The 70,782-nt window shown below is 41.3% G+C and overlaps 1 protein-coding gene across 1 annotated transcript; it reads left to right on the forward strand.

Annotated features, from left to right (window-relative positions):
* Positions 1-3,691: 3,691 nt before the first annotated feature.
* On the forward strand, positions 3,692-50,600 carry LOC120856578 (cytochrome P450 2J2-like). Its single transcript, XM_040231936.1, is given in 13 exon segments — positions 3,692-3,853; positions 7,369-7,507; positions 30,846-30,945; positions 31,236-31,345; positions 35,821-35,964; positions 36,354-36,510; positions 38,100-38,280; positions 39,927-40,068; positions 40,420-40,527; positions 40,530-40,606; positions 44,549-44,574; positions 44,576-44,661; positions 50,398-50,600. Coding segments are annotated over 13 exon segments (1,635 nt in total).
* Positions 50,601-70,782: the final 20,182 nt, after the last annotated feature.

Genomic DNA, 70,782 nt, shown 5'->3' on the forward strand with positions numbered 1-70,782 from the left:
TTAATGTCCTTTATTTAGGTCTGTGTTTGTATTCTATATATCTTTCCTTCTTTCTAAAGAACTTAAATAATCATTTCTTGTGAGGCAGGTCTACTAACAACAAATTCCCTCAGACTTTGAGAAGATATTTATTTTTCCCTAACTGCTAGATGGAACAAAAAATGCATACACATATATTTTTTTTTACTGAAGCAATTTATATAAAGCGGAGAGTTCAGTGCCTTGTTATAAAGTAGTTCACAAAAATGTCAGCTGCTGCTGTTTTTCTGATGTTTCACCAGGCCGGGTTCCATCCTTTGGTGAGAAGGTGATTGAAAATTGAGAATCTCAAGTATCTCTGGAGTTCTCTGAGATACAATGAAACCATAAACCTTAGCGCCCCCTTGGTCTCAGAGAATGACAGACTCTCTAGATAGAGCAACAAACCAATGGGAAAAAAACCAACACATGAGAAATGGAATATTTCCTGCCGTATTAGTAAACAAAGGCTGTCAGAGTCATCAGCGATCGCAGTCACTAGAGACAGCGAGCTGATTACCCTGAGGGAACTCAGGAAGAAAGAATACCTGCCACCTAGCAGCCATCAGACTGCAGCCACTCCCCATGGTGAGCCTGGAGGAAACTCAGGATGTGAAGACACAGGATACTGGCCCCAGACAGGTGAGGTGCCTGTCAAAGGAATGATGTCAGTGAGCCCAGACTCTTGCATTTTCCCACACATAGAAAAGCACTAAATTCCTTAGCTTGAGGTATCTAGATTTCCTTTAATTAACAAAAACCTTTTTGCCTTTCAGACTATCTGATCTTTGTTGCAAAACTTCTAAATAACCTGGCTCCGATCTTCACCTCCTCTGAGTAGTTCTCTCACTGTTGAGATGCTGCCTTCTGGACTTAAAGTCCTAAAGTGAAAGTGAAGTCGCTCAGTCATGTCTGACTCTTTGCGACCCCATGGACTCCTAGCTGGCTCCTCCATCCATCCATGGGATTTTCCAGGCAAGAGTACTGGAGTGGGTTTCCATTTCCTTCTCCAGGGGATCTTCCAGCCCAGGAATCAAACCTGGGTCTCCCACATTGTAGGCAGACACTTTTACCATCTGAGCCACTAGGGAAGTCCTAAAAATCCCCACCAAATAAAACATAACTAAATATTTAGGTGGTGAATATTCTTTAAGTTGATGAAACAAAAAACTTCCAGCCTGTCCTTTTTCTGATAGCTAAGCATGTTCTCCAGGGAATCCCATGCCTGACATCTAGTGGATAGCAGGCAGGCTGGGCTACAGCCCAGAAAGGGAAAGGATCTATTAGGGGCCAGTTGTGGGGAGGGGAGGAGGAGGAGGGGCTACTCCATCTACAATCCACTCTCACTAAAATATTCATTTTAAAATGTTCCTCTGCCTAGGTTTTCTTAGTGCTTCCTGCTGCTTCCCAGAGTTCATATTCCTTAAGGAGCCACATGGATCCCTTCTTGTAGCCTCTTTCCACTTTATAGTCTTCTTACCTCAGCGTTCCCTTACTGTGGCCACTATGAATTCCTTACAATTCCCTTCAACACCCAACACTCTCAAGAATCATCAGCTTCTTCCCTGCCTCTCAGCACAGGTATCTTCCTGACAAATAGGACCATGGTAGGTGGTTGTGATGATGAAATAAAAGGAATGTTCATTGAGCCTGGTGGGCTGCCCTCTATGGGGTCGCACAGAGTCGGACACGACTGAAGTGACTTAGCAGTAGCAGTAGCAATAGCTTATTGTTGGTACTCAGCAAAGAATAGTTCTAGATCGATAGAAATGCCTGGAGCACTTTCAACACAAGCCTGTTTTACAAACTCAAGTTCAGAAAGAGATGGCTTTATCACTTTCTAGGAGAAATACCCAATTCGTAGCACTAAGTGACAGGATTAGTATATAGAATTTTAAAGCTAAGATCCTAAACCTGTATACCCTTCTTTGAGAAATATGTTGTTTAATTTCCAAGTATTAGAAGCTTTTCTTGTTTTCTTTACCTGTTAATGATTTACAGTTGGAGATCATTAGGGTCAGAGGACATTTAACTATATGATTTCAACTTTGATCAAATATATAAAGGTTGGTTTTATGACCCAAGATAGAGTCCATGCATACTTGAAAAAATCTGTCTTCTGCTGTTGCTGTGTGAGCATTCTGTACTATATGTCTGTTAGACTGAAGAGATGAGTATGTTGCTTAGTGCTTCCAGACCCTTGTTGACTTCTTATCTACTAATTCTATCAATTACTGGGAGAGGTGTGTTGAAGTTTCTAACTATAATCAGAGGCTTATTTCTGTATCTAGTCAGTTCTGGTAGTTTTATTTTATGTATTTGGCAGCTCTTTTATTTGGCACATGCACATTAAAATTGTTACATTATCTTGGTGAACTGGCTCTTTAATTATTACATAATGTCCTTCTTTATCCCTGATGATTTTCTTTGCCTGAAGTTTATCCAATATAATTTAGCCACAGCAGCTCTCTTTTGATTAGTATTTGCATAGCATATGCTTCTCCATTCTTTCACTTTTAACCTACTTATACGGTTATATTTTGAATGTGTTTTTATATGTAACATATAGGTGCGTCATTTTTTTCATTCTGCCACTCTCTCTTTAATTCATAAATCTAGATCATTTATATTTAGCACAATTCCTGGGGTCTGAACAAATACGTCTGCCATTATACTATTTACTTTCTATTTCACTTTTTTTATTCCTCTATTTCTCCTTTCTGGTCTTCCTATGGGTCACTTGAACACTCTGTAAGAATTCCATTCTAATTTATCTGTAATATTTTTGAGTATGTCTCTTTGTACTGTGCTTTAAGCACTTCCTATAAAGTTGTACACATAGTGAATGTTGTGGCTAATATTGGAACCAAAGGCTGTATTCCAGTGTAATAATAGATTCTCCCAAATTATGGAAGTTAAAAAAAAAAAGCTGTCTCAATTTTCATCCACCAAAGGTAACAAAACCTTCCAGCATTTGGGTAGGAGGATGCTAATGATACTTCAGTAATAAGCCTGTGCCTCCTGAGATGGCCAAAGGGAAAGCCATTTCTCCTGGGGAGGGATCTCCTTCTTTGTTCTCTTTAGGATGAAGCCCCCTGTGTTGTGGCAACTAAGAACCATCTGAATAAGCTAATAATCACTGTGCTTTCTAGCATAAGAGCAATGCTGATTCAAGTTTGCATGAAGAAAACCTCATCTACAACACCCCGGACCTCTTCTTTTCTGGACAGAGACAATTTCAAACCACCCTGCGCTAGGGGCTTCTCTATATGGCCCCAAACCCCAAAATCCAAGGTCAGTGCATCAGTGGGTGGACCTGGCCCAGGTCAGTATGCTTCCATAAATCAGTTCATATAAATCTCAGTATTCCTAAAGGGAAATTGGATTCACCGTCACTAATAATGAGAAGAAACTGAGGCTCAAAGAACTTTAGGATCTCACAGCAGACATGTTGTGGAACAAGAGTTTGCCACCATTTGTCTCACACCAGGGCCAGCTTCCCACTCACATACCTCCCTGAGGAGCTAGTCTAGAGAGCCTACTATAGCTTTAGCCATTATGGTCCTGGTTATTCCATTCTTTAGTTTGACCAGGCTGCATGAAAGTTATGGGAAAATAGACGATAGAAGCTCCTCTGCTTTTTTCAGAAAAAGTCCAAGCTGAGATTGACAGCATGCTTGGCCAATCACAACAGCCAAACTCAGCTGCTCCAGACTCCATGCCCTACACCAGTGCTGTCATCCAAGAGGCGCTAAGAATGGAAAACATCATCTCCATGGACGTGCCCTGGGAGGTGGCACTGGACACCACTTTGGCTGGATACCACCTGCCCAAAGTAATTGGAGGTTCACTAACAGCCAAAGTCTTCAAGCTCCTATTGTAAATAGTAGGAATCTTAACTAGAAAAGTCACATGTATTTTTGTCTTAGGGAAACACTTAAATGGAAGGAGAGATGTATTACTGTTGATGTGATACCAGATTTTTTTTCTTCATTTGGTGTCCTTAGAAAATTAGTTCAAATAAATGTTAACAGGTGTTGTGGTGAAGAAGGCAGATTCCTAGGTCAAACATGTTCAGGCAAAGATTGGCTTTTCTTTGCTGTGAAATTCCCCAGTGTTTTTACTGTGTGATGTGCATCGTCAGAGCTTCCCTGGTGGTGCTAGTGCTAAAGTGGTGCTAGGTGGTGCTAGACTGCTTTGCTAGTCTCCTGGAGACTCAGGTTCCATCTCTGGGTTGGGAAGATCCCCTGGAGGAGGGCACAGCAACCCAGCCCAGCATTCTTACCTGGGAAATCCCATGAAGAGAGGAACCTGGTGGGCTACAGTCCTTAGAATTGCAAAAAGTTGGACATGACAAGCAACTTAGCACACACACATGCAAGAACAAGCACTGTTAATACACGTTGAGATACAGCAGGCAGCAGTTCTCAGTCAGCCTTTGCCATGAGGCCCTTTTCTTAGGCTTGGGAGAACTTCTCACAGGGACCTGCCACACTTACTTTAGAAAATTCTCCTTCACAATCCTGGGACTATAGAATGTTGAAATATGAATACATATTTGAGATCACCTGAACCAACATTACATTAAACTGGTGTTTCCAACATAATATCCCCAAAGGTATTTCTCCAGCTTTAACTTAGAGCCCCTTAATGAGATTACCTCACAAGGGGAAAGAATCCAAGTTTATGCAGCATTAAGTATTAAAAACAGAAAGGAATTGGTATGCAATGATTATGTGCCATGGACTATAAAGGTTCTTTCAAAATGTTTTTATCAGTCTTCAGAATAATTCTTTTATCCTCCTTTTAGAAATTTGAAATTCAAGCTCAGAGAATGATTAATCTTGCATTTGAATTCTTAACTACAAAGTGACCAGAGCTGGGTTCCAGAAACAAACCTGTTTTGATTTCCAGGCTCATCTTTTTCTTACTATATACATGTTCTCTCCACAGGAGCTGCTTTACTTTGACTTTGGAAGAGTCTCCCTGCAATTGTTCTCAGTGATTCCCTGTTAAATTTCCGGTCCTCTTCAAGTCAATTCTGCTCTCACTCTGCCCACCCTTCTTAACAATTTCAGCAGACAGCTCTCCTGTGCCCCCTTGTGCCCTCTCTGCACACTGCACACCACCTTGGTCCATCTCTGAGGATCCACTGCAGTTATTCTGAGTCCCTCTTGTGTGTGGAACCTGGGGTTGTTCTCAAAGCAAAACCAGAGGAACTTCCCCATTGTGTTTCCCTTGGTCACCATCGCTGCAAACAAGGAAAAACAGCTATTTCTGCAGTGAGTGCATTTACTATTTTCTTGCTGATTTACCATCTGGGTGACATTGAGAGCTAAATGATTTCACAAATGACCTGTGCATATTCATACCAATTGATTTAGCTCCAGGGAACCATCCCATCTCAACAGACTGATTCTAACGGGTTTTCTTTTCTAATGTATTGTTCTGTGAGGCCCAGTGAGCCCAGTGATTTTTAATAACAACATGAATAATCACCCTGGCGGGGCGCGGGGAGTGGGGGGGGGGGTGTCATGGGCAGTGCTTCTCCACACAGCGCCAAGCTGAGGAATGCCAGTCCTCTGCATGCAATTTTCTATGAGCAACAGAAACTAGACTGAATGCAAAGGGAAAAAGAGGGGGAAGTGGATACTGAGGTAAGCCAGAGTCTTGCCCATGGATACACAATGAGAGTGCTCCTCAAGTTGTGTAAGGTTTAGGTCCCACAAAGCTGGGCCTGGTCAGTTAGCTCAGGAGGGTAGGGTAAGAGGTTGTGGGCTTAACCCTTCTTATGTAAACATAAAAATCACAATTATCGATTGAACAATCATTGACAAAAAAAAAGAAAAAAGAAAATTACCAAAAAGATATATTACATCCAAAGACAAAGAAGAAGCCACAAGAAGATGGTAGTAAGGGCACAAGTGCAGTAAAATAAAATCTCATCCCCATCAGGTGGGCAACCTGCAAACTGGAAAGCAATTATATTAATAACAAAGAAGTTCTGTCACAGATGTGAAAGTCCTGAGCACAGTATAAGGCTTCCCAGCCCGGGGGTCTGGTAACAAGAGGAGGAGCCCCCAGAGAATGCAGCTTTGAAGACCAGCAGCTTTTGAACCCAGGAACTCTGCAAGGCTGTTCAGGGAAAAGAAACTCATTATATGAATGGCACACCCAATGTTGTGTGCACACCAGGACCCAGGGAATAAGCCAGTGACCTCATAGGAGACTGAACCAGCCCTACCTGCTAGTATTGGAGGATCCCCTGCAGAAGCAGGGGGTCAGGGACAGCTTCGGCTCACATGAGGGATAAAGACACTGGCAGCAGCAGCTTCAGCCAGTACTCACTGGCATGACGATGCCCAGAGGCTGACATGGAAAGAGGCATGGAAAGAAGTGGGAACAAATGGCATGACTGAGAAACTAAAAGAAATGTGATGAAGTGGGGTGCAGGCAGAAGGACAGTGGCTCACACAGGGGGCAGGTGATGTGTCCATCTAAGAGAGATGGGAACTATTGAAGGGTATCTATAAAGGTCCAGGTGTAGTGGGTGGATAGGAGTTGCATAATAAAATCATGTCCAAAACTAACTCTGCTTTCAGTGTGTTGAGTACATTGATGGGGAAGAGAAGATGGGCATGGATGGGGCTACTGTAGGTGTGTGAGCAACTAAGGTAGTAACTTGGACCAGGTTGTGGTTGACATAAAATGCCAATGATAGAATCAAGAGAAATCTCAAGTGAAATTGTCCAGCACAGTGAAGAATGGAATGAAGGCAGAATGAGGGAAAGCGAGGCTCTACGGAGGACTCCTGGATTTCTTACTGCATTCCAGGAAGGATAGTGGTTCCTTCCACTGGGTGACCTGATTCTATTATTAAACCTTCTATAGATAATGAATGGAAGTTAATGGGAGAAAGTTAGATGAATGAGATATTTTTCATGTTGTAGAAGCTCCCATAGTTACCTCTTCACTGAGCAGCTCAGTTGATTTTGGTCCAGAACCACCTGCCCACTGTCACATTATTCATACATGTTGCATACATGTTCATTGATACATACATGTTCTCTCCCAAGATCTACAGGAAGTCCCTCCAGAGATCCATTCTTTACTCAGAAGTAATTACAGTCCCCTGATAAAATTCCCAGCAGTTAATTCCAGTCCATCATCTTAAGCTTTCCCATGCAAAGAGCAAGGTCCTAGGGTTGGGCTCAGAAGGTGGAGGGTTGGGGATGCTGAGGGACTTCAGGGTGCTGTCAGCCTCGGTGTGGGAACCTGGGGAACTGCCGCCCCTTTCCACACATGTGTTGTGTGTGTCGAGTCTTTGTGAGTCTCTCCTGCCTTCTCCAGGGATCCCTGGTCCTGACCAACCTGCCGGCACTGCACAGGGACACCGCAGAGTGGGCCACCCCCGACACGTGCAATCCAGAGCATTTTCTGGAGAATGGACAGTTTAAGAAAAGGGAAGCCTTCCTGCCTTTCTCAATAGGTGAGTAGCGAGATATAGGCATCTGAAAATCGAGTCCCTCTCTCTGCCCTTGCCTGCTCTTCTTGTGATGCTTTGCTTTCATTGGAACGTCTCCAGATAGCCCTGCCCAACGTGACTCACTCTTGCTGTGGCTGCACCTCAGGATTCCTTGGGTGGAGCATCACCGGGACCCGTGCTCTTACTTCCTAAGCTCTGGCTTGATTCTGGTGACGATTTCAGCTTCAAGTTGTTCTGTCTCCCAGAACACTGGGAACAGAAGCTTAGCCTCTGCCTGCTACCCACAGAGAAGGTTGGAACATTGCCATCTCTATAGGATTTTAAATGATCCAAGATCTTTTTATGGTGGCATACTCCACAGTGGCTCGAGGGCTTCCCGAGTGGCTCAGATGATAAAGAATCTGCCTGCAGTGTAGGAGACCTGGGTCCAATCCCTGCATCAGGGAAGATCCCCTGGAGACAGGAATGGCTACCCACTCCACTATTCTTGCCTGGGAAATTCCATGGACAGAGGAGACTGGCAGGCTACAGTCCATGAGGTCTAAGGAGTCAGACACAACTGAGTGACAGATATTTTCGCTTTGCTTCTCTGGTGGCTCAGATGGTAAAGAATCTGCCTGCAATGCAGGAGACCTGGATTTAATCCCTGCATTGGGATCAAAACTAAAGCTAACTGCTAAGAAAGGGATGGAGGCGGCTCCAGTAAAGGGGCTACTTCTTTATCATTATGGGCAACACAAGTGACTCTAGGTGCCATGGACTTACTAGATGAGATTCTATTCTATATATTCTTTCTGAAGAGGTCTTTTTGCCTTTTTAACTTCTAATTACCTTTTAAAAATCCAGTTAATATATTTACAGGTTGTGCAACCGGAAATGTATAAGGAGAATGCAGAGATATTCTCTCATATTTCCAATTCATCCAGTTGCAAACGGGTGTAACTCTTAACAGTATGAAATAAGAAAAATTCTTCATATATATCAGATAATTAGTTAAATATGCTCTTGAGATCGTTTCAAATAATTTCCCAAATCCTTGATTCTGTAAATGTTTCCTGAGTACCTATTATGTGTCAAGTATTCAGCCTGGAGGATATGACCATGATTAGGTAAGAAAAAAAAAAATGCAACTCTCATGGACCATATATTGTAGTGTAATCTTACAAGGTTCAAATTCCAGTCACCACGTTGGGGATAAGGAAGGACTCTGAAGCTTAGCAGGGCCAAGAATGGTACCTACAGTCATAAAGCTCACAAGGGCAGAGTTAGAACTCAATGTTAACCAGGTTTATCAAATATAAAACCTGAGTTTGGAATGTGACATGATTAGATGCATAATTTAGGAAAATAACTGGCGCTGGTGAAGGTTAAATTGGAGACAAGTAAGATTTATGTACATCATTACCATCAACAATGATGAAAGTGATGACCACACGATGTATAGGTTAAGTGCTATGGAAAGACTATACATACCTCTTCCATTTTGAAGAATATTTCTGAAAGGACAGACAGTAATCTATGTTTGATGTTACTCTTATTTCCTTTCTACATCAGTCCAGTTTGTATTGTGTACTGTATAGTCTGTAATTTAAGATAAACCTTAGGAAACAGTTTCCAACTTTAAATTAAAAGGATCTCTGTTAACAGCTACAGCATCATTGCTTTCATTTCATTTTAGCTTGCTTTGCCTTTCACTTAAAATTTGTACAAAAACAAAAAGTGTGCCCTTCCTAGCAATATCTCCCCAAAATAATGACTATTTGCCACAGTGAGTTGGCACTCTGAAATTCATAATAGTTTTCTTATAATTAATTTAAATTTAATATAGATTGATTTTTTGGTGACAGTATCATTTTGCTAATCATGCCAAAAAGATACAGAAAGGGAGGGACTGGAATTTGACCCCATGTACACATGATGCAGAGCCCAGGCTTTCCTGCTGTAGGACACTGTTTAGCAGGTATCTGGACTGATTCTGATTAGATCTTCTGTGTCTTTCTTCCTCTGGTTCTCTGCCACCTTTGCTCACTTGGACAAGTCACTTCCTAACATGAAAGCCGATATGAGATGCAGGAAAACCTTTCAGTCTTCCCGTCTACAAAAGCTTCATGTTTTCTGTTACAGTATAAAGTTTCAGTTGTTTTAAGTATTATTTTTGTTTTGTTTTAAGTATTATAATCATTCTTTGTTGTGGTTATTGAGAGCTGTTACATATAGTTCCAATTATAGATTTTATTTGCAAGCAAGTTATCTCATTTAATACTTAGAGCAATTGAATTATTAACAGTTAAAAAGGACAGGGATCAGAGTCTCCTTTCTCAGTGTAAGGAAATTAGAGTTAAAAGAAAGTTATTTCTCATCCAAGGTAATGTGCCCAAGGAATTGGCAGAAAATGGCCTAATACTAAAGTTTTCTTTTGTTTTAATTTTTATTGAAGTGTAGTTGATATATAATGTTATGTTCATTTTGGATGTACAGAAAAGTGATTCAGTTATACACACATATATACCCTTTATCTGGGTTATTACAAAATATTGAGTATAGGTCCCTGTACTATACAGCAGGTCCTTGTTATGTATCAATTTCTAACAGAGTATTCTAAAACAATAAGAATGTAACTCATTTTCCCATTCAAAAGCCCTCCATTTTACCATTCACCAAGTTCATATCATATGTATCAATTATTATTTAAAGTCACTGAGGTTTCCAACTTTTTAAATGTAGCAATATAATCAGCTCAGTTCAGTTCAGTCGCTCAGTCGTGTCCGACTCTTTGCAACCCCATGAATCGCAGCACGCCAGGCCTCCCTGTCCATCACCAACTCCCGGAGTTCACCCAGACTCACATCCATCGAGTCCGTGATGCCATCCAGCCATCTCATCCTCTGTCGTCCCCTTCTCCTCCTGCCGCCAATCCCTCCAAGCATCAGAGTCTTTTCCAATGAGTCAACTCTTCGCAGGAGGTGGCCAAAGTACTGGAGTTTCAGCTTTAGCATCATTCCTTCCAAAGAAATCCCAGGGCTGATCTTCAGAGTGGACTGGTTGGATCTCCTTGCAGTCCAAGGGACTCTCAAGAGTCTTCTCCAACACCACAGTTCAAAAGCATCAATTCTTCAGCACTCAGCCTTCTTCACAGTCCAACTCTCACATCCATACATGACCACTGGAAAAACCATAGACTTGACTAGACGGACCTTAGTCGGCAAAGTAGTGTCTCTGCTTTTGAACATGCTGTCTAGGTTGCTCATATAATAGGTGTGCATTATTGCTCACAAGTCTACAGTTGAGCTGGGAGCTCCATTGATTTTAGCTGTGCTCTCTTTGGATGGAATGTCAGTTGACTGAGGCTGATCTAGGCTGACCTCAGCCGGGACAATGGGGCTCTTTTCCAAGTTTCCTCTCCAGGAAAATAGCCCAGCTGGTGTACATCTGGAAGATAGGACCCCGTGAGGAAGAAAAGCACACAGTGCTTCCTAAGGGTCAGGCTTGGAATAGGTAACCATCACTCCCACTGCTTTCTGGGCCCGTGCAGGTCATACTGTGAGCCCCAGTCCAAGGAAAAGGGAAAATAGCACAATTTTTATGGGAAGAGCTATGGAATCACATTGCGAATGATGTGGATTCAGGGAGAGGGGGGAGATTGGAGCCAGTGTTGAAATCAGTTGATCTCCCTGTCTGTCTTTCTGCGTGAAATTCAGAGAAGGCAAGCAACTTGGGGATGCTCTCAGTCATGACAGAATGAGGCCTAGCTAAACAGAACAGCAAATAGAAACTCCAAACTCCACTGAGTCACAGTGTCAACGCCCCTGTCAGGTTTTTTCCTACCACACTCCCATCTTTGGAGCACAATTGCTTTCCTTCATTTTTGATCCAGTACTTTGTAAAGAAAGGTTACTTGAAGGAATGGTATGTATATAGCTCCTTCCCTTTCCTTAGAAAAAACAGTCAAGTATGGGATTAGGACATATGCACAGTCAGGGCCTATGACAAACGTAGTATTGCAAACTTATATTTTCTTTTCTTCATTTCAGTTTTTCCCTTTTTATCCAACAAAGCAGCAGACAGCTTCACGAAAGGCAAGAGGTTGACTCCTCATTTTTTTTTTTTTAAAGTCACTGGATCATAGCAACAAGATTTGAAAGATCTTTTTTTAAAAAACTCTCGGTCAATTCTCTAGTTCTTAGAGAGGTAATTGATGTGTTTGCTAGTGATGGCCAGTTACTGGAAGCACCAAGGAGAAGTTCCATGTTTCATATAATCCAGAATGAAGCCTTGAAATAAGCTAGCCCTGCTTTTCATGATTTTAAGATCAAATTCTCATCTCCTGTCTTACTGGTATCCTGCCAGCCACATAACATAGTTAGGAGAGACGTTATTTCTCCAGTTTGATGAATGAGAACGGTTTTGTTCGGTGAGAATAAGCCATTTAGTTATAGCCCAGAGCTGGTCCAGTACTCCAACACTGGCTCCTGACTCTGTGACCCCAGTTTCGTCACAATATCTGGACTCTCCTAGAACTGGGGGTATTTCCAATGCAGCGGGTTTGGTGCCATTTGAACAAATTTCCTCATTTGCTGCAATGTCAACCAATTTTCTCAGTTTTATATTAGTAACTGGTAAAGAGGTCAGAATGAGAGGAACATAGATAATGAGACTTGTGCTGCTGGGAAATACAGGCATAGAATTATATAAAATGGCATAATTCTGAAACATATTTCAATTTATTAAACACTTTTATAGATATTCTTTAATTCTATTTCTCAACACTGGTTACACACAGAGGACAAAATAGAGACAGACTACATTAACTATTTTTCAAAAATATGTCATTACATGGAGAAATACAAAAGCAGCACCCAGAATTAAATACAGAGAGTAATCCCAGTGATGGTGTGTAGGAGAATCTTTACAGAGACAGTGAGGAAATATGTCAAATGTTAACAAAGGTTTTCTCTGTATTCGTGGATTATAAGTATCTTTTATTATCTTTATAATTTTCACAATTTTTTCCACATTTGCTTTGAACATGTATTAATTAGGGAGAAACCAAGTAATTATAAAACACCCACAAGAGATGGTGGTAGAGCCCAGTGTGGGGTGTTGTAGCCCAAGTTAGGGAGGAGGGCACCATGAAGGGGAGGGGTTTGGGGAAGCCTGGACTAGGTGACTCACAGGTGGGATTAGATGGGGTCAGCCCTGCACGGGTCACCCTGGCAGGGAGATTCCCAGTCATGAAGGAGGGAAATGTGATGCAGAGAAGATTCCTTGTACCTGAGAAGCTTTGATCTGATGTTCACTTTCTTATACTTCTCAACAGTTTTCTTTTAAAGATTGAGAAAAATTATCTTTGACAAAGGAGGCAAGAATATACAATGGAGTAAAGACAATCTCTTTAACAAGTGGTGCTGAGAAAACTGGTCAACCACTTGTAAAAGAATGAAACTAGATCACTTTCTAACATCATACACAAAAATAAACTCAAAATGGATTAAAGATCTAAACGTAAGACCAAAAACTATAAAACTCCTAGAGGAGAACATAGGCAAAATACTCTCCAATATACATCACAGCAGGATCCTCTATGACCCACCTCCCAGAATACTGGAAATAAAAGCAAAAATAAACAAATGGGACCTAATTAAAATTAAAAGCTTCTGCACAACAAAGGAAACTGTAAGCAAGGTGAAAAGACAGCCTTCGGAATGGGAGAAACTAATATCAAATGAAGCAACTGACAAACAACTAATCTCAAAAATATACAAGCAACTCCTACAGCTCAATTCTAGAAAAATAAATGACCCAATCAAGAAATGGGCCAAAGAACTAAATAGACATTTCTCCAAAGAAAACATACAGATGGCTAACAAACACATGAAAAGATGCTCAACATCACTCATTATAAGAGAAATGCAAATCAAAACCACAATGAGGTACCATTTCATGCCAGTCAGAATGGCTGCGATCCAAAAGTCTACAAGCAATAAATGCTGGAGAGGGTGTGGAGAAAAGGGAACCCTCTTTCATTGTTGGTGGGAATGCAAACTAGTACAGCCACTATGGAGAACAGTGTGGAGATTCCTTAAAAAACTGGAAATAGAGCTGCTTTATGGCCCAGCAATCTCATTGCTGGGCATACACACAGAGGAAACCAGAATTGAAAGAGAAACGTGTACCCCAATGTACATCACAGCACTGTTTATAATAGCCAGGACATTGAAGCAACCTAGATGTCCATCAGCAGATGAATGGATAAGAAAGCTGTGGTACATATATACAACAGAGTATTACTCAGCCATTAAAAAGAATACATTTGAATCAGTTCTAATGATGGATGAAACTGGAGCCGATTATACAGAGTGAAGTAAGCTAGAAAGAAAAACACCAATACAGTATACTAATGCATATATATGGAATTTAGAAAGATGGTAATGATAACCCTGTATGCAAGACAGCAAAAGAGACACAGATGTATAGAACAGTCTTTGGACTCTGTGGGAGAAGGAGAGGGTGGAATGATTTGGGAGAATGGCACTGAAACACGTATAATATCATATAAGAAATGAATTGCCAGTCTAGGTTTGATGCAGGATACAGGATGCTTGGGGCTGGTGCACTGGGATGACCCAGAGGGATGGTATGGGGAGGGAGGTGGGAGGGGGATTCAGGATTGGGAACACGTGTACACCCATGGTGGATTCATGTTGATGTATGACAAAACCAATACAATATTGTAAAGTAAAAAAAAAAAAGAAAGAAAGAAAGAAAGAAAGAAAATTATAATAACTACCAAAAAAATGAAGATTGAGAAAAATTAAAACAGAATTCTGCTTTTCTTTTTGTCTCTTTTTATAATTATCGCTTGCTAATGGATTTTTGAAAGACTTTAGACTAGATGTCATTTGTAGGTCAACCCAACCCCTCTCTTGTTCTGTCCACAGCCTGTACCTTCTTCACCCTGTGCCTCAGCAGCCTAACCCCTGAAACAATGTAGTGTGTGATTGTGTATTTAGGTCACTGGGCTTAGGTTAACCCAGGTGGTTGTGATCAAATAAGTCGAGTACATAAAGGCCCAGGACTGGGCAGACACTCCCTTTGCTCAGGATTTGCAAGAAGAGGTAGAAGGTTTCACTCCTTGCTTTTACAGACACCACCTGAACAGGTAACTCATATTTTTGTCTTTCAGGGAAGTGGGTGTGCCTTGGAGAACAACTGACCAGAACTGGCCTGACAACAAGGAGCTGAGCCTGAAGTTCAGAGTGAAACTGACCCTCGCCCCAGTCAGCCACTGGCTCTGTGCTGTTCCTCGGGCCAGAGACGTCGGGGGGAGGAGGGGAAGGAAAGCAGGAAGGATGGGCCTGTTCCTCCCCCCTCCCACCCACCCAAGGCTCAGAAGTGAGGGGCCAGCATCCAGTGCCTCTAGGACAGGTCATAGGAACTGGACTCAGAGGAAACTGAATTCAAACCCCAGCTTTACCGTCTCCAGTGGGGCCTTGAACAAATCAATTATATTGTGAGTGATTTCATTTTCATCCAGAGGATTTAAAGTGGACAATGATTCCATCTCTAAAGGGAAAAATGCTGTAAAGATCAGAGGAAATAATGGGCTTTAAGTGGCTTGGAAGTCATAAAGCACATCATGAAAGTCACAGCTGTGATCTGCCTCCTTCCTGCTTCCTTCCTTACACAGGGATTTGCTTCTGGCCTGTTGTGATGGCCTGGGTCACCCTGCCTGCTTGTGTGCTCAATCGTGTCTTTGTGACTCCATGGACTGTAGGCCACCAGGCTCCTCTGTCCTTGGGATTTTCCAGGCAAGAATACTGGAGTGGGTTGCCATTTACTTCTCCAGGGGATCTTTCCAACCCAGGGTTCAAACCAGCATCTCCTGTACTGTCAAGATGATTTTTTACCACTGGGCCACAAAGTGGTGCCCATTAGTGGATAAGAGTTAGAAATTGGGCCCTGGGGCAGCAGGGAGGTCACCCAGAAAGGCCCTCACACATGATATCACTGGGCAGGCTTATTCTGCTTCTGCCTCAGACTGACCCCTGGGAAGTCAGAGGGCAGGTAGATTCTGATTGATAGGCACAGTTTTATGGAGAAGTGGTTTTCTGGTTTATCTAAGGAAACACTACATTGGTCTCAGATATCACAGCCAAGAAGAATGTCACCACATTTAACTGAACATGGAAAGCCAGTTTGGGGGAAACAGATATGGAAATATTTTCTGTCTTTGAGGTAAGTTCTTACCTTAAATCCTCTCTCATGCATTTATTCCCAACCCCCATACTGGTGCTAACAACACGGTGGGTGTGATCTTTTCTTGAAAATTGATTGTCAGTTTTTTATTGACAAGTATTAAGCTGGTAGGCTCCAGCCCATGGCGTCACAAAGAGTCGGACACAACTGAGTGACTAACACACACACACACACACACTATTCTCAGCCTAAACACAACTGACGAGCATTGGTAGAGTATCGAATTAAACAGATGCAGGAATCGTGCTCACCCCTCCTGTGGGGTCACTGAGGGGAGAAAATGGCACCAACTAGAGGGCCAGTTCCCACCGAGTCCCTGGGGTTCGGATACCAACCCAAGTAGACATACAATGAAATCTGACAAACTGTACTAAACCTTGTAGAAAGCCTTTTTTCCTAAGACTGTTAAAATTAAAGGATTTAAATAGCTCAGAATGAACGGGGCCATGAGGACATGGGGCTTTTCCTTTTTGTCGCTTGTTAATCAGAGAAAAGCTAAATCACTGGGCAGCATTAGAAAGAGAGACAGAAGGAGGGGTAGAGAGCAAGAGAAACAGAGGGAGAGAATCTGACTGAAGGTAGCCTGAGTCTGTCAGAGCCAACTGAAAGTCCAGGAGGAATGGTGGTGCTTCCTAAACTGCATGGGGAGGATTTGCACTAGAGTAGAAAGTGAGAGCCCCAGCTGCTACCCAAATGCACTTTCTTTGTAATCTCCTGGAGAGCTGCATCTCTGGAAAGCACCACAAAAGAGACTTCGAGATCCAAAGGAATCAAACAGAACTTGAATTTCCCAAACATGTGAGACCTTGTATTCCACTCTTGTTTACCCCAATCAGGTCATCTCCCTAGTAGACTGAGAATTGCCCGAAATGCTTTTCATCATGTGCTCGGTCTCCTAAACTGGAAGATACATAGTTTTGTTGAGACGTCTCTGAGATCCCTTCCTGCTCTGCTGCACATTTTGCATGACTCTAGAAGGACAAGCCTTTACCAACTCCCTGTGGAATCAGTGGAAAACCCATCGACAGTCATCCTGCGGAATAGATGAAGTGACACCCAGACCCAAATAGAAAAAAGGAAAGAAAGTGAAGTCTTTCAGTCATGTCCGACTCTTGGCAACCCCATGGACTGTAGCCTACCAGGCTCCTCTGTCCATGGGATTTTGTGTCCATTGCCTCTGTCCAGGCAATAGTACTGGAGTGGATTGCCATTTCCTTCTCTAGGGGATCTTCCCAACCCAGGGATCGAATCCGGGTCTCCCACATTGTAGACAGAGGCTTTATCATCTGAGCAACATAGAGTATGACCACTATTTACCAGGAAGCTTAGGGACCCAGGATGGGGTGCAGCTGAACTTTCTGGCCATGTAAAATGTCTCTTTTTTCTTCAAAGCTCATTCAGTTCAGTTCAGTCACTCAGTCATGTCCAACTCTTGGCGACCCCATGAATCGGAGCACGCCAGGCCTCCCTGTCCATCACCAACTCCCAGAGTCTACCAAAACCCATGTCCGTCGAGTCGGTGATGCCATCCAGCTATCTCATCTTCTGTCATCCCCTTCTCCACCTGCCCCCAATCCTTCCCAGCATTAGGGTCTTTTCCAATGAGTCAACTCTTCACATTGGAGAAGGCAATGGCAACCCACTCCAGTACTCTTGCCCGGAAAATCCCATGGACGGAGGAGCCTGGTAGGCTGCAGTCCATGGGGTCGCTAAGAGTCAGACACCATTGAGTGACTTCACTTTCACTTTTCACTTTCAAGCATTGGAGAAGGAAATGGCAACCCACTCCAGTGTTCTTCCCTGGAGAATCCAAAGGATGGTGGACCCTGGTGGGTTGCCGTCTATGTGGTCTCACAGAGTCAGACACTACTGAAGTGACTTAGCAGCAGCAGCAGCAGCAGCAGCAGCAGCAGCAGCAGCAATTCTTCACATGACGTGGCAAAAGTACTGGATTTTCAGCTTCAGCATCAGTCCTTCCAATGAACACCCAGGACTGATCTCCTTTAGGATGGACTGGTTGGATCTCCTTGCAGTACAGGGGACTCTCAAGAGTCTTCTCCAACACCACAGTTCAAAAGCATCAATTCTTTGGCACTCTGCTTTCTTCACCATCCAACTCTCAAATCCATACATGACTACTGGAAAAACCATAGCCTTGACTAGACAGACCCTTTGTTGGCAAAGTAATGTCTCTGCTTTTAAATATACTATCCAGGTTGGTCATAAATTTCCTTCCAAGGAGTAAGCGTCTTTTAATTTCATGGCTGCAGTCACCATCTGCAGTGATTTTGGAGCCCCCCAAAATAAAGTCTGACACTGTTTCCACTGTTTCGCCATCTATTTGCCATGAAGTGATGGGACCAGATGCCATGATCTTCGTTTTCTGAATGTTCAGCTTTAAGCCAACTTTTTCACTCTCCACTTTCACTTTCATCAAGAAGCTCTTTAGTTCTTCTTGACTTTCTGCCATAAGGGTGGTGTCATCTGCATATCTGAGGTTATTGATATTTCTCCCAACAATCTTGATTCAAGCTTGTGCTTCTTCCAGCCCAGTGTTTCTCATGATGTACTCTGCATATAAGTTAAATAAGCAGGATGACAATATACAGCCTTGACGTACTCCTTTTCCTATTTGGAACCAGTCTGTTGTTCCATGTCCAGTTCTAACTGTTGCTTCCTGACCTGCATATGGGTTTCTCAGGAGACAGGTCAGATGGTCTGGTAATCCCAACTTTTCCAGAATTTTCCACAGTTTATTGTGATCCACACAGTCAAAGGCTTTGGCATAGTCAATAAAGCAGAAATAGATGTTTTCCTGGAACTCTCTTGCTTTTCCCATGATCCAGCAGATGTTGGCAATTTGATCTCTGGTTCCTCTGCCTTTTCTAAAACCAGCTTGAACATCTGGAAATTCACGGTTCACGTATTGCTGAAGCCTGGCTTGGAGAATTTTGAACATTACTTTACTAGCGTGTGAGATGCAATTGTGTGGTAGTTCGAGCATTTTTGGCATTGCCTTTCTTTGGGATTGGAATGAAAACCGACCTTTTCCAGTCCTGTGGCCACTGCTGAGTTTTCCAAATTTGCTGGCATATTGAATGCAGCACTTTCACAGCATCAATTTTCAGGATTTGAACTAGCTCAACTGTAATTCCATCACCTCCACTAGCTTTGTTTGTAGTGATGCTTTCTAAGGCCCACCTGCCTTCACATTCCAGGATGTCTGGCTCTAGATGAGTGACCACACCATCGTGATTATCTGAGTCATGAAGATCTCTTTTGTATCGTTCTTCTTTGTATTCTTGCCACCTCTTCTTAATATCTTCTGCTTCTGTTATGTCCCTACCATTTCTGTCATTCATCAAACCCATCTTTGCATGAAATGTTCCCGTGGTATCTCTAATTTTCTTGAAGAGATTTCTAGTCTTTCCCATTCTGTTGTTTTCCTCTATTTCTTTGCATTGATCTCTGAGGAAGGCTTTTTTTTTTTTTTTTAATCTCTCCTTTGCTATTCTTTGGAACTCTGCATTCAGATGGGAATATCTTTCCTTTTCTCCTTTGCTTTTCATTTCTCTTCTTTTCACAGCTATTTGTAAGCCCTCCTCAGACAGCCATTTTGCTTTCTTGCATTTCTTTTCCATGGGGAATGGTCTTAATCCTTGTCTCCTGTACAATGTCATGAACCTCTGTCCATAGTTCAGCAGGCACTCTGTCTATCAGATCTAGTGCAAAGCTCATTAAGAGATTGTAAAATATGAACTCTCAACCTGTAAAAGCATCACACAAGGGTTGTTTTCGGCACTCTTGTAACTCCCTTATTCATCATCTATTTTGGAACCTCCAGGTCCCCTTTCCCTATTTCTTTGTGTCTGTGTCTGATACATATTGTGGCAGCATATGACGTGCTCTGTGACATGCGGATGAGACATATTTTCCTGAAAAGCACCCTGGGCTGTGAATATTCCCTCACTGCTATCAGCATTAGAGACACCGACATGCACGGGCTTCTGTGTTATTTAAAGTTACGCTGGATGTTAGCCTCTTACAAGTAGATGAAGAGCAGGGCACTCAGGATACCTGAGTGGTATAGAAATGTGTTCAGGTCAGGCATGACTGGAGGACGTGCACAAGGGAGGGGTCCAGTAGAGGAGCCACTTCCCAGGCCCCTGTGTGTTTACAGACAGGAGGTGGGAGCTGGCAGATGACTAAGAAACAAGAATGGCTTCCTGGATGTTTCCATGTTAGACCTGGGAACTCAGAGTCTACCTGCACATCAAGATCTTCTCTCCGTGATCTAACTTAAGCCTGCTTATTCAAAGCAACCAAGAAAAAAGGACAAGGGCACTGAAGATGAGGGACACTGGTCCATATCAATCATCCCAAATTCCAATCTATATTTTCTGTTCTTAGGAAGATGAAACTTGTGTTTCAAATTTCTTCCCGTTTCTTATAAGGGAGTCAAGTCATTGCCTACAGTAGGTGTATATATTTTTACTTAACATATGAAATATTTAGATATATATGCTTGCATGCTCACTTGCTCAGTCATGTCCAACAGTCTGCAACCTCATGGACTGTAGCCTGCCAGGCTTCTCTGTCCATGGGTTTCTACAGGCAAGAATACTGGAGTATACTCCAGTATTCCTCCTACAGGGTGTCTTCCCGACTCAGGGGTTGAACCTGCCTTTCCTGTGTCTCCTGCATTGGCAGGCAGATTCTACATCATTGAGCCAACCAGGAAGCCCTTTTTATACATATCAGTTCAGTTCAGTCACTCAGTCATATCTGACTCCTTGTGACCCCATGGACTCCAGCATGCCAGGCCTCCCTGTCCATCACCAACTCCCAGAGCTTGCCCAAAGATGCCCATCAAGTTGGTGATGCCATCCAACCATCTCATCCTCTGTCATCTCTTTCTTCTTCTGTCTTCAATCTTTCTCAGCATCAGGGTCTTTTCTAATGAGTCAGTCTTCATATAAGGTGGCCAAAAATTAGAGCTTCAGCTTCAGTATCAGTCCTTCCAATGAATAGTCAGGACTGATTTCCTTTAGGATTGACTGGTATGATCTCCTTGCAGTCTAAGGGACTCTAAAGAGTCTTCTCCAACGCTAAAGTTCAAAAGCATCAATTCTTCAGCTCTCAGGTTTTTTTTATGGTCTAGCTTTCACATCCATACATGGTTACTGGAAATATCATAGCTTTGACTATATAGACCTCTATCAGGAAAATAATGTCTCTTCTTTTTAATATGCTGTCTAGCTATGTCATAGCTTTTCTTCCAAGGAGGAAGCTTCTTAATTTCATGGCTGAAGTCACCATCTGCAGTGATTTTGGAGCCCAAAAAAGAAAGTCTGTCACTGTTTCCATTGTTTCCCCATCTATTTGCCATGAAGTGATGGGATCAGATGCTATGATCTTTGTCTTTTGAATGTTGATTTTGAAGCCAGCTTTTTCACTCTGCTCTTCCACTTTCACAAGAGGCTCCTTATTTCCTCTTAACTTTCTGCAATAAGGGTGGTGTCATCTGCATATCTGAGATTATTGATGTTTCTCCTGGCAATCTTGACTCCAGCTTGTGCTTCCTCCAGCCCAGCGTTTCTCATGATGTCCTCTGCATACAAGTTAAATAAGCAGCATGACAATATACAGCCTTAACAAACTCCTTCCCAATTTGGAACCAGTGTGTTGTTCCATGTCCAGTTCTGTTGCTTCTTGACCACCATACAGATTTCTCAGAAGGTAGGTAAGGTGGTCTGGTATTCCCTTCTCTTGAAGAATTTTCCAGTTTGTTGTAATTCACACAGAGGTTTTCAGTTCAGTTCAGTTCAGTTCAGTTGCTTGGTTGTGTTGCTCAGTTGATTTATTCATGTCAATCTATGCCAAAACCAATACAGAATTGTAAAGTAAAAATTAAAAATAAATAAATTAATTAATTAAAAAAAATTTTTTTAAATAATCTCTATACTGTTTTCCAGTTTGCTTACCTACCAACAGTGTTCAAGAGTTCCCTATTTTCCACGTACCCTCTGATACTTAATATCTTTTGTCTTTTAGATAATAGCCATTCTAACAAGAATGAAAGGATAGCTCATTGTCATCTTCATTTGCATTTCCCTAATGATAAGTAATGTTGAGCACTAGTTGGTACCCTATCTCATAGCTGCTGACTGGAAAAGGTCAGTTTTCATTCCAATCCCAAAGAAAGACAATGCAAAAGAATGCTCAAATTACCGCACAATTGCACCCATCTCACATGCTAGTAAAGTAATGCTCAAACTTCCAGATGTTCAAGCTGGTTTTAGAAAAGGCAGAGGAACCAGAGATCAAATTGCCAACATCCTCTGGATCATTGAAAAAGTGAGACAGTTCAAGAAAAACGTCCACTTCTGCTTTATTGACTATGCCAAAGCCTTTGACTGTGTGGATCACAATAAACTATGGAAAATTCTGAAAGAGATGGGAATACCAGACCACCTGCCTCTTGAGAAACCTATATACAGGTCAGGAAGCAACAGTTAAAACTGGACATGGAACAACAGACTGGTTCCAAATAGGGAAAGGAGTAAGTCAAGGCTGTATATTGTCACCCTGCTTATTTAACTTATATGCAGAGTACATCATGAGAAACACTGGGCTGGAAGGAACACAAGCTGGAATCAAGATTGCCGGGAGAAATATCAATCACCTCAGATATGCAGATGATACCACCCTTATGGCAAAAAGTGAAGAGGAACTAAAAAGCCTCTTGATGAAAGTGAAAGTGGAGAGTGAAAAAGTTGGCTTAAAGCTCAACATTCAGAAAACGAAGATCATGGCATCTGGCCCCATCACTTTATGGGAAATAGATGGGGAAACAGTGGAAACAGTGAGACTTTCTTTTGGGGGGGCTCGAAAATCACTGCAGATGGTGACTGCAGCCATGAAATTAAAAGATGCTTACTCCTTGGAAGAAAAGTTATGACCAACCTAGATAGTATATTCAAAAGCAGAGACATTACTTTGCCAACAAAGTCTGTCTAGTCAAGGCTATGGTTTTTCCCGTGGTCATGTATGGATGTGAGAGTTGGACTGTGAAGACAGCTAAGCACCGAAGAATTGATGCTTTTAAACTGTGGTGTTGGAGAAGACTCTTGAGAGTCCCTTGGACTGCTAGGAGATCCAACCAGTCCATTCTAAAGGAGATCAGCCCTGGGTTTTCTTTGGAAGGAATGATGCTAAAGCTGAAACTCCAATACTTTGGCCACCTCATGCGAAGAGTTGACTCATTGGAAAAGACTGATGCTGGGAGGGATTGGGGACAGGTGGAAAGGGGGACCACAGAGGATGAGATGGCTGGATGGCATCACCAACTCAATGGACGTGAGTCTGAGTGAACTCTGGGAGTTGGTGATAGACAGGGAGGCCTGGCATGCTGAGATTTATGGGGTTACAAAGAGTCGGACATGACTGAGTGACTGAATTGAACTGATAGACCATTTTCTTTTAAGTCATAGTTGAAAATAATTAACAAAGTTCTTTGAGTAAAAAGACCCAGGTTTCTATTTTGACTGTGTCTATTCTGCCTTTGTAAGCTTTGACAAAAACACTTCTCTCTTTTGGACCAACTGTAAAAGAAGAAGAATTTCACTTCATAGAGAAAGTTGCAAGAATTAAATTAGATTAAGGGAAACATTCTGAAATATATTATCTGATATCTACTTTGCTTTCAGTAAAAGTTGGGAATCTTATCCATGCTAATCAGTCTCCTCTGGACACATTCCAGTGGAAGTTCTTAACCACAGTTATCTGAACAGCTACTCTGAAAGAAATATGGCATGAAGTTCCTCAAGTTTTCAAAAGTACATTTTCCGGTAAGTATGAATTTTTCTTAATTTTAATGAACTTTTAAAATTCTAACTTAGTCTTGTTTCATAGAACATACATTTGTTGTACTGAAAATCAGTGACAAGTGCTCAAGTTCATCTAGATATTTTCCTGTTATCTTCTAGACGTTTTATAGGTTTGAGTTTTACATTTAGGCCTGTGATCCATTTTGTGAAAAGTGTAAGTTCTGTGTCTAGACTGATTTTTTGCATTGGGATGTCCAGTTGTTCCAGCTGGCTTCATGGGCTGAATTAGGAAGTATTTTGCATGCTTTGATTTTTCTGGAAGAGATTGTAGAGGCTCGCTATAATTTCCTTCTTAAATTATGTGTTTGGTAGGATACATCTGTGAAAACTTCTGGATCTGGTGCTTTCTCTTTTGAAACATTACTAATTATTTATACTATTTCTTTAATAGATACAGGCCTATTCTCCTTGTGTGAGTTCTTGTAGACTGTGTGTTTCAATGAATTGGCCCATTTCATCTAGGTTATCAAATTTGTGGGCATAGAGTTGTTCATAATATTGCTTTCTTATAATGTCCATGAGATTAGTAGTGATGATGCTTGTTCATTTATGATAGTAATTTACACCATTTCTCTCTTTTTCTGTTAACTTGCTGAGATGTTTGCCAATATTTTTAATCTTTTTTAAAAAAACCTTTTGGTTTTGTTCATTATCTGTATTGTTTTCCTATTTTCAATTTCATTCATTGCTGCTGTAATTTTTATTATTTATTTCTTGTGCTTTCTTTAGAATTGATATTTTCTTCTTTTGCCAGAATCATGAGGTAAAAGCTTTTACCTCTATTCTACCTATTATTTTCAACATTTCTTCTTTTCTAATATATGTATTCAATGGTATACATTCCAAGTGCTTCTTAAAAGCACTGATTTCACTACATCCACACATTTTGACAAGTTATATTTCCATTTGTTTACAGGTGTTTTTATTTTTTCTTTGAGATTTCTTCTTTGAGCCATGATTATTTATAAGTGAGGTGTTCAATATCCAAGGAGCTTGTAGTTTTCTACCTACTATTCTTTTATTGTTTTCTATAGCTCCATTTTGTTATTGGGCTTCTGATAGCTCAGTTGGTCAAGAATCCACCTGCAATGCAGGAGATCCCAGTTCAATTCCTGGGTTGGGAAGATCCCCTGGAGAAGAGAAAGGCTACCCACTCCAGTATTCTGGCCTGGAGAATTCCATCAACTGTATAGTCTATGGGGTCACAAAGAGTAGGACACGACTGAGCCACTTTTACTTTCACTTGGGCTTCCCCTGTGGCTCAACTGGTAAAGAATCCACCTGCAATGTGGGAGACCTGGGTTCGATCCCTGTGTTGGGAAGATACCCTGCAAAAGGGAACGGCTACCCACTCCAGTACTCTGGCCTGGAGAATTCCATGGACTCTATAGTCCATGGGGTCGCAAAGAGTCAGATACGACTGAAAGAGTTTCACTTTCACTTTTGTTTTGTTATGAAGGCATAATTTGTGTGATTTCTATATTAATATATGATAAAGAGTGTTTTATAAGAATGTGGTCCATCTTGATGACTGTTTCTCATGAACTTGAGAATAATGTGTATACTGCTCTTGTTGCCTGAGGAGTTCTATAAATGTCAACTAGATCCAGATAATGGTCTATGGCTCAACTTGTCCTTGCCGATTTTCCTCCTCTTGGTTCTGTCCTTTAACGGCAGAGGATTACTTATGTAAGCCTGGATTGCTGCAATTCATGGGATCGCAAAGAGTCAGGCACAACTTAGTGACTGAACAACAATATTTCGGTCTCTAATTATTAGTTGGCCAAAAAGTTCCTTTGTGTTTTAAGTAAAAATAAAGGACATATTTTTCATTTTCACCAAGAAGTTTATTGAACAACATATTCACCATTTTGTTCCATTACCTGAGTTTCGGGTTCAATGTCAGTCTTTCCAATGAACACTCAAGATTGATTTCCTTTAGGATGGACTGGTTGGATCTCTTTGCAGTCCAAGGACTCTCAAGAGTCTTCTCCAACACAACAGTTCAAAAGCATCAATTCTACAGTGCTCAGCTTTCTTTATAGTCCATCTCTCACATCCATACATGACTATTAGAAAAAACATAGCCTTGACTAGACGGACCTTTGTTGACAAAGTAATGTCTCTGCTTTTTAACATGCTATCTAGGTTGGTCATAACTTTCCTTCCAAGGAGTAAGCGTCTTTTAATTTCATGGCTGCAATTACCATCTGCAGTGATTTGGGAGCTCAAAAACATAAAGTCAGCCACTGTTTCCACTGTTTTCCCATCTATTTGCCATGAAGTGACAGGAACGAATGCCATGATCTTAGTTTTCTGAGCCAACTTTTTCACTCTCCTCTTTCACTTTTATCAAGAGTCTCTTTAGTTCTTCTTCACTTTCTGCCATAAGGGTGGTGTCATCTGCATATCTGAGGTTATTGATACTTCTCCCAGCAATCTTGATTCCAGCTTGTGCTTTATCCAGCCCAGCATTTCTCATGATGTACTCTGCATATAAGTTAAATAAACAGGGTAACAATAGATAGCCTTGACGTACTCCTTTCCTGATTTGGAACCAGTCTGTTGTTCCATATCCAGTTCTAACTGTTGCTTTCTGACCTGCATGTAGGTTTCTCAAGAAGCAGGGCAGGGGTCTGGTATTCCCATCTCTTTCAGAATTTTTCCACAGTTTCTTGTGATCCACACAGTCAAAGGCTTTTGCATAGTCAATATAGCAGAAGTAGATATTTTTCTGGAACTCTCTTGCTTTTTTGATGATCCAATGGATGTTGGCAATTTGATCTCTGGTTTCTCTGCCTTTTCTAAAACCAGCTTGAATATCTGGAAGTTCACAGTTCATGTATTGCTGAAGCCTGGCTTGGAGAATTTTGAGCATTACTTTACTAGCATGTGAGATGAGTGCAATTGTGTGGTAGTTTGAGCATTCTTTGGCATTGCCTTTCTTTGGAATTGGAATGAAAACTGACTTTTTCCAGTCCTGTGGCCACTGCTGAGTTTTCCAAATTTGCTGGCATATTGAGTGTAGAAAACCCTAAAGATGCCACACACACACACACACACACACACACACACAAACTTAGTAATAATAAATGAATTCTGAAAAGTTGCAGGATATGAAATCAACCTACAAAGATCATTTGTGTTTCTGTTCATTGACAACAGCCATCTGAAATGAGTCTTGGTGTTTTTATGGACTCTGCCAGTTTAACTAGTTTGTTTAGAATATTAATATTTAATGTGGTTATTGATACAGACTATTATCTACCATAGTCATTATTGTTTTCTATTCGATTTTTGTTTCTTTTTGTCTTTAACTCTTTTTCTCTCTCCCCTAGTTCTGAGAATTTTTTATAATTCCATTTTCTCTTCTGTCTTAGCATATAAATTATATTTCTTTTTTAAACCTTCAGTGGTTGCCTTACAGCATACATTTCCAACTGATTCAAATACCCATCTTCAACTAGTACTACACTGTTTGATTGGTAGTACAAGTACCTTGTAACAGAATTTTCCTAATTCCTCCCTTCTGTCCTTTCCAACACTGCATCATTCGTATCACTTATCTCTAAGCTAGAATCATTAAATACATTATTGCTATTTCTATTTTGAATAAACTCTTATCCATCAGATCAATTTAGAAAAATAAAATAATAGACAATACATCTTAATGGATTAGTATATAGAATTTTAAAGCTAAGATGCTAAACCTGTACCTTTCTTTGAGAACTGTGTTGTTTAGTTTCCAAGTATTGGAAGCTTTTCTTGTTTTCTTTCTGTTCGTGATTTATAGTTGGAGTTCATTTAGAGTCACAGAATATATATTGTATGATTTTCAACTTTGAACAAATATGTAAAGGTTGGTTTTATGACCCATGACAGATACTTGAAAAATATGTCTTCTGCTGTTGTTGTTTGGAGTATTCTGTACTGTGTCAGACCTTAAGAAATGAGTGTATCATTCAGTGTTTCTGTCTCCTGTTGACTTCTTATCTACTAATTCTATCAATTACTAGGAGTGGCTTATAAGTCTGGTCAGTCTGGTCAGTTTGGGTCATTTTACTTTGTATATTTGACATCTCTTTTATTTGGCACATGCACATTAAAATTGCTGTGTCATCTTGGTGAACTGGCTCTTAATTATTAGATAACCTCCCTGTTTATCCCTGATGATTTCCTTTGCCTGAACTCTACCTGATATAGTATAGCTAAGCGCCTCTCTTTTGATTAGTATTTGCATAGCATATGCTTCTCCAGTCTTTCATTTTTAACCTACTTATATGACTATATTTGAAATGAGTTCTTATATATAACATATAGGTGGGTTATTTTTTTCATTCTGCCAATCTCTCTTTTATTGGTGAACTTAGATCCTTTATATTTAGCACAATTTCTTATGTGTCAACAGTTAAGTCTGACATTTTATTATTTATATTCTATTTTTCACTTTGTTTTCTATTTCTCATTTCTGGTCTTTCTGTGAGTCACTTAAATATTTTGTAAGAACCCCATTTTAATGTATCTGTAGTGTTTTTTAGTACATCTCTTTGCATTCTGCTTTAAGTGCTTCCTGTGAAGCTTACAGTCTATGCATATATAGCTTGTTACGTCGTCTAGTGTTGTTTCCATTTTGGGCTGAGAAAACTGACTGAAAACTGTCAAGTGATTTGTGTAAGATATTCAAAATTGATAATGGCCAAACAAGGACTTGACTCCTACCCCCAGTCTCTACTTATGTTGCCTGACACTTCTTGAGATAGTTAGCAGATAATTGATTTATTCAGAGTTTCACTTATCCAATAGATATTTATGAGGTGCTTATCATACGACAGGCATAGTACAAGAGAGTATATGATGAAATGTGTGGTATAAATTTATGGTAACCAAATGAGGTGTTAGGTGGGTTCACTGTGAATGAGAAGCCATGGGGATAATCTCTGTAGAATGTTGGAATGAATTTGCTTGAACTTGAAAGAACTGTGAGGCAAGTGGCTATATGGAGTAAAGTGGACAGTAGATTTTTACACGGGGAGGTAACATGAGCTAAAACAAAGTGAGAAGGCAGTGAAGAAACTGGTTGATATGTTTGACATAAGTGGAACCTTCCTTATTTCCCCCATTTCTGAAACATTCTCTACCATAACTGTATGGCTTATTATAGGAACATATATGTGAATAAGGAAAAAATCTAACTGGACTAAGGATGGGAAGTGATATATAAGGAGGATAAATGTATTATGAGGATATAAATTAGGCTACTTGTAATAGAAAGATCCCAAAATACAGTGGTGTGAAAATATTGAAATTTATTTCTCTAAACAAATAAGCTGAGATATGGGCAGGAAGACCAGGATAGCAAGGCTGCTTTGCTCCACAAGTCCTTGTCCTAATTGCTCAGTTGTGTCCGACTCTTTGCAACCCCATGGACTGTAGCCTACCAGGCTCCTCTGTCCATGGGATTTTCCAGGCAATAATACTGGAGTGGATTGCCATTTCCTTCTCCAGGGGATCTTCCCAACCCAGGGATCGAATCCAGATCTCCCACATTGTAGACAGAGGCTTTACCGTCTGAGCCACCAGGGAAGAACAAGGTTATCCAAATACTCAGTGCTTCTATCTTGCCGCTCTGGTCCCACACCCCTCAACATGTGTGAGTTCTGTACCATGAAAAGGGGAAAGTGGGAGGTGGTGAGAAGCAGCTTTCCTTTAAGGACACGACCCAGAAGATGCACACATCAACACTACTCACGTCCCATTGGAAGTTAATTGGAAAGTAATGTGGCCAGTTTATCCTTAGGGAGTTCCATCACTCAGCAGAAAAGAGGGATAATATGCTTTCTCCATGCTTTCATTTAAGGATGAGACATACAGAGTGGGTTAGAGCTCTACTTTATGCCCACCAACCTGGCACTAAATCTCTGTGCTTCATGTTCTGAAAACTAGGAATACATTATAGGGTGTTATAGGAACCAAACAAGTTTGTGAATATCAGTTTACCCCAGGGTAAACTAGCACATAGCCAGTGCTTACTTCTATATCTACCCTCCTCCTCTTTTCTTCAAAAATGTATAGTAACCAACTCAAGGAAAAACCAATTGTTGATTATAAATGTGGCATCACTTGTCTGACCTGACTGCCTCATGGACTTCATTCATCCACTCTCTAGCCACTTTCCCTCCATTTCTTTGTCAATACCTTATTAGAATTTTTTGCTGAAATGCACTCCCAAATATATCAATAAAAATAAATAATTTTCTTATTCTTTGTATTATGGTTGCCATCACCAGAATCCTAAAGATGGGAATTTGTAATAGCTCTCATTTTATTCATTTGGAAACTGAGACAGAAGAAAGTCCTATCTGTCCCTTTGAACAAGGGCTTCCACATCCCTTTGCACACAGAGTCCATTCATTCCACAGAGGCTCCAGTGGCTCTCTGCCAGGGACCCGGGAACAAAGTGACTTTCACATTGCTGTTCTCATTCTTCCTCACAGAAACTTCTTTGGAGGGAAGGGAACACACAATGCTGCTTGTGGGACTTTTGTTCCCTGTCTAGGCATCGAACCTGGGTCCTCAGCAGTGAAGGCCTGAGTCCTGATGTCCTGACCACTGAACCACCAGGGAATTCCCCCTTACATAAAGTTTGAAGGAAGAACAGTTTTCTACCTTTTATAGGTGGGAAGGTGAGGCTTATAAAAAAACGAAGTAGCTTTTCTAAGTGCTCACAGCTAGTCAACCACAGAGTTAAGATTTCCACATGTCTCCACAGCTAGTGTACTCCCCTCCATAATTCCTCTAATGAAATTTCTGTCACCTACAGCCTGCTGAGTAAGGGGACATTCTCTCCTAGTTTAGTAGATTTGATTTACTAGGAAGTCCCTGTTCCCTACCCCAGAATTCACTAACATATCTCTGCCTTCTCTGGTGAGTCACATGGACTTGAGGTTAGAGACCTTGTTTATTTTTTCTTTTTGCCTTATTTTCAGGACACATGTGCTCACCCAATTCAAGTACATTGAACATATGAATGAGTGTGTATAATGAATGTCTATGTCCTATAGTGTAGTCTAGTTAAGAGCAGAAAAAAAAATGGAAACAAGTAGACATATTTGCAACAGTTCAAGGTACACAGACAGACTAACACATACTCCCCTCAATACAAGCCTCCTGCCAGCTCCACACACCCTCCATTCCAGGATTCAGAGACATATGTCTATTCAACTGTGGCTCTTCTATTTTTCAGTTCGTGAAGAAATATGGAAATGATTTTAGCATCAATTTTGGTACATTCCGTTCCATTCTTATAACTGCTGCTGCTGCTGCTAAGTCGCATCAGTCGTGTCCAAGCCTGTGCGACCCCATAGTCGGCAGCCCACCAGGCTCCTCCATCCTGGGATTCTCCAGGCAAGAACACTGGAGTGGGTTGCCATTTCCTTCTCCAATGCATGAAAGTGAAAAGTGAAAGTGAAGTCGCTAGTCGTGTCCAACTCTTAGGGACCCCATGGACTATATATAGCCTACCAGGCTCCTCCATCCATGGGATTCTCCAGGCAAAAGTACTGGAGTAGGATGCCATTGCCTTCTCTGGTTCTTATAACTGGATTGCCCTTAATCAAAGAAGCCCTTGTCCACCAAGACCAAAACTTTGCCAACCGCCCCTCGATCCCTATTGAAAAACGTATCTGTAACAATAAAGGTAAGTTTCTTGAACAATGTATGTCTGATATTCCTATAGTCCATGAAAGGGTCTCCCATAATCCCAAGGACCAGGCTCATCATATTCCTGCCCCCCTGTTTTTTCAAATGTTTCACTTTGAAACATTTAATCTATTAACTCTACATCCATTCACTCCATGATAGCTAGATGTACCTAGTGCTAGGCACCAATGACAGAACAGTAAAGAGAACATACAAAATCCTTGATTGTTCTATAACTTACATACTATTAAGAAAAACAGTGTAAATTACACTAATAATTTAAGGCCTCAGTGTTATGAAGATAAGAGCAGGGTTCACTTATTACGGGTATCTAATGGGCTTGATGCTCTCCTGCAACACCTACCGTCTTACTTAGGTTTGGGCATGGGGTATCTCTCCACGGCTGCTCCAGCAAAGCACAGCCGCTGCTCCTTACCTTGGACGAGGGGTATCTCCTTACCGCCGCCATTCCTGACCTTCAACATGGGATAGCTCTGCTAGGCCTTCCTGCACCTGCGCAGCCACCGCTCCCCGGGTTGCTCCTCCCGGCCGCGGGCCCTGACCTCGGGCATGAGTGGCTCCTCCCAGCTGGCACCCCTGGCCTCGGGCTCGGCGTGGCTCCTCAGGGTCACCGCCCCTGGCCTCAGGCGAGAGGTGGCTTCTCCCGGCTGCCCCTGACCTCGGACGCGGGGTGTCTCTTCTGGGCCGCCACTGGCCTCGGACGCGGGGTAGCTCCTCCCGGCCGCCGCCCCTGACTTCGGACGTGATGTGTCTCCTCCTGTCCGCCACTGACCTCGGACTCAGGGTAGCTCCTCTTGGCCGTTCCTGTGCCGTTGCAGCCTGGCACTCTAGGCCACTGCCCCTGACCTCGGACGTGGGGTAGCTCCTCGCGGCCGCCTGTGCTTAGTGTGCCGGCCGGAAAAGGAGGGAGGCAAAAAGCAAAGGAGAAAAGGAAAGACAAGCATCTGAATGCAGAGTTCCAAAGAATAGCAAGAAGAGATAAGAAAGCCTTCTTCAGCGATCAATGCAAAGAAATCGAGGAAAACAACAGAATGGGAAAGACTGGAGATCTCTTCAAGAAAATTAGCCATACCAAGGGAACATTTCATGCAAAGATGGGCTCGATAAAAGACAGAAATGGTATGGACCTAACAGAAGCAGAAGATATTAACAAGAGGTGGCAAGAATACACAGAAGAACTGTACAAAAAAGATCTTCACCACCCAGATAATCATGATGATGTGATCACTCATCTAGAGCCAGATATCCTGGAATGTGAAGTCAAGTGGGCCTTAGAAAGCATCACTATGAACAAAGCTAGTGGAGGTGATGGAATTCCAGTTGAGCTACTTCAAATCCTGAAAGATGAAGTGGAAGTGCTGCACTCAATATGCCAGGAAATTTGTAAAACTCAGCAGCGGCCACAGGTCTGGAAAAGGTCAGTTTTCATTCCAATCCCAAAGAAAGGCAATGCCAAAGAATGCTCAAACTACCGCACAATTGCACTCATCTCACATCCTAGTAAAGTAATGCTCAAAATTCTCCAAGCCAGGCTTCAGCAATACGTGAACCGTGAACTCCCTGATGTTCAAGCTGGTTTTAGAAAAGGCAGAGGAACCAGAGATCAAATTGCCAACATCTGCTGGATCATCAAAAAAGCAAGAGAGTTCCAGAAAAATATCTATTTCTGCTTTATTGACTATGCCAAAGCCTTTGACTGTGTGGATCACAAGAAACTGTGGAAAATTCTGAAAGCGATGGGAATACCAGACCACCTAACCTGCCTCTTGAGAAATCTGTATGCAGGTGAGGAAGCACCAGTTAGAACTGGACATGGAACAACAGACTGGTTCGAAATAGGGAAAGGAGTATGTCAAGACTGTATATTATCACCCTGTTTATTTAACTTGTATGCAGAGTACATCATGAGAAATGCTGGACTGGAAGAAACACAAGCTGGAATGAAGATTGCCAGGAGAAATATCAATAACCTCAGATATGCAGATGACACCACCCTTATGGCAGAAAGTGAAGAGGAACTAAAAAGCCTCTTGGTGAAAGAGGAGAATGAAAAAATTGGCTTAAAGCTCAACATTCAGAAAACGAAGATCATGGCATCCGGTCCCATCACTTCATGACAAATAGATGGGGAAAGAGTGGAAACAGTGTCAAACTTTATTTTGGGGGGCTCCAAAATCACTGCAGATGGTGATTGCAGCCATGAAATTAAAAGACGCTTACTCCTTGGAAGAAAAGTTATGACCAACCTAGATAGCATATTCAAAAGCAGAGACATTACTTTGCTGACTAAGGTCCATCTAGTCAAGGCTATGGTTTTTCCTGTGGTCATATATGGATGTGAGAGTTGGACTGTGAAGAAAGCTGAGCACCGAAGAATTGATGCTTTTGAACTGTGGTGTTGGAGAAGACTCTTGAGAGTTCCTTGGACTGTAAGGAGATCCAACCAGCCCATCCTATAGGAGATCAGTCCTGGGTGTTCATTGGAAGGACTGATGCTAAAGCTGAAACTCCAGTACTTTGGCCACCTGATGTGAAGAGTTGACTCATTGGAAAAGACTCTGATGCTGGGAGGGATTGGGGACAGGAGGAGAAGGGGACAACAGAGAATGAGATGGCTGGATGGTATCACCGACTCAATGAACATGAGTTTGGGTAGACTCCGGGAGTTGGTGATGGACAGGGAGGCCTGGTGTGCTGCAGTTTGGGAATCACAGAGTCGGATACGACTGAATGACTGAACTGAACTGAATCTAATCCTGAGACTCAGGAAAAACTTACATAAGTAAATGACATTTAATAAAGTGATGAAGAAATGCAACAGAGGGGATAAAATGTAAAAGTTTCCAAGATGGGAAGATGGACAGTGAACTGAGGAATTGAAAGGTGGCCAGTGCAGGAAGCACAGGGATTAAATGGAGATAATTAAAGGAAGATGAAGCTGCTGAGTTTGGCCAGAAATAGGTCATGCAAGTTCTTTTTAAGGATGTTACTTTTTATCCTAATAACAATGGAGGTTCTGAATGGTTTAACTAGAGAAAGGAATCATCATATTTATATGGTACATTTTAAAGACTTCTCTAAACTTCAGTGTCAAGAATGGAATAAAGGAAGTAGGAAACCATTTCAGCCTTTTAGACTAGAAGAGGTGCTGGCCTAGAAGAGGGAAGTGGCAGGAAATGTCAGTCCAGTAGGTTAGAGCAGGAGAGTGACTGTGAAGATATATGAATTTAAGCTACTCAGGAGGCAACTCCAATAGGACATGATGACCTAGAGAGAGGGAGAATGAGGTGCTGAGGTAACACCCAAGTGGGTAGATAAAGGAAGGAAGGGAGATGTGGAGGGGGCAAAGTGTTGGCTGGGCTGGGTAGGGAGTCGTATAGAGCAAATCATGAATTCAGTCATGAATATGCTGAGTGTGAAGCCAAGAGAGTCAAGCAGAGAATTGTACATCTGTCTGGAGCTGAGAGGCAGAAAATAGGTGTTTACTGTCAGTAGATGTGATTTGAAATTTTAGAAATTGAGATTTCCTAGAAATGGAAGATAGGCTAAAGAGAGGAAGCTTCAGACCTAGTAGAAGATAGTTACCCTAAGGCATGATAATTTCTCTGAAGTCAAAGAATTACCAGAAAATTATGGAGAGTGTGGTGTCCTGGGCTCCACTGGCAGAGAATGTTTCAGAAAGAAAGGATCTCATCTGCTGACTCATTAGGATGGGGTTGAAAAGGATCCTGAATTGAACAGCAGGGAGGGCCATTTCATTAAAGTGATGGAAGTGAAAGGAGACATTAGAAGGAGCTGAAGAGTGCTCTAGAATGAAGAAATGGGAGGATGGTGACCTCTTCTGTGTTATAAAATCATTGAAGTTCAACCGCACACACCATACAGATTGTTTTCCTTTGCCTGTGGTGTTCTTTCTGCACAGTGTCCACAGTTTGTTATCTAGAGTGATTCATTTATCTTTTAAGATTTTTAAGGTCTTTTCTGCTTATGAGTATTGACTCCTTCTAATCCATAAGTTCATATTTGGTTTGTAGCATAGCCAGTAATTAAATATTCTTATGAGACAAGTAATCAAACGACAGGCTTTGGAGTCAAGCAGACTTGAATTTGAATGCCTGTTCAGCTGCTTACTACTCTGTGACCTTGCAGAGTTTCCTTTTATTTCCCGTGCCTCATTTTTCTCATCATCAAAGTTAGGCGGCTGGTTTGGCCTACTGATTGTACCTACCTCCGAAAGTTTCTGTGAACACTAAATTACACAATGCATTAAAAATGCTAGCATGTCCATCATGACAAGCAATCAGTAAATTCAAGTGATTATATCTATTGCTTTAGAATTATTTCTCTGAATAGTTTTCAAGCACCTTAAAGCCCTTCTCCTTTCCTCCATCTGGTACATTATCCTTAGTGGGGTCTTGTTAGCTTTTTTTAATGTTAGCTTTCTTTTCCCAGGATTGATCATGTCCAGTGGCCATGTCTGGAACGAACAAAGATTTGCCCTGACAACTCTGAGGAACTTTGGTTTAGGAAAGAAGAGCTTAAAGGAACGCATTCAGGAAGAGGCTGCCTACCTCATCCAGGAAATAGGAGAGAACGGTAATCAGGTCCTAGGACAGGTGTAGTGACTATGGTTTATTCATTCACTAATCAGATGCTCAGTTAGAGCCTATGAGCCTGTCCTGTGCCCAGCACTGTGTGGGACACTGAGGGAATGACAGTGAACAGCTAACCATGACCTGCCCTCATGGGGGTCAAAAATTAAGAAGAAGAGGGGTATTAAAACTTACTATTGGTTTTAGATCCTGGTCATCACTTTGACTTCCCAGATATTGACTAAGTACTTGCTGTGTGTCAGACCCTGTGTAGGGAGCTGTGGACACAGTCTCAGATGTGATTCTGTAGTCAGTGTGTCATATGTCACGTAGAGTAGGTTCTCTGGAAAATAGAAACCAGTCTGAAGGCTGTATCTCTTCTCCTGCCTCCAGGACAGCCTTTCGACCCTCACTTCACAATCAACAATGCAGTTTCCAATATTATTTGCTCCATCACCTTTGGGGAGCGGTTTGACTACCAGGATGATCAGTTCCAAGAGATGCTGAAGCTGTTTGAAGAGGTGATGCATCTGAGGACATAAGTGTGCTGCCAGATGAGCCCCTTCTCACCTCTCTTGGATAAAGACATTGGGCTAATCTCAGATGCAGATGAGGTGGTCCTCCTTTTCTTTTAGGCTAAAATGCAACCTTTGAAACTGACTTCACCACAAACTTGTTTAAAATCAATGTTGACTTTAGTGTTTTTGTCCCTGGTGGCTCAGATGGTAAAAAATCTACCTGCAATGTGGAAGACCTAGGTTCCACCCCTGGGTTCGGAAGATCCCCTGGAGAAGGGAATGCCAACCCACTCCAGGATTCTTGCCTGGAGAATTCATGCACAGAGGAGCCTGAAGACCTACAGTCCAAGGGGTCACAAAGAGTCAGACACAACTGAGCTACTAACACACACACATTAATTATTTACTATCGATAAAAAACATTTCTTACAGTCATTTAAAGTACAGAATTTGTTATGACAGACACGTATGCACTTACGTTCTTTTCCTTAAAAAACAGTATTGCCGTCACTTTGAGTCTCTCCTCTCCACATTCCTCCCTAGCTCCACACCTCCATGATCCTCACATGTGTGTTTCTGTGCCTGACTCTCCCTCAGCACATTGTTTTCATTCATTTGTTAGTTCCTCTTATTTTACTCTGCACAGGTTTCCACTTCATGAATGTGACACTGATTGTTATTCTCTTGAATAATGGCTTGGGGGATTGATAAACACATTTCTAATTAGAGGGATTTCTAATTTGAGGGATATTATGAATAAAGCTGCCATGAATATTCTTGTTTTATGCACACTCAAAGATACACACACACATATGCGCGCACGCGCACACACACACACACACACACGAGACAATTGCCATGAACAAATAGTAACACAATATAAGGGAATAGGAGGAGGGTCCCAGGGTGCTGCTAATCAGAGGATACCAGGTAAGACAGGTCCAAGTAAGTGACACTTATGTGGACATGAATGAAGTAAAAGGCTAGTGTTGCACAGATTTCAGAGGAAGACCAATCTGATTGTATGAATAGCCAATGCAAAGGACTAAACAGTATCATCCGTGAGGTTATCACAGAGACCAAAGGGGCTGGACTAGAAAGACTAAGAGAGAATAAGATGGCAGCAAGTGATAGCAGAAGAGGGGACAGGAGGGTGAGAAGCCAGCTCATGTGGAGCTCCAGATCAGGAAAAGAATGTAGAATTTGTTGAAATGTCATGGAAAGTCAGTGAAATATTGAGGGATAAGCAGTGAAATGATTTATTAAACTGTTAAAGTGTCCCTCTGGCACCTGAGTGGAAAATCACCTGGGAAGGGGGTTAAGGAGAGAATCAGGGAAATGGTGGAGGCTTTACAGCATCCAGGTGAGAAATGTTGGTGCTTTGCACTAGAATGACAAATACATAGAGTAGTGAGAAGTGGTCTGAAATTGGTTATATTTTGGAAGAAGTGCTAAAATACTTTGCCAAGAGAAAAGAGGATTGAGACAGAAAAGATGAATCAAGGGTGACTCAAAGGGTTAAGTGCAAGCAAAGAAAATATATATAAAGACACAATAGTTTCTTAGTCTTCAAGAGTGGAAAACTGGCACCCGCTTGTCTTCATGACTTTTGTTTTCTCCATCAGCTCTACAGTGTCTTTCCAAGGATAATGAATTTCCTTCTGGGTCCCCAGCAAACACTCTTTAGTAAATGGGAGAAACTGAAAATGTTTATTGCTGGTGTGATTGAAAACCACAAGAGAGACTGGAATCCTGCTGAAGCAAAAGACTTCATTGATGCTTATCTCCAGGAAATAGAAAAAGTGAGAGAACCTAAGTGTTATCCTGAGTAGGGTTCTTAAAGAACAAGTGAAAGGATTCTGGTTTCTTACGCTGCTGTGACAAATCAAACTTAGGGTCTTAAATAGACCCACATTTATCAAGGCAAGGTGTTGGCAGGGCTGGTTCCTTCAGTGGCTCTAGGGAAGAATGTATTGACTGACTTCTCCAGCGTCTAGAGGCTGCTTGTACTCCATGACTCAGGGCCCTTTCCTCCATCTTCCAAACCATTGATATATCTTCTCCTCTGCCACCATCCTCATGTGGTCTCCTTATGTTCTTCTTGCCTCCTCTTATAGAAACTCTTGTGATTATAATTGAAACACTGGGATAATCCAGGATAATCTTCCCACAAAAATGGACATTTCTGTGGCTCATTTTTCAGCCCACCACAAGGGAAGGATATAGAGTTTAGAAATATCATTAGCTCAGAATTGATGATACAATTAGAAATAACAATATTCGTGTAAGAGTAATTGACTTGAAAAGCCCAAAGCCTGCCTTTTCGTTGTTCAGTCTCTCCTCTCCCTGAGTCTGAGGTGCCTGTGCACAAAAGGATGGAGAACCATTGTTTCACTATTACTTGGGCCAACGCCCAATCTCCTACCCCTTTCTTTAGCTCCCCAGTACAGAACACAAGGGAAGCTGAAGCAGAGGCCAGAGTTAAGCCTCACGCGGAGGGACATGTGCCTCTTCCCACATCCTCATATCATCACTTTCCAATACTATATAGGAGAAGCAAGAAAAAGGCCAGTTTGGATGTATATCATTTAACATAGTGAACCCCTTGGGTAATACTCATCACTGCATCAGTGTTATCATTTTTGTCTCATTAGATTGTTCATTCCTTCTCCTGGAGTTGAAAGAATGGTGCTTTTTTTTTTCCATCTCCTCTCTTATTTCACCTTACTCTTACAACATTAATAGAGGCATTGATTCTTCCTGAGAGAAAGGGACTTCACTTGCTATGAGGTGTGCAGGTGTGGGATCACACACAGAGCCACACTGATACACTGAAGCTCCTGGAGGACGGTGGTAAAGATGCTGGGGTGCCATGAGGAATGACTGTTAGAATCAGAGTTTAACTGGGGAGATGTGAGAATTGTTGTACTTTAGAGAAATGCATTTTATTCTTGCTGGTATCAATACAAACGTTTGTTGAAAATTTGTTATGTGCCCTTTCTACTCACATAATCTACAATATAACTTTCAGGGGTGAGTGTTATTATTTCTAGTTTATGAATCAGGAAAGTGAAGCATAGACAGGCTGATAAATTTGAGGTTTAGTAACCTGGGCCAAGTTGTATAGATAGTGAATGATGTGGCTAACATTGGAACTCAAGACTGTTTTTCCAGTGTAATAATAGATTCTCCCAAATTATGGAAGTAAAATAAATTTATTGTCTCAATTTTCATCCACCAGAGCTAACAGAAGATTCTACCACTAGGGGCAAGAGGATGCTAATTATACTGGAGTAATAAGTCTCTGCCTCCTGAGATGACCAAAGGGAAAGCCATTAATCCTGGGGAGGGAGTGGTCTTTCCTCCCATGTTCTGTCTAGGATGAAGCCCCTTGTGTTGTGGCAACTAAGAACCATCTCAATAAACCAATAATCACTGTGCTTTCTAGCATAATGGCAATGCTGCTTCATGTTTTCATGAAGAAAACCTTATCTACAATACCCTGGACCTCTTCTTTGGTGGAACAAAGACAACTTCAACCACCTTGCACTGGGGACTGCTCTATATGGCCTTGTATCCTGAAATCCAAGGTGAGCACATCAGGGGGTGGCCTGGGTCAGGTCAGAATACTTCCCTAAATTAGTTCATGTAAATCTCAGTATTCCTAAAGGGTGCTATTTGATTTATCCTTACTATTAAGAAGAGGAACCCGAGGCTCAAAGAGCTTCAGGAACTCACAGCAGGAATGTTGTCCAGCAAGAATTTGCCACCAGATTTGTCTCACACCAGGGCCTACTTCCTACTCACATAACCTCCTTGAAGAGTTAGTCTGGAGAACCTAAAATAGCCATTTTGATCCTGGTTATTCCATTCCTTAGCTTAACCAGGCTTAAGAAAAATTATGGAATACTAGAATAATACAACCTCCTCTTATTTTCCAGGAAAAGTCCAAGCTGAGATTGATAGAGTGCTTGGCCAATCTCAAAAACCAAGCATGTCCGCGCAAAAGTCCATGCCCTACACCAACGCTGTCATCCACGAGGTGCTGAGAAGGGGAACATCATCCCTCTGAACGTGCCCCGGGAGGTGGCAGTGGACACCACCCTGGCTGGATACCACCTGCCCAAGGTAATTAGGGCCTCACTCATAGCCTCAGGTTTCCAAGTTCATATTTGTAAATGTTTGGAGTCTCAGTGGGAAATGTGACATATTTTCTTGTCTTAGGGAAGCACTTAAATAGGGAGAGAGATATATTAATATTATTGCTGATGTAATAGAATTTTTCCCCCCTGTGGGGTTTTTAGAATGCTAGTTCAAAAAAATGTTAATAGACGTTGTGGTAAAGTAAGGGGATTCCTAGGTCAAACATGTTTAGGCAAGACTTGCTGTTTTAGATTTGAGATATCTCAGTGTTCTAATATGTGATGTGCATCGTTAATTCCTGTGGGGAGACAGCAGGCAGCAATTCTCAGTCAGACTTTGCCATGAGGTCCTTTTCTTTGCCTTGGGAGAGCTTCTCACAGGATAGGGACCTGCCACATGTATGTTGGAAAATTCTGCTTCACAACCCTGGTGGTTTAGAATTTTGAAATAGGAATAAATATTTGAGACCATCTGAACCAAAATCACATTAAAGTGATGTTTCTAACATAATATCCCCAAATGTATTTTTCCAGCTTTGATGTACACCCCCTTGATGGGACTGCATTGCAAGGGAAAACAATCCAAGTCTGTGTAATATCAGAAAAGGAGAGAAAGGAACGTGTGCTTTTTAAGCAGTAATTATGTGGCATTGGTCTTCCCTGGTGGCTCAGACTATAAAGAATCTGCTTGCAATGTAGGAAACCCGGGTTTGATCCCTGGGTCGGGAAGATCCCCTGGAGAAGAAAATGATAGCCACTCCAGTATTCTTACCTGGAGAATTCCATGGAGAGAGTAGCCTGGCAGGCTGCAGTCCATGGGGGTTGCAGAGTCAGACACAACTGAGCAACTAACACACATACACCATGTGCCACTGACTGTTCAGATTCTCTCAAAATATCTTTATCGGTCCTCAAAATAATTTTGTTATCCTCATTTTACAAATTTGAACTTCAGGCTGAGAGAGTTACTAGTCTTTTAAAGAGTTCTCAACTACAAAATTACCACAGTTGGGTTCCAGAAACAGAGTTTTTCTGATTCCCAGGGTCATCTTTTTCTGCTCTACACCAAGTTCTCTCCTCAGAGGTTACTTTACTTTGCCTTTTAAAAAAGTCTCCCTGCAATTATTCTCTGTGGGGCCCTGTCCTCACAAAGGCAATTCTGCTCTCATTCTGCCCACCACTGTTAGGATCTCAGCAGATAGCTCTCCTGTGCCCCCGAATGCCCTCTCTGCACACTGCGCATTCACAGTTCTCACCCCTTGGTCCATCTCTGTGGATCCATTGCAGTTTGTCTGAGTTTCTCTGTGTGTGGAACCTGGGGCTGATATCAAGGCAGAACAGTAGGAACTTCCCCATTGTGTTCCCCTTTGTCCCCATCCTCCAGAGCTGGGAAAAGCAGCTATTCCTGCAATGATTGCGTTTACTATTTTCTTGCTGATTGACCATTTTGTGGGTGAAATCTGAAGTCTAAGTGACTTCACAGGTTATCTTTGTATATTCATAGCAATTAATTTAGTTCCCGATAACCATTCTAAGTCAATAGACTGGTTATAACAAGTTTTCTTTTCTGATGTAGCGTTCTGCAAGCCCAGGGAGCCAAGTAAAACTGATTTTTAATAGCAGCTTGAATAATTACCTGAGGGATGGCATGTGCAGTGCTTCTCCATACAGCCCCAAGCAGAGGTGTTCTGAAGCACTGGCTTCCAGGCCTCTGCATGAAACCCTCTGTGAGCAAGTGATACTAGACTAAATGCAGAGGAAAAGAAGATGGGGCATTGGGTGCTGAGGAAAGGCAGGTACTTGCTGAAGGATACACAATGAGAATGCTCCTCAAATTGGGTAAAACTTAGGTCACAGAAAGCTAGGTCCTGGTTGATTAGCTCACAATGGTGGAGTCGAAGGACTTGAACTTAACCTTCTTATGCAAACATAAAAACCACAAATATCTTCTGAACAACCACTGACCAAAAAAAAAAAAGGAAACCTACCAGAAAAGATAACCTACATCCAAAGATGAAGAAGCCACAGCAAGATGGCAGGAGTGACATGATTAGGATAAAGTCAAGTCCCATACTCACTGGGTGGGCAGTGCGCAAACAGGAAGCCAATTACGTCACAGAAATTCTGCCACAGAAGTGGAAGTCCTGAGCCCCATGTCAAGTGCCCCAGCCTGAGGATCTGACAACAGGAGGAAGTACCCCCACAGAATCTAGCTTTGAAGACCAGCAGGGTTTGATTGCTGGAATTCCACAGGACTGGAGGTAACAGAAGCTCCACTCTTGGAGGGCACACACAAGGTGGTGTGCACACCAGGACCCAGGGGAAAAAAGCAGTGACCTCATAAGAGGCTGGACCAGACCTACCTGCTAGTATTGGAGGGTCTCCTGGAAAGGTAGGGGGCAGCTGTTGCTCAGAGCAGGGACAAACACACTGGTAACTCCAGCAAGTACTCATTGGCATGAAGATACCCAGAGGCTGCCATGCAAAACGGCATGGAAAGGAGTGGGGACAAATGACAGATTGAGAAATTGAAAGAGGCTTGATGTAGTGGGAGTGCAGGTAGAAGGACAGTGGCTCCAACAGGGCCAGGTGATGTGTCCTTAATCTAAGAGTGATGGGAGCTCTTGAAGGCTGTCTTCCAAGTGCCAGGTGTGGTGGGTGGATAGGACTAACATGTTAAATCATGTCCAAAGCTAACTCTGCTTTCATTGCGTTGAGAACATTTAAGGGGAAGAGAGGATATATATATATATTTTATTTTTTATTTTTTATTTTACTTTACAATTCTGTATTGGTTTTGCCATACAGTCAGAGCTACTGTAGGAATGTGTGGACAACCAGGGTAGTACCTTGGACCTCGCAGTGGGCATAATGCTGGTGACAGAATCAAGAGAAATTTCAAGTAAAATTGACCAGCCTGCCTGAAGGACTGGAGGAAGGCAAAATGGGGAAAAGGGAGGCACTAAGGGCTGAGCACCGAAGAATTGATGCTTTTGAACTGTGGTGTTGGAGAAGACTCTTGAGAGTCCCTTGGACTGCAGGGAGATCCAACCAGTCCATTCTGAAGGAGATCAACCTTGGGATTTCTTTGGAAGGAATGATGCTAAAGCTGAAACTCCAGTACTTTGGCCACCTCATGTGAAGAGTTGACTCATTGGAAAAGATCCTGATGCTGGGAGGGATTGGGGACAGGAGGAGAAGGGGACGACAGAGGATGAGATGGCTGGATGGCATCATGGACTCGATGGACGTGAGTCTGAGTGAACTCTGGGAGATGGTGATGAACAGGGAGGCCTGGCGTGCTGTGATTCATGGGATCACAAAGAGTCAGACACGACTGAGCGACTAAACTGAACTGAACTGAAGGAGGACTCCTGGGTTTCTTGCTGTGTACCAAAAAGGATAGTCGTTCCTTCCACTGGGTAACCTGATTCTATCATTAAACCTTCTGTGGAATGTGCTAGATAATGGAGGGAAGAGAATGGAGGGAGAAACTTAAACGAATGAGACATTTTTGTTACACAAACTGCCATAGTTATCACTTCACTGAGCAGCTGGGTTGATTTTGGTCCAGAACTGCCTGCCCGCTGTCACATGATTCATTCCTGTTGCATACATGTTCATTGATTCATACGTGTTCCCTCCCAAGATCAACACTGAAAGGTCCCTGCAGAGATGCATTCTGCACTAAGAGCAGTCATACTTCCCTGATCAAATTCCCAACAGACAACTCCAGTCCACAATTTTAAGCTGACCCATGGCAAAGAGCTGAGTTGTAGGGATTGGGCTCTGAAGTAACTGGGTTGGGGAGTTTGAGGGAATTTGGGGTGCTGCCAACATTAGTGTAGGAGCCGGGGGGGCTGTTGCCCCATTCCACACATGTGTTGTGTGTGTCATGTCTTGTATGAGTCTTTTCCGCCTTCTCCAGGGCACCATGGTCACGACCAACCTGACTGCACAGGGACCCCGCAGAGTGGGCCACCCCCGACACATTCAATCCAGAGCATCTTCTGGAGAATGGACAGTTTAAAAAAAAGGGGAATCCTTTCTGCCTTTTCAATAGGTGAGTAGCAAAAAATAGGAATGTGGTGCCGGGGTCCAGCCCTGGTGGATCCAGGGAATTTGAAGTGGGGACAGAGTCAGCAAGGAAAAATTTATTTAGAAATATAAAGAGAGATTAGGAAAGAATAATGTAGTAGGAAAGTTAGTGGAGAAAAGATGCTGAATAACTTGGTTTACATGGAAAACCAATAAAGTTCCAAGACAAGGAACTTGCACCATCTACATAGGCCACGGGTGCCCACTTGAATAGTGGAGGGTGCCCTGCCTTGGGCTCCCTCTTGCGTGGGTCTTAGAAGCCAGGGTAAATAAGTAGACACGGTGAGCCTCCACGCTCCAGATGGGAATTCAGCAAGAAAAGGAAGAAAAGAACGACAAGGGGGAGCCAAGCATCGGTGCCAGACCCACAACTTTATTTTCAAAAGCAGCTTATATACCCCAAGTTGTACATAAAGAAATAATGGAATATGCAGAGTTATGCAGGGGCAGCAGTCTTGACCCTAATTGAGACCAGGCTTTCCTCTTGCATACCTTCCCGTATACAAAAGGTCCCAGGTGGTTTTACATCATCTTCTGGCCAGGGGGCCTGTTAACATTTTTATGGCTTTTTTCCTAGATAAATGTCTATCAACCAGAAAACTCTTTTTCACTTGAAGAGTTTTTCCTTATTCTTCATCACCCTCAAAATACTAAATAAAGTTACATTCCTGTAGAACAAAGGTGCAGTGGGTTATAACAAAGAAAGTACTTAACTCGAAGATCTAATGTTGCTAATACTAGGGCTACCACTTGTTTTTTCTACATACCAACTATATCAACAAATAATAGATATGAAAACTTGGCAGCAAGTATTGACTCAACAAATGAAACCCTTAATCAGTCCTATTCTAATGATTTTGACTCCTCAGAAGCCCCTACATTCCTAGGATGTTTTAAGCTTCCTGTGCCTCTCACAGTCGGGAGGCCACAAACAATCACATGCGCAGCTGTAAGAGTCCAGCAGGCAGGCTAGAAAGCCATCAGAGGGATTTTTGGATTGAAACACTCTTATTATGCCCAGGAGACTTATTATCTAAAAGCTCTAAATTAACTTTTTCCAGAAAAAGATGGTGGGGGGACAGCCCCCTATTAATGTCAGAGGAGTTGGTGAAAGCATAATGCAGTAAGGTAGGCAGACTCTGGTTTGGGGGGTAGATGCTCAAGAATTTCCAGGGGGACCCCTGAGGCTCGATCCCACCTGTGTATGCTGAGCCTCCTTCCTCGTGACCTTTGCCATGGGCAGGGTTCCTCATGCTGGCTCCCGGCAGTGCGGGAACCCAGAGTCTCTCTCTTTACCCTTCCCTACTCTTCTCCTTGTGAGGCTTTGCTTTAGTTGGAATGTCTCTAGATCGCCCTGCCCAGCATGACTCACTCTTGCTGCAGTTGCATCTCAGGATTCCCTGGGTGGAACATCACCAGGACTCATGCCCTTACTTCCTAAGCCCTGGCTTGACTCAGATGGAGAATTCAGCATTAAGTTGTTCTGTTCCCAGACCACCAGAGACAGAAGCTTAGCCTCTGCCTGTTACCCACACAGAAGGTTAGAACCTCACTATCTTCATAGAGCTTTAAGTTCCATGATCCTTTTAGGGCTGCCCACTCACATAAAAATAAAGCTATTTTCTAAGAAAGAGGTGGAGGAGGTTCCAGTAAACGGGCTGCTTCCTTATCACTATGGGCATCACAAGTGACTCTAGGTGCCATGGACTTAAGTAGATGAGATTCTACTCTATCCGTTTTCTGATGGGGTCCCTTTGCCTTTTTAAATTCTAATAACCCTTAAAAAAATCTAGTTAATACATTTACATGGTGCACAACTTGAAATGTACAAAAGAGAATGCAGAGAAAACTCTTTCTTTCATATTTCCGAGCCTGCCTGTTAAAAAAGGGTGTTTTAACTCATAACAATGTGAAATGAGTAACAAAATTCTCCATATATACCAGGTAACAAGTTAAGTATGCTGCTGACATCTTTTCAAATAATTTCCCAAGTCCTTAATTCCATAAATGTTTCCTAAGCACCTATTTTGTGTCAAGCATTCAGCCTGGAGGATATGACAATGATTAGGTGGGGAGGGCAGGGGTGAAGCAATGCAACTCTCATGGACCACATGTTGTAGTGTAACCTTACATGGTTCAAATTCCTGTCACCACATTGGGGATAAGGAAGGAAACTGAAGCTTAGAAGGGCCAACTGTGGTATCTACAGTAATAAAGCTCATAGAAGCAGAGCTAGAACTCAGTGTTGAACATGTTTATCAAATACTGAAGCCTGTGCTCTTCCTAGCAGTGTCTTCTTTAAAAAGTAACGAAATGCTAGTGAGTTAACACTCTGAAATTCATAGTAGTTTTCTAGTCATTAATTTAAATTAAATATGAATTGATTATCTGCAACTGTATAATTTTGCTTATCATGACACAAAGGCACAGTAAGGGAGGGACTGGAATTTGAACCCACATAGACGTGGCGCAGAGCCCAGGTTTCCTGCTGTAGGAGTGTATCTACGTGTATCTACTGCGTGTATCTAGACTGATTCTGATTACTCATTCTGTGCTACCATTGCTCATTTTGACAAGTCACTTTCTAACATGAAAGCAGACGTGAGATGCAGGAAAATCTTACAGTCTTCCTGTCTACAAGAGCTTCCAATTTCCTATCATAGTACAAAGCTTCAGGTGCTTTATTTAAGTATAAAATTATTCTTGCCTCACTGGTTTTGTTGTTGTTGTTTTTATTCAAAGTTGTATCACACCCTTCTAATTATAGATTTCATTGGCAAGCAAATTGTTTTATTTACTACTTACAAAAACCCAATCATTAGCAGTTAAACATAAAGGGATCAGTATCTAACTCTCAATGTAAGGAAATTAGGATTCAGAGAAAGTTGTTTCTCCTCCAAAGTCATCTGCCCAAGGAATTGGCAGAAAATGGCCAAAGACTCAAGTTTCTGGTTTCTTTATAAATTTTTATTGATGTACAGTTGATTTAGAATATTTTATTAGTTTCAGGTGTACAGCAAAGTGGTTCCATTATACATACATGTATATCTTTTTTCTTCTACCTTTTTTCCCCTTACTGGTTATTACAAAATATTGAGTATAGTTACCTGTGCTATACAGTAGGTCCTTGTTGGTTATATTTAAGTTCTAATCTAATGATCTTGCTAACACAATTAAAATGTTACTTATTTTCCTAAAGTAACTTCCATTTTAAGATTCACTGAGTTCACATTTATATGTATTGATCATTATATTACTACATAACAAAGTCAAGAACTCAGTTACTTTAAATAATATGTATTATTGCTCCCAAGTCTACAGTTGAGCCTGGGAGCTCGACTGATCTTAGCTGGGCTTTCTTGCCTGTTTGGGAGGTCAACTGGCTGAAGGCTGATCTATGATGACCCTGGCTGGGACAACAGGGCTCTTTTCTAGGTTTTTTCATCCAGCAGGTTAGCCTAGCTGGTGTACTTGTGGAAGATATGACCACAGGTGGGAGAACAGAAGCACGCAGTGCCTCCGAAAGGCCTAGCTGGGAACTAGTGACCATCACCCCAACTGCCTTCTGGTGCCTGTGTAGATTTATAGCCCCAGTTCAAAGGAAAGGGAAAACAGCACAATTTTGGGGAAAGAGCTATGAAATCACATTGCAAATGATGGGGGTACAGGGAGAGGGTAGAACTTGGAGCCACTGTTGCAATCAAGAGTTCTCACAAGCTGTCTTTCTGCCTAAGAGTCAAATCCAGAAAAGGCAAGCACTTTGGGGATACTCTCAGCTATTACCAAATGAGGGCTAGCTGAACACAACAGGATATGGAAACCTGAAGAATGCACTGAGTCAAAAAGCGAACACAGCTGTCAGGTTTTTCGCACCACACTCCCATCTTCGGGGCACTGTTGCTTTGCCTCATTCTTGATCCAGCACTTTGTAAAGAAACTTCCTTGAAGGAATGGGATGTAGAAAGCTCCTTCCCTTCTCTTGGAAGGATGATCAGGTGTGGAATTAGGAATTACTTTTATTGTAAACTTGTATTTTCTTCATGTAAGGTTTTCCCTTTTGATCCAACAAAATAGCAAACAACTTCTTGAAAAGCAAGAGACTGAATCCTCATTTTCAAAAAGAAATAACTGGATCATGGGAGATAAGATTAGAAAGATCTTTTTTCAAAAGCCCTAGGCCAGTTCTCTCATTCCTAGTGAGGCAATTGACCTGGTTAGTGATGGCCAGCTAGTAGAAGCACCAGGGAAAAGGTCTCTGTTTCCCATAGTCCAGGATGAAGACTTGAAGTAAAGTAGCCCTACTTTTCATGATTTAATAAATCATGTCTCCTGTCTTACTGGTATCCTTTCCCAGCCACATACTGTGGTTAGGAGAGATTACTTCACAAGTTTGACAAGTGAGAATTGTTTATATCGGTGTGAGTAAATGATTTACTCATAGCCCAGAGCTGGGTACTGATGGAACCTGGTTCCTGACTCTGTGGGTCCAATTTTGTCACAATACCTGAATTCTTCTAGGAAAATCTTGGGTATTTACAATACAACTGATTTGGTATCATTTGAACCAATTTCTTCATTGTTCCATTAGTGATAGATAAAGAAATCAGAATGAGAGGAACAGAAATGATTAGACATGTGCTGGTGGGAAACATAGAAACAGAATTATATTAAAATGGCATCATTCTGAAGCATATTTCCATTTATTAAACAACTTTGCAGCTACTCTCTAATTTTATTTCCTCAACAAGTGGTTTCAGGCAGAGGACACAGTGGAGGCATGCTACATTACTGCTTTCCAACAATATTTCATTACTTGGGGAAACACGAAAAAGCAGCACCCAGAATTAACTACAGAGAGTAATGCCAGTGAGGGTGTACAGCAGAATCTTTTCAAAGACAGCTAGGCAATATGTCAAAATGTTAACAAGGGTTTTGTCTGGATTATAGAATTACAGACACCTTTTATTTATATTTTTCACACATTTTCTTTATTTTTGCAGTAAACATGCATTACTTAGGGAGACAGTAAGTTATTAAAACACCCACAGGAGAGATGGTGGTAGAGCCCTGTGTGGGGTGCTGTAGCCCAAGTCAGGGAGGAAAACATCATGAAGGGGAGGGGGTGAGGGAAGCCTGGAGCAGGTGAACACAGGTGGGATGAGATGGAGTCTTACTTCTGTTCTATGGGCAGTGGGGGTGGGGTCCTATGGCAGTGGGATTCCCAGTTATTAAGGCAGGAAACCTGCCACAGGGAAAAGATGTCTCCTGCTTGAGAAACTTTGACATTCATTTGCTTATACTTTTCATCAGTCTTCTTTTGAAAATTTTTTTTTTTAAATGCAAAATTTTGCTTTTTGTCTGCTTTTGTCCTTATCATTTGCTAATGGATTTTTGAAAGACTTTTGACTTGACAACATTTGTAGGTTGACCCAACCCCTCACTTGTTTCTTCCACACCCTGTACCTTCATCCCGTGCCTCACCAGTCTGACCCTTGAAGGCACTGGAATGTGTGATTGTGGAATGAGCTCACTGGACTTAGGTTACACCAGGTGGTTGTGATCAAATAAACAGTGCATAAAGGCCCAGGACCAGGCAGGCCCTCACTTTGCTCAGGTTTTACAAGATGTGGTGGAAGATTTCCATCCTTTCAGGGCATAGATACCATCTGAGGAGGTAACTCATCTTATATTTTTGTCTTTTAGGAAAGCGGATGTGCCTTGGAGAACAGTTGGCCAGGTATAAATTGTTTATTTTCTTTACTTCACTTCTGCAAAAAGTTACTTTCAGGCCTCCAGAGAATGAGAAGCTGAGCCTGAAGTTCAGAATGAGCATGACCCTCTCCCCAGTCAGCCACCGCCTCTGTGCTCTTCCTAAGGCATGATGTTGTAGGGAGGGGGAGGAAAGCAGGAAGAATGGGCATGTCCCTGCAAGGCAAGGGGCCTGCTCAGAAGTGAGGGAGCTGCATCCAGTGCCTCTAGGACAGGTCACAGGAGCTAGACTCAGAAGGAACTGTATCCAAACCCCAGCTGTGTCATCTTCAGTGGAGCCTTAGGAAATCAGTTACTTTGTGAGTGATTTGCCATTTCATCTAGGAGATTTAATCAATCTTGAGCACTCTTTGGAAGGACTGATCCTAAAACTGAAGCTCCAATACTCTGGCCACCTGATGCCAATGACTGATTCATTGGAAAAGACCCTGATGCTGGGAAAGAGTCAGGGCAGGAGGAGAAGAGGGCGACAGGGGATGAGATGTTGGATGGCATCACTGATTCAATGGACATGAACTTGGGCAAACTCTGGGAGATGGTGAGGGACAGGTGTAAGTTAAGGAGTTAGAGTAGGCGAGGTTCAGAAAAAGAATGAGACTGGTACTCTACAGGAACAGATCACCTTTAATGAGGCGAGAAGGGGCAGAAGTCAGATTAGCAAGCTGCTGCACTTATCTAAGAAAAGAGTAAGTATATATAGGCATATATGTAGAAAGCTACTGTCTTAAGAGGGCCTGTTCTTCTCCAAGGTTTCTGGGAGTAGTTATCTCTATCGCCAGAGGCTGGGCCGGCTTGGAGCTGGGCGTAATCAACCTAATGTCTATTTTTCCTTCCGGTGAGAGAGTTCTTTGTTTTGCCTAGAATGGTGGGGAGGATCTGGAGGGCAGTTTTAATTCCAGGTTACCTTGAGCCATGCAACTTTCCTTCAACAGGGAAGTCTGGCATGCTGCAATCTATGGGGTCTCAAAGAGTCAGACACAGCTGAGTGACTGAACAATGAATAACAACAACTAGGAGATTTGAAGTGGACAGCAATTCCTTAGCTACACAGAAAACTGCTGTTAAGATCAGAGGAGTAGAGAACAGACTTGTGGAGAAAGGAGGGGAAAGAGAGGATAGAACTAACTGAGGAAGTAGCATTGACATATATACACGACCATGTGAAAAATAGATATTGGGAAGATGCTGTATAACACAGGGAGCTCAGCTGGTGCTCTATGACCTCCTAGAGGGCTGGGATGGGGTGGGAGGATCGAGGCTCAAGAGGGAGTGGATATATGTGTATCCTCAGGACTTCCTGGGCAAGAATACTGGAGTGGGTGGCCATTCCATATATGGGATCTTCCTAGCCCAGGGATCGAACCCAGGCCTCCTACATTTCAGGCAGATTCTTTACCATCTGTGCCACCAGGGAAGCCATATGTGTGTGTGTGTGTGTGTGTGTGTGTGTGTGTGGGTGGGTGGGTGGGTGGGCGGGTGTTTATGTCTGATTCATATTGTTGTATAGCAGAAACCAACATGACATTGTAAAGCAATTTTGCTCCATTAAAAAAAATAGATTAGGGAAAATAATGGACTGTAAGTGGTTTGTAAATTGTAAAGCACATCATAAAAGTTATTGTGATCTGCTTTTCTGTGCTCTTCCTGAGAGGGAAGTTGCTTCTGGCCTGTTGAGATGGCCTGGGTCAAAGAGGTGCCAAATGATGATTAAGAGTTAGAAGTTGGGCCCTGGGGCAGCCATGGAGGTCAATCAGAAAGGCCCTCACACTTGGTAGCACTGGGCAAACTTATCCTGCTTCTGCCTCAGTCTGGCCCCTGGGAAATCAGTAGGGCAGGGAGATTCTTGATTTATACGCAGGTTTCTTTCTTTCTTTTTTTTTTACTTTCTTTTACTTTACAATACTGTATTGGTTTTGCCATACATTGACATGGGAGGAGCAGTTTCTCTGGTTTACCTAAGAATACACTGCCTTGGCTTTGGACACTAGAGAAAAGAAGAACATCACTACATATAAATAAACATGGAAATCAATTTATGGAGAAACAAACATGGAAATATTTTGTCATTATATTGTGCCTCCTTACCTTAAATCCTCTCATGCATTTATTCCCACCCCACTTATTGGTATTAACAACATAGTAGTTGTGATCTTTTCTTATATATTGATTGTCAGCTTTTGACTGACAAATATTCCCGGCCTAAACACAACTGATGAGCTCTGGTAAAGTATATTATAGAAGGAAACAGAAATGCCAGAATGCTGTTAGCCCTCCTGTGTATGGTCACTGAGGGGCAAAAATGGCATCAACAGGAAGGCCAGGTCCCACTGAGAGTCCATGGGGTTTTGATGCCAATCCCCATGCAGAGAAACACCAGCAAACCTGGTAAACTGGACTAAACCTTGTAGTTTATTTTTCTCAAGGGTTCAGTTCAGTTCAGTTCAGTTCAGTCGCTCAGTCATGTCCGACTCTTTGCAACCCCATGAATCGCAGCACGCCAGGCCTCCCGGTCTGTCACCAACTCCCAGAGGCCACACAAACCCATGTCCATTGAGTCCATGATGCCATCCAGCCATCTCATCCTCTGTCGTCCCCTTCTCCTCCTGCCCCCAGTCTCTCCCAGCATCAGAGTCTTTTCCAATGAGTTAACTCTTCTCATGAGGTGTCCAAAGTACTGGAGCTTCAGCTTTAGTATCATTCCTTCCAAAGAAATCCCAGGGTTGATCTCCTTCAGAATGGACTGGTTGGATCTCCTTACAGTCCAAGGGACTCTCAAGAGTCTTCTCCAACACCACAGTTCAAACACATCAATTCTTCAGCGCTCAGCCTTCTTCATAGTCCAACTCTCACTCACATCCATACATGACCACAGGAAAAAACATAGCCTTGACTAGGCGGACCTTAGTCAGCAAGGTAATGTCTCTGCTTTTGAATATACTATCTAGGTTGGTCATAACTTTTCTTCCAAGGAGTAAGCATCTTTTAATTTCATGGCTGCAGTCACCATCTGCAGTGATTTTGGAGCCCCCCAAAAATAAAGTCTGACACTGTTTCCACTCTTTCCCCATCTGTTTCCCATGAAATGATGGGACCAGATGCCATGATCTTCGTTTTCTGAATGTTGAGCTTTAAGCCAACTTTTTCGCTCTCCTCTTTCACTTTCATCAAGAGGCTTTTTAGCTCCTCTTCACTTTCTGCCATAAGGGTGGTGTCATCTGCATATCTGAGGTCATTGATATTTCTCCCAGCAATCTTGATTCCAGCTTGTGTTTCTTCCAGTCCAGCGTTTCTCATGATGTACTCTGCATAGAAATGAAATAAGCAGGGTGACAATATACAGCCTTGACGTACTCCTTTCCCTATTTGGAACCAGTCTGTTGTTCCATGTCCAGTTCTAACTGTTGCTTCCTGACCTGCATATAGATTTCTCAAGAGGCAGGTTAGATGGTCTGGTATTCCCATCTTTTTCAGAATTTTCCACAGTTTATTGTGATCCACACAGTCAAAGGCTTTGGCATAGTCAATAAAGCAGAAATAGATGTTTTTCTGGAGCTCTCTTGCTTTTTCCATGATCCAGCAGATGTTGGCAATTTAATCTCTGGTTCCTCTGCCTTTTCTAAAACCAGCTTGAACATCAGGGAGTTCATGGTTCACGTGTTATAATTAAAATATATAAATATCTCAAAACAAAAAGTCACCCGAGGACATGGGCCTTTTCATCCCTGTTACTTGGGATTTAGAGAAAAGCTAAATCATGGAACCATTAGAAAGAGAATCAGGAAAAGAAGGCAAGAGAGAAGGAGTAAGAGAGTCTGGCTGGAGCTAGCCTAAGCCTGTCAGAGTCAAGAGTAAGTCTGGGAGAAATGGTTGCGTGTCCTGAAGGGCAGGGAGATGATTTGCACTAGAGTAGAAAATGAGAAGCCCAGCTGCCCACCAGAGTGCACTTTCTTTGTAAACTCTTGAAAAGCTGCATCTCTAGAAAACACCCTAAATGACATTTCTGAAATGAAACCAATCAAACCAGACCTTGAACTTCCTGAGTATCTGAGACCTTGTCATTCACTCTGTTTTTCTGCAGTCAGATCATCCTCATAGGAGACTGCAAATTGGCCAAAACACTTTCCCTTATCTGCTCAGTCTCCTCAACTGTTAAATGAACTGTTGAATCATCTCCAAGGTCCATTCATGCTCTGCTGTGCATTTGCCATGATTTACTAGAATCATGTTTACTAGAGTCAGTAGGACAGGCATTTACCTACTCCCTGTGGAATCAATGGAAAACTCCTGGACACTCATCCTGCCCTAATAGATGCAGTGGGACCCAGACCCAAGTAGCATGTGATCACAATTAACCAGAAAGCTACAGGACACAGGGCTGGGAGTAGCTGAATTTCTGAACTTACAAAATGTCTCCTTTCTTCCTCAAAGCTTGTATTTCAGAGACCCTTAAATATGAATTCTCTACTGTAAAAGCATTACACAAGGATTTTGTTTTCTGTCCTTTTGTAACTCTCTTATTCTTCATCTATTTTGGAAGCTCCAGGTCATCTTTCCCTCTTCCTTTGTGTCTGTATCTGACACATAGTGTGCCAGCATATGACATGTTCTGTGACATTGTGGATGAGATACAGATTTTACTGGAAAGCACCCAGGCTATGAATATTCCCTTCACCCTGATCTTCCCTTAGAGACACTGACATGCACAGGCTGCTGTGTTATTTAAAGTCAGGTTGGAGGCTTGCCTTTTACAAGTAGATGAGGAGCAGGGCACTCAGGATATCCTGAGTTGTATAGAAACATATTCAGGTCAGGCATGACTGGAGGACATGCACCAAGGAGGGGGTCTAGCAAAGAGCCACTTCCCACGCCCCTATGTGTTTACAGACAGGAGGCAGGAGCTGGCAGATGGCTAAGAAACAAGGACAGTGTCCTAGGTGAGTTTCTATGTTTGCCCTGGGAAGCCTAGAGCCTACCTCCATGACAAGCTCTTCTCCCTGTGATCTAACTCAAACTTGCTTATTACTAAGCTACCAAGAAGGAAGGAGAAGGGCACTGAGGATGAGTGTCCTGGTACATTGATCCATGTCAGTTATCCCAAATTCCAAGGTATTTTCTCTTCTTAGCAAGATGACACTACTATGTTGCTGCTGCTGCTGCTGCTGCTAAATCACTTCAGTCATGTCCAACTCTGTGCGACCCCATACACAGCAGCCCACCAGGCTCCCTGGTCCCTGGGATCCTCCAGGCAAGAACACTGGAGTGGGTTGCCATTGCTTTCTCCAATGCATGAAAGTGAAAAGTGAAAGTTCTTGTAAAGGATTCAAGTCAGTCTTCCAGGGAGCCCCTTATGGTTCATATTTAACATATTTTGTTTAATATATTAAATATTTATATATATTATATATATTAGATTTAAATTATATATTATATACACATTTTTGTGGTATGAATATATATGTAATATATCTATATTAAATCAAGTTACAGTTTACTTTGCATATAATACACTAAAGTGCAGTTGTACTCTTAGAAACGTACAACCCACCAAGTATGAACCAGAAAGAAATAGAAATTATATAGAGACCAATCACAAGCACTGGAATTGAAACTGCAATAAAAAATCTTCCAGAAGACAAAAACACAAGGCCAGATCACTTCACAGGCAAATTCTATCAAATGTTTAGAGAACAGCTAACATATATTCTGCTCAAACTTTTACAAAAAATTGCAGAGGGAGGAATACTCCCAAACTCATTCAATTAATATGAGGTCATGATCACCCTGATAACAAAACAAGACAATGATACCACCAAAAAAAAAAAAAAAGTACAGGCCAATATCACGGATAAACATATGTCAAAAATCCTCAATAAAATATTAGCAAACAGAATCCAACAACACATTAAAAGGATCATATACCGTGATCAAGTGGGGTTTATCCCAGAGATGCAAGGATTCTTTGTTGGCGACGGAATGAAACACCAACACTGCAGAGTGGTTTGAATCTTTATATTTTAACACTTGCTTCTTACAGCTGCTTTATTTTATATCCCTTGCACAACAACCTACAGGGCAAGTTGCCAAGCACTATGATTCAGAGACTATACAGTGCGCAGGTGCAGGGCAAGATAACCTTTACCTTGACTTATTTACTGTAGCTAAGACTTTGTTTTGGGGAACTTCCTTATCAACTTAGAATCCGTTTTGTCCCTGGGTCTGTTCCTTTTGAGGAATCAGAGAAACATCCTTGTGTGCAAGAAATGTTCTTTTCCCATGGGAACAAACAGAGGATTCTTAGCTGAACATCTCATTTGCAAGAATGTTCAGCCCTGGTTGAGAGTCTCGTTTGCAAGCACTTCTCAACCTTCCTTATACCTTGTTCCCTACATTCTTCAAAATATAAAAATCAATCAATGTGATACACCATATTAAGAAACTGAATGATAAAACCATATAATAATTTCAACAGATGCAGAAAAAGCATTTGACAAAATTCAACATTCACTTATGATAAAAACTCTCCAGAATATGGGCATAGAAGGAACCTACCTCAACATAATAAAGTCCCTATATGATAAACCTACAGCAAACATTATTCTCAAAGGTGAAAAACTGAAAGCATTTCCTCTAAGATCAGGAATAAGACAAGGTTGCCCACTCTCACCACTATTATTAAGTATAGATTCAGAAGCTCTAGCCATAGGAATCAGAGAAGAAAAAGATATAAAATGAATACAGATTGAAAAAGAAGTAAAACTCTAACTGGTTGAAGATGACATGATGCTATACAAAGAAAACCCTAAAGATGCCATCAGAAAATTACTAGAACTAATCAATGAATTTAGTAACACTGCAGGATACAAAATTAACACACAGAAATCCCTTGCATTCTTATACACTAAAAATGAAAAATCAGAAAGAGAAATTGAGGAAACAATCCCAATTACCTTTTCAACAAAAATAATAAAATACCTAGGAATAAACCTAAGGAGAAGAAAGACCTGTATGCTGAAAATTATAAGACATTGATGAAAGAAATCAGTGATGACATAAACAGATGGAAAGATATAGCATGTTCTTGGGTTGAAAGAATCAATATTGTGAAAATGACTATACTACCCAAAGCAATCTACAGATTCAAAGCAATCCCTATCAAATTACCAATGGCATTTTCCACAGAACTAGAAAACAATTTTACCATTTGTGTGGAAACGTAGAAGACTCCAAATACCCAAAGCAATTTTGAGAAAGAAAAATTGAGCTGGAGCAATCAGGTTCCATGACTTTAGGCTATCCTACAAAACTACAGTCATCAAGATACTGTGGCATGAAAATAGAAATGTACCTCTGTGAACAGGATAGAATGCTCAGAGATAAATCCACATACTTATGGGCAACTTATCTTTGACAAAGGAGGCAAGAATATACAACAGAGAAAAGGCAGGTTCTTTAGTAAGTGGTGCTAGTTAAACTGTACAGCTACATGTAAAAGGATGGAAGTAGAACACGTACTAACACCATACACAAAAATAAATTCAAAGTGAATTAAAGATCTAAATTTAAGGACAGAAATTATGAAATTCCTAGAGGAAAACAGAACACTCTTTGATATAAAGAGCAGCAAGATCCTCTTTGACCTACCTCATAGAGTAATGGAAATAGAAACAAAAGTAAACAAATTGACCTAATTAAACCTGTAAGCCTTTGCACAATAAAGGAAGTTATAAATAAGATGAAAGACAACCCTCAGAATGGGAGAAAATGATTACAAATGAAGCAACTGACAAAGGATTAATCTCCAAAATATACAAGCAGCTCAGGCAACCCAATATCAGGGAAACAAACAATCCAATCAAAAAATGGACAGAAGACCTAAGCAGACATTTCTCCTAAGAAGACACACAAATGGCAAATAAACACATGAAAATAATGCTCAACATTGCCTATTACTATAGAAATGCAAATCAAAACTACAATGAGGTATCAACTAACACTGGTCAGAATGGCCATCATCAAAAAAATCTACAAACAATAAATGCTGGAGAGGGTGTGGAAAAAAGGGAACACTCTGGCATGGCTGGTGGGAATGTAAATTAATACAACCACTAAGGAGAACAATATGGAGATTCCTTAGTAGGGGGGGGAGGACTAGGAATAAAACTACCTTATGACTTAAAACTCAACATTTGAAACACTAAGATCATGGCGTCCAGTTCCATCACTTCATGGCAAATAGACAAGGGGAAAATGGAAACAGTGACAGACTTCATTTTCTTGGGCTCCAAAATTACTGAAGATGGTGACTGCAGCCATGAAATTAAAAGATGCTTGCTCCTAGGAAGAAAAGCTATGATAAACCTAGATGGTATATTAAGAAGCAGAGACATCATTTTGCCAACAAATATTCATATAGTCAAAGCTATGCTTTTTTCAGTAGTCATGTACAGATTTGAGAATTGGATCATAAAAAAGGCTGAGCACTGAAGAGTTGATTCTTTAGGACTGCAGTGCTGGTGAAGACTCTTGAGAATCTGTTGGACAGCAAGGAAATCAAAAAGGATCTCCTTTAGTCTGACCAAAGGATTTCCTTTAGTCCATCCTAAAGGAAATCAATCCTGAATATTCATTGGAAGGACTGATCATGAAGCTGAAGCTCCAATACTTTGGCCACATGATGTGAAGAGCTGATTCCCTGGAAAAGACCCTGATGGTGGGAAAGACTGTGGGCAGGAGAAGGGGGTGACAGAGGATGAAAAGGTTGGATGGCATCATCGACTCAATGGATATGAGTTTGAGAAAATTCTGGGAGATAGCAAAGGACAGGAAAACCTGATATGCTACAGTCCAAGGGGTTGCAAAGAGTCAGACAAGACTTAGTGACTGAACAGCAACAATAACCTAGCAATACCACTCCTGGGCATATACCCTGAAAAAAACATAATTCAATAAGATACATGTACCATAATGTTCACTGCAACACTATTTACAATAGCCAGGCCATGGAAACAATCTAGATGTCCATCAACAGAAGAATGGTAAAGAAGTTGCGGTACATCTATACAATGGAATATTCAGTTCAGTTCAGTCACTCTGTCGTGTCCAACTCTTTGCGACCCCATGAACTGTAGCACGCCAGGCCTCCCTGTCCATCACCAACTCCCAGAGGTCACTCAGACTCAAGTGCATTGAGTCGGTGCTGCCATCCAGCCATCTCACCCTCTGTCGTCCCCTTTTCCTCCTGCTCCCAATCCCTCCCATCATCAGAGTCTTTTCCAATGAGTCAACTCTTCACATGAGGTGGCCAAAGAACTGGAGTTTCAGCTTTAGCATCATTCCTTTCAAAGAACACCCAGAGCTGATCTCCTTTAGAATGGACAGGTTGGATCTCCTTGCAGTCCAAGGGACTCTCAAACATCTTCTCCAACACTACAGTTCAAAAGCATCAATTCTTCGGTGCTCAGCTTTCTTCACAGTCCGACTCTCACATCCATACATGACCACTGGAAAAACCATAGCCTTAACCAGATGGACCTTTGTTGGCAAAGTAATGTCTCTGCTTTTTAATATGCTATCTAGGTTGGTCATAACTTTTCTTTCAAAGAGTAAGCGTCTTTTAATTTCATGGCTGCAGTCACCATTAGCAGTGATTTTGGAGCCCCCCAAAGTAAAGTCTGACACTGTTTCCACCGTTTCCCCATCTATTTGCCATGAAGTGATGGGACCAGATGCCATGATCTTCGTTTTCTGATTGTTGAGCTTTAAGCCAACTTTTTCGCTCTCCTCTTTCACTTTCATCAAGAGGCTTTTTAGTTCCTCTTCTCAGACATAAAAGGAGTAATTTGATTCCATTGAAATGAGGTGGATGAATCTGAAGGCTGTTATACAGAGTGCAGTAAATCACAAAGAGAAAAACAAATATTGTATATTAATGCATATATATGTAATCTATAAAAATGGTGTGTATATACATATTTGCAGGACAGGAATAGAGACATAGATGTAGTGAACAGACTTGAGGACACAGTTGTGGAAGGGAAGAGTGGAACAAACTGAGAGTAGCATTAATATATATACACTACCATGTGTAAAATAGATAGTTACTGGGAAGATGCTGTATAGCACAGGGAGCTCAGCCAGTGCTCTGTTACAACCCTAGAGGGGTGGGATGCCAGGGTGCAGGAGGGAGGCTCAAGAGGGAGAGGATATATGTTTAATCATAGCTGATACATGTTGTCTGACATAAACCAACACAACATTGTAAAGCAATTATCTAGTTAAAATAAATTTAGGAACGAAATCATAAAAATCGGAGCAGAAATAAATGAAAAAGAAATGAAAGAAACAATAGTAAAGATTATTAAAACTAAAATCTGGTTATTTGAGAAGATAAACAAAATTGACTAGGCAGACTCATCAAGAAAAAGAGAAGAATCAAATCAACAAAATTAGAAATGAAAAAGGAGAGGTTACAACAGACAATTGAGAAATACAAAAGATTAGAAAAGACTATTATGAACAACTCTATGGCAATAAAATAGATAACCTGGAAGAAATGGACAGATTCTTAGAAAAGTTCAGTCTTCCAAGACTAAACCAGCAAAAAATAGAAATTATGAACAACCCAATTACAAGCACTGAAATTGAAGCTGTGATAAAAAATCTCCCCCCAAACAGAAGTCCAGGACCAGATGGCTTCACAGGAGAATTCTATCAAACATTTAGAGAAGACCTAGTGCCTGTCCTTCTAAAACTCTTTCCAAAAAATTGCAGAGAAAGGAACACTTCCAAACTCATTCTATGAGGCCCCCATCACCCTGATACCAAAACCAGACAAAGACAACACACAATAAAGAAAACCACAGGCCAATATCACTGATGAACATAGATGCAAAAATCCTCAACAAAATTTTAGCAAACAGAATTCAGCAACATATCAAAAAGCTTACACATCATGATCAAGTTGGGTTTATTCCAGGAATGCAAAGATTCTTCAATATACACAAATCAATTGATGTGATACATCATATTAACAAATTGAAAGGTAAAACAATATGATCATCTCAAAAGATGCAGAAAAAAACCTTTGACAAAATTCAGCACCCATTTATGATTAAAACTCTTCAAAAAATGGGCATAAAAGGAACCTACCTCATCATAGTAAAGGCCATATATAATATGCCTACAGCAAACATTATTCTTAATGGTGAAAGAATGAAAGCAGTCCCCCTAAGATCAGGAACAAGACAATGGTGTTCACTTCCACCACTATTAATCATCATAGTTCTGGAAGTCCTAGCTACACCAATCAGAGAAGAAGAAGAAATAAAAGGAATCTAGATTGGAAAAGAAGAAGTCAAGCTCTCACTGTTTGCAGATGACATGATATTGTACATAGAAACCCTTAAAGATAGTATCAGAAAATTACTAGAGCTAATCAGTGAATTTAGCAAAGTTGCAGGATACAAAACCAATACACAGAAATCACTTGCATTTCTATATAATAACATGAAAAATCAGAAAGAGAAATTAAGGAATCAATGCCACTCACCATTGCAACAAAAACAATTAAATATCTAGGAATAAACTTACCTAAGGAGACAAAAGAACTGTACACAGAAAATTATAAGACACTAATGAAAGAAATCAAAGATGACATAAACAGATGGAGAGATATTCCATTTTCCTAGGTAGGAAGAATCAATATTGTGAAAATGTCTATACTACCAAATGCAATCTACAGATTCAATGCAATCCCTATCAAACTACCAATGCCATTTTTCACAGAACTAGAACAAAAAATTTCACAATTCATATGGAAACACAAAAGACCCCGAATAGCCAAAGCACTCTTGAGAAAGACTGAAGGAAGAATGGAGCTGGAGAAATCAACCTTCTTGACTTCATATTATACTACAAATCTACAGTCATCAAGACAGTATGGTACTGGCACAAAAACAGAAATATAGACCAATGCAACAAGATCAAAAGCCCAGAAATAAACCCATGCACCTATGGGTACCTTATTTTTGACAAAGGAGGCAAGAATATACAATGGGGCAAAGACAGCCTCTTCAATAAATGGTGCTGGGAAAACTGGACAGCTACGTGCAAAAGAATGAAATCAGAACACTTCCTAACACCATACACCAAGATAAACTCAAAATGGATTAAGGACCTAAATGTAATACCAGAAACTATAAAACTCTTAGAGGAAAACATAGGCGGAACACTCAATGACATAAATCAAAGCAAGATCCTCTAGGACCCACCTCCTAGAGTAACTGAAATAAAAACAAAAGTAAACAAGTGGGACCTGATTAAATTTAAAACTTTTGCACAGCAAAGGAAACTATAAGCAAGGTGAAAAGACAATCCTCAGAATGGGAGAAAATAATAGCAAATGAAGCAGCTGACAAAGAATTAATTTCCAAAATATACAAGCAGGTCATATAACTCAAAGCCAGACAAATGAACAACCCAAACAAAAAGTGGGAAAAATATCAAAACAGACATTTCTCCAAAGAAGACATACAGATGGCTAACAAACACATGAAAAGATGCTCAACATCGCTGATTATTAGAGAAATGCAAATCAAATCCACAATGAGATATCACCTCACACCAGTCAGAATGGCCATCAACAAAAAGTCTACAAACAATAATTGCTGAAGAGAGTGTGGAGAAAAGGGAACACTCTTGCATTGTTGGTAGGAATGTAAATTGATATATCCACTATGGAAGACCATGTGGAGATTCCTTAAAAAAAAAACTAGGAGTAAAACCACCATGACCCAGCAATCCTACTCCTGGGCATATACCTTGAGGAAATCAAAGTTGAAAAAGACACCTGTATCCCATTGTTCATTGCAGCATAATTTACACTAGCTAGAACATGGAAGCACCTAGATGGCCATTGACAGATGAATGGGTAAAAAACTGTGGTACATATACACCATGGAATATTACTCAGCCATAGAAAGGAACACGTTTGAGTCAGTTCTGATGAGGTGGATGAACCTAGAACCTATTATACAGAGTGAAGTGAGTCAGAAAGAGAAAGATAAATATCGTATTCTAACACATATATACAGAATCTAGAAAAATGGTACTGAAGAATATATTTACAGGGAGGCAATGGAAAAACAGACATAGAGAATAGACTTACAGGCATGGGGAGAGGGGAGAAGAGGGTGAGATGTATGGAAAGAGTAACATGGAAACTTACATTACATTATGTAAAATAGATAGCCAATGGGAATTTACTGTATGACTCAGAAAACTCGAACAGGGGCTCTGTATCAACCCAGAGAGGATGGGATGGGGAGGGAAAATAAATAAATAAATAAATTTTAAAAGTAAATAAAGTGTAATTATAATGCTGTAATACTTTCTACCAGACCACCTGATCTGCCTCTTGAGAAACCATATAGGTCAGGAAGCAACAGTTAGAACTGGACATGGAACAACAGACTGGCTGCAAATAGGAAAAGGAGTACGTCAAGGCTGTATATTGTCACCCTGCTTATTTAACTTCTATGCAGAATACATCATGAGAAACGCTGGGCTGGAAGAAGCACAAGCTGGAATCAAGATTGCTAGGAGAAATATCAATAACCTCAGATATGCAGATGACACCCCCCTTATGGCAGAAAGTGAAGAGGAACTAAAAAGCCTCTTGATGAAAGTGAAAGAGGAGGGTGAAAAAGTTGGCTTAAAGTTCAACACTCAGAAAACGAAGATCATGGCATCTGGTCCCATCACTTCATGGGAAATAAATGGAGAAACAGTAGAAACAGTGTCAGACTTTATTTTGAGGGGCTCAAAAGTCACTGCAGATGGTGACTGCAACCATGACATTAAAAGACGCTTATTCCTTGGAAGGAAAGCTATGACTGACCTAGATAGCATATTGAAAAGCAGACACATTGCTTTGCCAACAAAGGTCTGTCTAGTCAAGGCTATGGTTTTTCAGTGGTCATGTATGGATGTGAGAGTTGGACTGTGAAGAAAGCTGAGCACCGAAGAATTGATGCTTTTTAACTGTGGTGCTTTTAATTGTGCTTTTTAACTTGAGAGTCCCTTGGACTGCAAGGAGATCCAACCAGTCCATTCTAAAGGAGATCAGCCCTGGGTTCTTTGGAAGGAATGATGCTAAAGCTGAAGCTCCAGTACTTTGGCCACCTCATGCGAAGAGTTGACTCATTGGAAAAGACTCTGATGCTGGGAGGGATCGGGGGCAGGAGGAAAAGGGGACGACTGAGGATGAGATGGCTGGATGGCATCACTGACTTGATGGACGTGAGTTTAAGTGACCTCCAGGAGTTGGTGATGGACAGGGAGGCCTGGCGTGCTGCAGTTCATGCGGTCACAATGAGTCGGATATGAGTGACTGAACTGACTATACTGAAGTGAATACTTTTTCAGACTTAGCCTCTAGTTATTTCTATACCCTTTTTATATGTCATTTGATCTCTTCCTCACTGGGTTCACAGAGCAAATAGTGTCCTTCCTATAGACCACAGGAAATGGAGTTCTTAACCACAGTTATCTGAAAAGTTATGCTCTGAAGGAAATATGGCATACACTCACTTTAATATTCAAAAATGCACTTGCAGATAAGTAGTATTTTTTAAATCTTAATAAAGTCTAAATTATTTATTTGTTTCACAGAACATGCATTTTGTATTATCAAAAATCATTGACAAGTGCTGGATGTCATCTCAATATTTTCCTATGTTATCTCCTAGGAGTTTCTGATTTTAATTTTACACATAAGTCTGTGATCCATTTTGAGTCAACTTTTTGAAAAGTGTAAGGTATGTGTCAAGATTCATTTTCATTTGCACATCCAGTTGTTCCAGCACCACTTGTTATGAATATTACCCTTTTTCCATTGAACTGCATTTGCTCCTTTGTCAAAGGACTATATTTTTCTGAGTCTATTTCTGGGGGTTTTATTCTTTGCTAATGATCTATGTGTCTATTCTTCCACCAGTACCACATGCCCTGACATATGCAGCTTTATAGGAAGTCTTGAAGTCAGGTGGTGTCAGTCCCCCAGTGTTGTTCTTCTCCTTCAATTTTGTGTTTACTATTCTGGGTCTTTGCATTTCTAAATAAACTTTAGAATCAGATTGTCAATTTTGTTTTACAAATTTGCAGAAAAAAAACAAGTGAAAAGTAAAAAGTTCCCATATACCCTTTCACTAGTTCTCATAGATTCTTCTCCTATTCTTAATATTTTGCATTGAATAGTAAGTTTTTAATTACAAACTCCAATTATTCATTGCTGATACTTAAGAAATAAATTAACTTTTCTGTTAATCCTTTTTTTAAGTAATACTTTTATAGTATAATCCAATATTCTATCTTACAACCTTGCTATCATTGCTCACTATTTCCAGGAGACATTTTGTTAATTCTTCGTAATTCTCCACATAGACATTTTGTTTCTTTCTTTGTATTCTAAATATAGCTGTTGTTTCCTTGTCTTTGTCACAGTGTATTAGCTAGGACTACAGGTACAATGTTGAATAAGGTGGTGAAAGAGGCCATCATATCTTTTTACTGATCTTATGGAGAAAACACCTGGCTACTCAGATTTGACTATGATGTTGGTGGTGCTACTTTAGTCGCTAAGCTGTGTCTTGTGACTCCATGGACTGTAGCCCACCAGGCTCCTCTGTCCATGGGATTTTCCAGGCAGGAATACTGGAGTGGCTTGCCATTTCCTTCTCCAGGTAATCTGCCTGACACAGGAATCTAACCATGAGTTTTTTGTAGATATTTTTTTCTAAGTTGAGGAAGTTTCCCTCTATTCTTCATTTGCTAAGAGGTTTTATCATGAATGTATGTTGGAATTTGTCAAATACTTTTTCTGCATCCATTGACTTGCTGCATCTATTGACCCTATGAACAGTATGAAAGGCAAAAAGATAGGACACTGAAAGATGAACTCCCCAGGTCAGTAGGTGCCCAATATGCTAGTGGAAATCAGTGGAGAAATAACCCCAGAAAAAATAAAGGGATGGAGCCAAAGTAAAAGCAGCACCCAGTTGTGAATGGGACTGGTGATAGAAGCAAGGTTCGATGCTGTAAAGAGCAATATTGCATAGGAACCTGGAATGTTAGGTCCATGAATCAAGGCAAATTGGAAGTGGTCAAATAGGAGAAGTCAAGAGTGAACGTCGACACTCTAGGAATCAGAGAACTAAGATGAACTGGAATGGGTGAATTTAACTCAGATGACCATTATATCTACTGCTGTGGGCAGGAATTCTTTAGAAGAAATGGAGTAGCCATCATAGTCAACAAAAGAGTCCAAAATGCAGTACTTGGATGCAATCTCAAAAAGGACAGAATGACCTCTGTTCGTTTCCATGGCAAACCATTCAATATCACGATATTCCAAGTCTATGCCCTGAAGAGTAATGCTGAAGAAGCTGAAGTTGAACAGTTCTGTGAAGACTGGAGAAGGTGATGGCATCCCACTCCAGTCCTCTTGCCTGGAAAATCCCATGGATGGAGGGGTCTGGTAGGCTGCAGTCCATGGGGTCGCTAAGAGTCGGACGCAACTGAGTGACTTCACTTTCACTTTTCACTTTCATGCATTGGAAAAGGAAATGGCAACCCACTCCAGTGTTCTTGCCTGGAGAATCCCAGGAATGGGGGAGCCTGGTGGGCTGCCGTCTACGGGGTCACACAAAGTTGGACACAACTGAAGTGACTTAGTATAGTATAGTATGAAGACCAACAAGACCTTCTAGAACTAACACCCTAAAAAGATGTCCTTTTCATTATAGGGGACTGGAATGCAAAAGCAAGAAGTCAAGACACACCTGGAGTAACAGGCAAATTTGGCCTTGGAGTACAGAATGAAGCAGGGCAAAGGCTAATAGAGTTCTGCCAAGAGAACGCATTGGTCATAGCAAACACCCTCTTCCAACAACACAAGAGAAGAATCTACATATGGACATCACCAGATGCTCAACACTGAAATCAGATTGATTGTATTCTTTGCAGCCAAAGATGGAGAAGCTGTGTACAGTCAGCAAAAACAAGACCAGGAGCTGACTGTGGCTCAGATTATGAACTCTTTATTGCCAAATTCAGACTGAAATTGAAGAAAATGGAGAAAACCACTAGACCATTCAGGCATGACCTAAATCAAATCCCTTATGACTATACAGTGGAAGTGAGAAATAGATTTAAGGGACTAGATCTGATAGAGTGCCTGATGAACTATGGACGGAGGTTCATGACACTGAATAGGAGACAGGAATCAAGATCATCCCCAAGAAAAAGAAAAGCAAAAAAGCAAAATGGCTGCCTGAGGTGGTCTTACAAATAGCTGTGAAAAGAAGAGAAGTGAAAAGCAAAGGAGAAAAGGAAAGATATACCCATTTGAATGCAGAGTTCCAAAGAATAGCAAGGAGAGATAAAAAAAAAAAAAGCCTTCCTCAGTGATCAATGAAAAGAAATAGAGGAAAACAATAGAATAGGAAAGACTAGAGATCTGTTTAAGAAAATTAGAGATACCAAGGGAACATTTCATGCAACAATGGGCTCAATAAAGGACAGAAATGGTATGGACCTAATAGAAGCAGAAGATACTAAGAAGTGGCAAAAATACACAGAACTGTACAAAAAAGATCTTCACGACTCAGATAATCACAATGATGTGATCACTCGCCTAGAGCCAGATATCCTGGAATGTGACGTCAAGTGGGCCTTAGGAAGCATCACTATGAACAAAGCTAGTGGTGATGAAATTCCAGTTGAGCTCTTTCAAATCCGAAAAGATGATGCTGTGAAAGTGTTGCACTCAATATTCCAGCAAATTTGGAAAACTTAGCGGTGGCCACAGGACTGGAAAAGGTCAGTTTTCATTCCAATCCCAAAGAAAGGCAATGCAAAACAATGCTCAAACTACCGCACAATTGCACTCATCTCACACGCTAGTAAAGTAATGCTCAAAATTCTCCAAGCCAGGCTTCAGCAATACATGAACTGTGAAATTCTAGAAGTTCAAGCTGGATTTAGAAAAGGCAGAGAAACCAGAGATCAAATTGCCAACATCTGCTGGATCATGGAAAAAGCAGGAGAGTTCCAGAAAAACATCTATTTCTGCTTTATTGACTATGCCAAAGCCTTTGACTGTGTGGATCACAATAAACTGTGCAAAATTCTTCAAGAGATGGGAATACCAGACCACCTGACCTGCCTCTTGAGAAATCTGTATGCAGGTCAGGAAGCAACAGTTAGAACTGGACATGGAACAACAGACTGGTTCCAAATAGGAAAAGGAGTACATCAAGGCTGTATATTGTCACCCTGCTTATTTAACTTCTATGCAGAGTACATCATGAGAAACGCTAGACTGGAAGAAGCACAAGCTGGGATCAAGATTGCTGGGAGAAATATCAGTAACCTCAGATATGCAGGTCCTTATGGCAGAAAGTGAAGAAGAACTAAAGAGCCTCTTGATGAAAGTGAAGAGAAGAATGAAAAAGTTGGCTTAAAGCTCAACATTCAGAAAACGAAGATCATGGCATCCGGTCCCATCACTTCATGGGAAATAGATGGGGAACACTGGAAACAGTGGCTGACTTTATTTTTCTGGGCTCCAAAATCACTGCAGATGGTGATTGCAGCCATGAAATTAAAAGACGCTTACTCCTTGGAAGGAGTTTATGACCAAACTAGGCAGCATATTAAAAAGCAGAGACATTACTTTGCCAACAAAAGTCCATCAGGTCAAGGCTATGGTTTTTCCAATGGTCATATATGGTTGTGAGAGTTGGACTATAAAGAATGCTGAGCACCAAAGAGTTGATGCTTTTGAACTGTGGTGTTGGAGAAGACTCTTGAGAGTCCCTTGGACTGCTAGGAGATCCAACCAGTCCATCCTAAAGGAGATCAGTCCTACATGTTCATTGGAGGGACTGATGTTGAAGCTGAAACTCCAATACTTTGGCCACCTGATGCAGAGAGCTGACTTATTCGAAAAGACCCTGATGCTGGGAAAGATTGAGGGGAGGAGGAGAAGGGGACGACAGAGGATGAAATGGTTGGATGGCTCACTGACACAATGGACATGGGTTTGTGTGGCCTCTGGGAGTTGGTGACAGACCGGGAGGCCTGGCGTGCTGCAATTCGTGGTGTCTCAAAGAGTTGAACACGACTGATCAACTGAACTGAACTGAATTGATTGACTTGCTCTTCAGCCAATAAGTAGTGTTCAATGCTTTGTGACAACCCTTCCCCATGGACTGCAGGCTTTCCTGTCCTTCACTATAACCCAGAGTTGGCTCAGATTCATGCCGAATGAGTCAGTTCTTTGCATCCGGTTGCCAAATTATTGGAGGTTCAGTTTCAGCATCAGTCCTTCCAATGATTATTCAGGGTTGATTTCCTTTAGGATTGACTGCTTAATCTCCTTGCTGTCTAATGGACGCTCAAACAGCACAGGTCAAAAGCATCAATTCTTTGGCACTCAGCCTTCTTTTTGGTCCAATTCTCACATGCATATATGACTACTGGAAAAACTATAGCTTTCACAATATGGACCTCTGTCAGCAAAGTGATGTCTCTGCTTTTAAATATGTTGTCTAGGTCTGTCATAGCTTTTCTTCCAAGGAGTAAGCATCTCTTAAGTTCATGGCTATTAGTCACTGATTTTTCAGTAATTTTGGAGCCCAAGAAAATAAAATCTGTCACTGTTTTCAGCTTTTCTCCAAATATCTTCCACGAAGTGATGGGACTGGATGTCATGATCTTCGTTTTTTGAATGTTGAGTTTCAAGCCAGGGTTTTCCCTCTCCACTTTCACATTCATCAAGATGCTGTTTAGTTCCTCTTCCATGTCTGCCATTAGAGTGGTATCATCTAATGATAGAATCTATTGATGGAATCACATATTTTTCTTTAGCCTGTTGATGTGATGAAGTTACATCAATTGAGTTTCAAATATGGAATCCGCTTTGCATACCTAGCAGAAAATCCCTCTTGATCATGGTGTATACCACCTTGTATACATCTCTGAATTTGATTTACTAACACTTGACAAAATTTTTGCACCAATGTTCATGAGAGTGATTTTTCCTTCTCCTCAGACCTTTGTTTGGTTTTTTAATCAGTGTAACATTGGTCTCAAGGGCTGAGTTAATATTTTCTATGCATTGATTTTGTGGAAAAGATTGTAGTAACTTATTATGATTTACTTCTTAAAGTTCAGTAGAATACATCTTTGAAAACTTCTGGATCTGCCCTTTCACCTTTGAAAGTTTATTAATGA

This window comes from Oryx dammah, unplaced genomic scaffold (genome assembly GCF_014754425.2).
Source record: "Oryx dammah isolate SB20612 unplaced genomic scaffold, SCBI_Odam_1.1 HiC_scaffold_28, whole genome shotgun sequence".
NCBI classification, from domain to species: domain Eukaryota; kingdom Metazoa; phylum Chordata; class Mammalia; order Artiodactyla; family Bovidae; genus Oryx; species Oryx dammah.